The 72089-nt window shown below is 41.8% G+C and overlaps 4 protein-coding genes across 4 annotated transcripts; 3 read left to right on the forward strand and 1 right to left on the reverse strand.

Annotated features, from left to right (window-relative positions):
* Positions 1 to 4122: 4122 nt before the first annotated feature.
* cyp1d1 (cytochrome P450, family 1, subfamily D, polypeptide 1) lies at positions 4123 to 7967 on the forward strand (the record flags this gene model as incomplete). Its single annotated transcript, XM_080498836.1, has 7 exons — positions 4123 to 4413; positions 4525 to 5142; positions 5792 to 5915; positions 6042 to 6131; positions 7290 to 7413; positions 7518 to 7604; positions 7685 to 7967. The coding sequence occupies 7 exons, from the start codon at positions 4123 to 4125 to the stop codon at positions 7965 to 7967; spliced, it is 1617 nt and encodes a 538-aa protein (XP_080354962.1).
* Positions 7968 to 19102: 11135 nt separating this feature from the next.
* LOC308132664 (uncharacterized protein) lies at positions 19103 to 20814 on the reverse strand. Its single transcript, XM_080499833.1, has 4 exons — positions 20696 to 20814; positions 20073 to 20251; positions 19289 to 19477; positions 19103 to 19150 (listed from the first exon to the last, which is right to left on the reverse strand). Exons 2-4 carry the CDS (start codon positions 20173 to 20175, stop codon positions 19122 to 19124), a joined length of 321 nt encoding a protein of 106 aa, XP_080355959.1. The 5' UTR covers positions 20176 to 20251; positions 20696 to 20814; the 3' UTR covers positions 19103 to 19121.
* Positions 20815 to 22683: 1869 nt separating this feature from the next.
* anxa1a (annexin A1a) lies at positions 22684 to 27295 on the forward strand. The gene is made up of 12 exons (XM_080498970.1): positions 22684 to 22812; positions 23455 to 23535; positions 24296 to 24386; positions 24643 to 24737; positions 24830 to 24943; positions 25198 to 25288; positions 25393 to 25472; positions 26004 to 26148; positions 26257 to 26352; positions 26440 to 26498; positions 26582 to 26704; positions 26786 to 27295. Exons 1-12 carry the CDS (start codon positions 22729 to 22731, stop codon positions 26840 to 26842), a joined length of 1116 nt encoding a protein of 371 aa, XP_080355096.1. The 5' UTR covers positions 22684 to 22728; the 3' UTR covers positions 26843 to 27295.
* Positions 27296 to 28666: 1371 nt separating this feature from the next.
* On the forward strand, positions 28667 to 50541 carry mfsd3 (major facilitator superfamily domain containing 3). The gene is made up of 6 exons (XM_080499024.1): positions 28667 to 28734; positions 29224 to 30015; positions 39364 to 39511; positions 43061 to 43161; positions 46512 to 46621; positions 48906 to 50541. Exons 2-6 carry the CDS (start codon positions 29316 to 29318, stop codon positions 49110 to 49112), a joined length of 1266 nt encoding a protein of 421 aa, XP_080355150.1. The 5' UTR covers positions 28667 to 28734; positions 29224 to 29315; the 3' UTR covers positions 49113 to 50541.
* The last annotated feature ends 21548 nt before the right edge of the window (positions 50542 to 72089 follow it).

The following is a 72089-nucleotide window of genomic DNA, read 5'->3' on the forward strand; positions in this document are numbered from 1 at the left end:
TCTTTGCAAATAAAGTAATCATTCATTCAATTGCAGAAGCGGCAGGTGTGGAGATGCGTGTTACCGGTGGGTGGTGCGGGCGCGGCTCCCCCGCTGTGCTGGAGTTCCACTCCGCTCACCGGCATGTTGCTGCTGCTCTCCTCCTCCTCTGGTCGCGCGCTCACCGCGGCCGCTTTATATACCTGCGGCCGTCAGGGTCGAGTCGCGAGTCCCCCTCGTTTAGGGTCTCCTCCTCGCACGCGCTAATTTCCATCCAAAGTGAACGGAACCACCCCACGTGCTCCTGCAGAGAGGAGACCGCAGGGAGAGTGGTATGAGATGCTTTCATTTAATACAATAAGGAGCAAAATAAGCATATTGTTGATTTTTTTTTAAATAGTTGAATATGCACACTTATGTATCATCCATTTTACTTAGAAGTAAAAACATTTTAAGTACCAATAAATGACGTTTTAACTAGTAATTTTTAAACGTAATATAATAGAGTTATAACGTGCGACATTATTGTTATTCCGTTACTATCGGCAGTAACCGGTGCCACTTTTAGGCCAACATTATGAAAACGAGATGTAATTAATAGTTAGAAATCTATCTATCTATCTATCTATCTATCTATCTATCTATCTATCTATCTATCTATCTATCTATCTATCTATCTATCTATCTATCTATCTATCTATCTATCCATCTATCTATCTATCTATCTATCTATCTATCTATCTATTTTAGGACAACATGAAACATTTAATTTCAGGCTAAATATTAAAGTGATACTTTTCAATGAGTTCTGAATTCAGAGTTGAAATCAAGTTGTTGAAGCTGTAGTGATTTTGCATATTTCTTTCCCCTCCATCACCACTTTGCAGCGCAGGAAGACGTGTGTTTACAGAATACTCGGTAGATTTGTGGTAGAGCTGTTGTGATGAGCTGTTGTGATGAGTGTGTGTTGTCCCCACCCCCAGGTTTGCCCAATTAGAAGTTAGAACGACTGAAGGACTACTGAAGCGAACTAGAACGTGTGAAATTCCTCTCAGCTTGTTGCTTCAGTCTTGCATGAAAGCAATTCTGGAGCTTCTGCCTCTGACTGCTCTTTGTGTTTTTGCCGTAAGGCTTACTATTGCACCAAACTCCTGTTCACTTGCAAAAAGCCTGACAACTTAGAACTGACTGTAAGTAACATTAGTTTGGATCCAGAGTACCTGAGATACATTTGTAGCCCCAAATATGCACTAATCTTCTGTGGTGATTTTCTATTTCCGTCTACAAATGTTACACTGACTTACATTTACATCTGTGGGTGATGAAGATTCACCAGTGTGTTTTGGGTTGTGGGAGGAAACTGGACTTGAGCTGAGGATGTATTTGCCGCAATGGCAACAACCACGTTGCCATGCTGCACCTGTCAACCTATAGATGGTGAATATATACAGTATATACATACTGTATATGTTTCTGCTGTATATAATCTAGACATAGTAAACAATCAATAAGAATATTTGTTGTAATTGCATCCTGTACTTGGGTGTTGAGGTTTTTGTTTTTCATTCATGGGAGAAATAGCAAAATTCAAAAACACCAAACCACTGAAACAAGCCTGCTTGTGGATGTATGAAATCCAACCAAACGTTATTTGGTGTTTTTGTATGGTTTCAGTCAGGCACCGGCATCCAGTCAGGTTTTGAACGAGCTGCTTCCATCATCTGCTTAACCCAAATGCCCAATAGGCAATTCTGTGAGGCGGCAAACATAATTGGGAAGATGTTTGCTGTGAGAAGGGGCCTCCTGCTGCTTCACTGTCTCCCTGGAACAATGTGATCACATAACTTTGTCTGCTGTGCCTATTTTAATCTGTCTGGAAATATACACATCCTTTTGAGAGGTATCCCCAGGGACAACACAACCTCTGTAATTAACCCCTGTTAAATCATGAAAAGATCAGAGGCACTGCATTCAGGGAGTGTTGCAAAACATTGCGAAAGCTATCTTCCCATACTAATGCATCCAGCTTTTATCTGTCAGGCAGCTGACTTGAAGCTTTGTCAGTCAAGGGAGGACGTTTGGGCTAAATTAAGGACTAAAGTAATAAGTTCAAACATTGTAAATGACTAGAAAATGGTTGATTAAATGTGTTTTTCTTAAAAAAAACAGAAAGAAAACATACACATTTTCTATTGTAACAAGGCACATGTAGCATGTAGATCACATCCCAGCTCAGAGTTTGTTTGTTTTGTTTTTTATTTTAATTTTATGGGGGACCTTTAACCCTGAACTTGCAAAAAAATAATTCAGTATAAGTAGCACATTCTTGTGGGAGACTCTTCATTATGAGCTCTGGCTCCACACAGGCAGCGTGTCTCAGCCAGAGCCAATGACGAGAGCGGACCGCCTCGGCCCAGAGTGGATGTGGACCAGCGGGTCAAAGGAGGTGTCGCTGGGCCCGACAGCACCGGGTGTCCCGCAGTTTGAGGCTGAGCTGAATCGACAGTTCGGCGGTGAGTGAACAAGACAGAAAGAAGGACGAGGGAAGTGGAAGCTGGAGAGATGGTGAGAGGATCGGGGAGACGACTGTCAGGCTGCCTCGTGAAGAAAAAAACAAAAAAACAGAAAGATGCAGGATGAAGGCCTGAGCGGGAAGGTGGGAAGGAGGAGTGAGAAGAAAGCCTTGATAGAAATGAAAGAAAAGAGGAAACAACGACGTAGTAAACAAAGTCGAGACAAAACAATTAAAAAGGAATGTACTTGAAATGTTTGGTCTTACTGTAAACCAGTAACATTTGGCCTTTCTCTAGTTTTGGGAGAACAATTTACATAATAAACCACTTTCAGTCCTTCCTCAGAAGATGTCTGACTCACAAAACGTCAAACTTCATCATTTCTATAGACGGATGTAATTACAGCAGTGGTTATGGAGATGTGCGTTAATGACAAATCCCACAGGTCTCACAACAAGATCACTGCCAACCCTGGAGCGAAAACACACTCAGCCTCAGCAGAAGGACAGCGCCCCCTGGTGGCCGTTTTAAGTAAACGTCGCTTACAAAGCTGCAGATACAGCTGCAGACAGGCTGAAGCTTTTTGTAACGTCAGACCTTCAATTCAAAGTTGTGCCAATACAATTGTAATTACTTATATTAAATTGTCACAACACCTGTTAGACAGTGAAATAGAATTTAAGCTGTGATGATTTTAGGAGCTGCCTCATTTGCTATTTTTTCTTATTGTGTGTTTTAAATTAAACTTTTTATTCTTATCCTATAAAAAACTGTTGTTTCGGTATGGAACATGTACATAAAGCATTTCACTGCACATGATACTGTGTATCATTGTTGTGTGTGATAAATAAAGGACTTGACTTGACTCCACTACCTGGAGGTGCAGTGTTCAGCACTTTCACTTCTCGAAGACCCAAGTTTGATGCATTTATATGTTAATTGGTAAAATAATTTGGATGTTACTGTAAGTGTGAGTGGTTGTCTGTCTCTGTGTGTTTGCGTTCTGATAGACTGGCGACCTGCATGATGGATAAGACAGCAGTTCTTGCTGAACTTAAAGTTGGATGTCTTATCGTGTTTTTTTTGTTGATTTTTTTACTTCTAAGGGTAAAATTGTCTGCAAAGAGCCATTTAAAATAAAAGTTTGAACAATCATGAAAAAAAAAAAAAAAAGGGCATTTTTCCCCTCACCATAATAAAAACTGGAGAGGAGTGGTTAATGTTGTGTGCTGTTCCGGTCTGCGGTCAAATGGGTCGATGCGGTCACTGGCCAGCCTGGCCGGAGTCATCATGAACCCTGAGCCAAGTTTCTCGCCATGTGCGCCTCTCTATTGTGAGTGGGCAGCAGTTCCCTCTGCAGGGAGCCCAACTGCATCTGAAAAGGACGTCCCGGACTGTAACTTACTCTCATCCACAAGTTCACCAAGACCAGAGCTGAAATTTGTGACTGCCGAGTGCTTTGGTCTTTGCTCTGCTCACCGTTGTCCAGCTCGGCCTCTTGACTTTGAACCCTGGTGAGTTTTTCCCAATGAGAATCAATTATTTAAATATAATATTAAACTCTTGAATTTCATTTGAGGACTGTGTTAATATAAATATTTTTTCTTCTCTTAGTATTTGCGTTTCCGACATGAGGCTGATTTTGTTCGGGACTCTGCACACCAAGGACAACCCTTGGGCGTCTTTGTCCAGTGTCACTGTTGCTCTGTGTGTCGTCACGGTCCTGTTGATGGCCATCAGGGGCCGAAGAAAACACAAATCCTTCTTTCACCTCCAGCAAGATGCCCAGCTGGATTACGCAAAGCGCCTCTCTCCTCCTGGTCCCACACCGTGGCCTCTGGTCGGAAACCTGCTCCAGATGGGGAACCAGATCCATCTTTCTTTGACCCACCTGAGCCTCCAGTATGGTGACGTTTTCAAGGTACTGAAAGTCTTTTTTTTTATTTTTTTAAATTTTACTTTTGTATGTCATGTTGTTTTAGATTGAAATACCATGCATTTATCTACCCATTCATGTATCTCCTCATTGCAGATACATTTGGGCTCTTTGACGGTCGTCGTCCTGAGTGGATGCGCCACCATCAGGCAGGCACTGGTCCGGCAGGGCGACGCTTTCGCCGGTCGACCTGACCTTTTCACCTTTTCCGCCGTGGCCAATGGGACCAGTATGACCTTCAGTGAGAAGTATGGCCCTGGATGGCTGCTCCATAAGAAGCTGTGTAAGAGTGCCCTCAGGTCTTTTTCCCAGGCTGAACCCAGAGGGTCTGGGGCCAGCTGCCTCCTGGAGGAGCACGTTCGTACTGAGGCTGCGGAGATGGTGAAGGTGATCCAGGAGCAAGCTGCCAAAGGGGGAAAGGACTGTGATTTGACAGGGGTCGATCCCCTCACGCCTCTGGTAACCTCAGTAGCAAATGTTGTCTGTGCGCTCTGTTTTGGTAAAAGATACAACTACAACGACAAAGAGTTTCTCACTATTGTGCACATCAACAATGAGGTCCTGAGGATCTTTGCAGCGGGCAACCTGGCAGATTTCTTCCCCGTCTTTCGCTATTTTCCAAGTCCTTCTCTCAGGAAGATGGTCCAGCACATTCGGCGAATGAACGGATTCATGGAGCGCAGCATTGACGAGCACATTCATACTTTTGATAAGGTAAAGGCTCCTGTAGGTACACCTGGAACGCAAAATCTGGTTTTAATGGAAAGAAAATGCTGATAATATAATCAAACCAATCGAGGATTGACTGTTTTTCAGTTCTATTCATTAAGAAATAAAACATATTGATTGCACAGTTATATGTGTGTTCAGCTTCTATTAAGTGAAGTCGAGAAATAATTCACAACTAGAATATTATCAGTGCAGAAAATTGAATAAAATTTGACATTTTCTTCTTAAAAACAAATAACTTCGTGAATGTCATTTGTATGTCTTATTTTCTGCAGTGTTTATTCAGCTATTTCACTTCCCACAATTTCCCAAACATTACAGTGCCACATAAATTGCTGTGAGTGCAACTGTTGCCAAAAAATAACAAACAAGCTCCCGGGGAGGGACTTTTGTTCTTGTGCAGAATGTCTAAACAGTTCGCACGAACTCTAATTAGGAATTAGCATTCCACTGGAAGACACGCGTCGTACCAAAACTGGGTACTGTTTGTTGTTTTCCTTTTCCCCACCGCATAACTATATATACATAGTCTCGAGTTTATTATTACATCTGCGTGTTTGAGGGGTGATAGTGACATTGGTTTTAGAAGGATGTCAACACTGTGTTACATTTCTGATTGCATGTCTGATCGCAGGACCGTATCAGGGACATCACCGATGCTCTGATCGCACTTTGTCAAGACAGAGAAGACAGTGAAGACTCATCTACGCTCACGAATTCGCAGATCATTCATACTGTCCTCGACATCTTTGGAGCAGGTTTGATCATCAGGCAGTTTTACAACAACTGCATTGCCTGTGAAGAGGCCGGTTGATATATATATATATATATATATATATTTTTTTTTTAATTGAGACTGTCTTTCTGTTAATCCTCCTCGGCAGGATTTGACACCATCATTGCTGGTTTACAGTGGAGCCTGTTGTACCTCATCAAGTTTCCTGACATCCAGGACAGAATACACCAGGAGATAGGTAAACAGTTTGTTTTAAGGTGGCAAATTGTGCTTTGTTCAGCCGTCTATCTTTATGTACATGATGTGTGTTGTGAAGGTAAATCTGTGTCAAAACTGAGTTAAAGTGGACTCTACCTGGGAAATGTATTGTTAAAGGAGAATTTTTGTCAAAAAAGGCAGTCCACGATGTGCAAAAAATAGTCTTGCTTATCAAACGTTTGGATAAGGCACTGCTTCATAGACATCCAATAATAATATGTATGAAATAATAGCACAGCTCATTTCGGCTCTTAGAAATTAACATTTGCACCAAAAAACAGGTTCTTCCTGACAAATACATACAAGAAATCCCCCAATAACTATGCATCCGGCATCATGTTACAGTTTAATGCACAACATGATTAAAACCCAAGAGTAGCCAACCAGCGTGCATTTCCTGGACAGAGCGACAGACGCCGACAGCCATCAGAGGAAACTCACAAAAGATCAGTCCAATTTGCTGATGGTGGAGGGACTTTTGAAGGGGGCTGACAGAACTGGTGTCGTCTGTTCATGGAGTGAGACGGGATGAGAGGCAGGGAGGGAGAGAGAGAGAGCGAGAGATACGAGGAGGAGACGGGATGAATCAGAAAGAGGTTAGAGAGTTCCTGAGAGACACAAAGGCAGCGACACGCAAAGCATGGGACACACATAGTTCAAGACCCTTACATGACCGTGTGCAAAGGGTCACGACTTTACTGGCGACCGCAGTGATGCAACATTTGTGTTCAAACTAAATGATGATGATGACGATGTCATTGTGACCTGAGAACAAAAGCATAAGAGCAATGCATCTCTGCACTACAGTTTTCGTCTGCTCGTCTTGTAATGGTAACTGTAACAATATCATCAGCATGGTTTCTGTTTGTATTCCTCCTCCCCACCAACTCTTTTCTTCTTCCTGTCTGAGTGTCAGCCTCCAAAATTCAGTATTTTTGCTTACTTTACATGTTATTCACAAACATTTACTGTTACAAGCCATACTTACCACAGCTTGAGCCCATTCGAGGAACATTTGGGAGAAAAATAGCACTTTTCATTTTTGTGGATCTGGTGTAGAAACCTGAAATTATTGATCTATTTTTTTTGTTTGTTTGTTTGCACTTAAACCACCTTTGTATTGCTTTCTTTTTAAAAGATGACCACATTGGCTCGACCAGGCGGCCCGGATTTTCCGATAAACCCAAGATGCCTTTTACCGAGGCATTTTTATATGAGGTGTTTCGTCACGCTTCGTATGTCCCTTTCACCATACCTCACTGGTGAGCTCACAAAGTTTCGCTTTCATTCACTCACTCATTCAGTTCAATTGTGTTTATAGTGTGCATAAGTAGATACAACTTTCCTGTGGTGTTCTCCTCCTCAGCACCACAAGGGACATCAACCTGAATGGATATTTCATTCCTAAAGACACATGCATCTTTATTAATCAATATCAAGTCAATCATGACAGGTGAGCGTCCACGACGTATCACAACATTTCTCTGTTTTCTTGGAGTCTTGGTTTGATCTTCATGTCTTTCAACTCCTCAGTGATATTTGGGGTGACCCAGACGCATTTCGTCCCGACCGTTTCCTGGGTCGGTCCGGACTCCTCAACAAGGAACTGATTGATAAGGTTCTCATCTTCGGCATGGGGAAGAGACGCTGCCTTGGCGATGAATTTGCTCGTTTGGAGATGTTTGTCTTCCTCACAACGCTGCTTCACGGGCTGCGAATTGGAAACATTCCAGGACAGGAGTTGGATCTCAGTGCTGACTTTGGTCTGACTATGAAACCGCGTCCGTACAGGATTACTGTCTCCTCAAGGTTTTAGCAGCCCTGCGAACCTAAATGTTGCTTGATGTTGTAAGATTCCTATTTCACCACCTTTGTCTCACCATTCTAACCTCACGGACATGAAACCCTTAAGTTCATAGTGTCGGCAAAGCCAGGGTCATACACAGTGCATGAACTCAAAAAGGAAAGAACCCCCTGCCTATCAGACCCACCACAATAAAAGTGACCAAATATTTAAAACAGTCCCTCATTAAAAGCCTTTATCTGAAGCACAGTTAAAGACTGATGGAGGGAGGAGCAGGGTGTTTCAGATTGGTGATCAATGCTTCAGGCTTCATTCTGGGTTCATGCAGGGTTCATTCCCATTCTCGTCGGCTCTCGTTTCCCACTTTGTTTTCCATTTCTCGCATCAGATTTTGCTCCTGATTTTGATCAGTTACATTACTTTTGTCTTCCAAGCCCCATCATCTCTTCACGCTGGCCTTATCCCTCTATGCTAGCTCCTCCTGCTCTTCACGTTGCTCAGAGGCTTTCAAGCTAACTGAAGTTTCATAGACCGAAACAGTGCAGCATTGAGGTTACCTCCACTTAAAACAATTATTCTCAAGACTGATACCGTCGTTGGCCCTTCACTGTGTAGTGAGATTCCTCTGCATGTTTAAAGCTGCTCCCTGTTTATTTGCAGAAAGAAAATTATTCACAATAGCAGTTTATTTCACATGCATAATAAGAGGTTTATAAGTGTGGAAACTTGAAGCCATGCAGCGTAATAAATACACTGAGACAAAACTATACAGTAAAGGTTGAGACACTGACCTCTGTAAAGTCTTCAAATCAACATAATTCATTAATATTTTGCTTCATGTGAGTGAAAATTGTTCAAATTGTTGCACAATGAATCGCCTTGTCTCTAAATGTTGCTCTATGCATTCATTTGCGGTGCCTTGATAAACGATTTCTATCTGGTAATCAAACTATTTGTACACATACTCAGAAATCCATGAATAACCAATTAGAATGTACTTGCCACTATTCTGCTGTGTGAAGGATCGCGTGTGTGTGCGTGTCTATTATATAGCATTATATATATATATATATATATATGTTCAAATGCTTTGAAGTGATCGTTGATGTTTGTGGAATTTGTTTAATACTGTGTTAACGGTATCATGTGTTCAGTCTTATGTATGAGGACCAACATGTTCATGGCCTCTTTGAGGGATTAACTCCTTATCAAGCTAGAATTCATGTTCACAATTTGTAATAAAGTGCCTGTGACTGTTTATGTAAAAATTCTGGTGCAATAAATTGAAAGTTAATACTTTATTATGCACGTGTTATATCTAACAAGAAGTAGTTTGAGTTTATGTGTTTTCTTATGTAGAATTGTTCCGAACCAATGTGTTTGTTGAAACTTTGTAATGTGAATATATGATATTAATTAAACAGTGCAAACTTCTTATATGTTTGTGGTGGATCTTTAACCAAAGTGCACCCTGTTGCTGAGCTCTAACGACATGATACGTGTGTGTTGTCAAGTTGCTTTAGTTTGCAAGGCGTGAGTGGTATCAAAATCAGTATGTCTTTGATTGGCATGATCGATATTGATATCTTAGCATTATTAACTGGGAGACAAATCTCTTACGTTGTACTGAAATTTATTATTTGCTCGACAACTTTAGTTATCGTGTATTTATGTTTGGTATGCTCAGTTTGCATTTCATTTCTCATTTCTATTATAGGAATTAAAAAAAGAAAGAAACAAAATAATGAGACTTCTTGAATGTTTGATGAAAGAAGTCTGGTCCAAATGAATAAGACCTGGTAGAATATTCTCAATTGATAATACACAATTTATAGTCTATATTTTGCACACATATTGAGGGGTAATCACCATCCTGTCTTTCTTTTGGTACCACAGAAATCATGGCATTCCTCCACAAAATCTGAATTTCTTTTTCCCCCAGAGCTCAGTTAAAGACTTAAAAAAAATGTCAGCTGTATCTTCAGTTTTGCATCAATCCAAAGTGAACCCGTCTGTGCCCGGGTACTTGCCTGTCTTTAGTTTATTGACTTTCACGTAGTAACAGTTTGTATCGCCAATATTATTTTATTTTGTTATGATGGGTAGATTTAATGATGCCAAAAATAATAAAGTCTGAAGGTCAATATTCAAGTCTGGCCAATTTTTTAATACCGAGCTAACTTTTTCATTTGGCTTTCCCATTGTGGAAACACCAAACTCCCAAGCTGACGTCATTATGCTGACACAAGTAATATACTGACGTTGTGGCCGTCTACTGCAGTGAAGGCATCACTTGCCGGTGGGAAGTCATGTATGCAACCCGTTTGCAGCAGCAAATTGGTTTGCAGTGGTTAATTAACAAAATACACCCGGAGGATGGGACCTCAGGCGCCTCATCAACACTGCTCCCTCTCCATGTCCTCTCTGGAGCTCACTGTGTTCTTGTCTCAGGCTTTGTTCTCGTCCGCCGATCTCACAGTATGACTTTAAACCATGGCCGTCATTAAGAATAACAAATCACAGTCAACATGTGCTGAGGGGCCTCTGATGTGGAGCAGCCAATAAAAGGTAGCACGCAACGCGGAGGGTAGCATGTGAAAGGACCGCTTGTGGGGCTCACACATGCGGGACAATTTAGACTGGGCCAATCGCTGACATAAGGCGGTCTACTTTTAGAAACTGTTATACCCCGTCAGCGGCAACAATGCCTACCGTAATCATAATCAGTCTGTATGCTGCCCTTTGTCACATACATGACATGAAAATATGAAACATGGACAATTAACAGTAAAAAAACCCCAAAGACTTAATTAGGTGGATTTATGTCTTCAAATTCATTAGTTTCACTTGGCAAACTTTAGCAGGGTCAAAACTCAAAGTATTTTCCCTTTTAGTCAGAACTATATGATTTTATGAAACACATTTCTGGGCAAAAACGTGAACAAGAAGACATAATGTATAACGTTGCGTGCCAGTGGGTGTCCAGAGTGCAGCAGCAGATCATGGGCCATGAACACTTAATTTCTCATGTGCTAATGGGCCACAGATCTGGTGCCTTTTACTGCAGACAATAGAAGTGCAAACCGAATGACCGACTGACTTGCTGTTTTCCTCTTCAATTACATGTGGGGCCTCATCTCGTGGGGCCCTCATTCTATAGATCCAAGCAGGCAGTGCCCATTAAGACACTGCACGCAATCCCCTGAAGGCAGCTGTCAGTGTTCCCATTGTGATGTCACCCGTCCTCTCATGTGTCACAACATTTCAATGACCTCATACATGCACGTACAGCTTCGACAATGAGATCAGAACTGGTCCAAATATAATGTGGTTCAAACATCTTCCTCCTCCACTGTCTGTCCAGATCTTAGCTTTATTATCACCTTTAAGAAAGAAAAAGAAAAAGAAAACAGATAGAAGTTATTGTAACTGTTTCCTGTGGACAAATGGCTGCGTATTAACGATTTGGCATGGCCGACTGCGCCGATCGCACCTCTCTGAGCTGGGCAATCTCTTTGCTTTCCACATTTCTCTGAGCGCTGTTGGTTATGGACTTCACTCGCGTTGCATAACTGGAAGGTTTAAGAAGTTCAGGGATTTTTCAGGAAAGTGTAATAAGAAGCCTCAAGTTTTTAGTTTCTGTGATTCTTACATGAGAGATGTGAGGGTCTCATCAAGATTGCACTCTGACGGTGAGATGTTCACAATCATGAGGGTTTTGGCGTTTCCTCCCAAAGAGTCCTGCATCACCTGGGACAAATAAGAGGCACAGTTTACCTGACATACATGTGTGAGACAGAAAATCAACAGGATTCTAATTTTTTGAGCAACTTTTTGAGCAACTTGAAAAGCAATTTCTCTGAATTAAAAAGTCCACCCATAAAACAATTACCTGTGTCAGTTTGCTGTTCCTATAAGGCACGTGGGGGAGTTCAGCAGACAAAGCTGAGATCACATCTCCCAAAGCGGAGAGAGATTTGTTGATAGAGTTTGCCTCCTGTTGAGGGGAAGGTGAAAGAATTAAAGAGATGGGAGAAATTTAAATCAATCTGACAATTCCATTGCAACATATGCGGGTAGAAATAACGTCCATCCATATTAAGGAAGTATGCTGGTTTCTGAGATTGTATCTTTTTTAGCTTTTCTGCTGAAAAGTATGACTTTTTTATAATAATAATAATAATAACCTTTATTCTAATAAGCGTAAATTGTCAAACATACATTAATGTGCCCACGATGAACGAAATGAAGCCACCTCTTAAAGGATCATGCCTCGAACTTTAACTTTGTCACATAGAAGCTCATTATAGCAAACCAAAGCCTCTTTTTCAAGACCCCATATCTCCAATACTTCAATCCATACAAGCTGAACATGTGCGTAGCATTGTAGGGATAGAAGAAGAGAGAGAACATGAATCAAATCCAAGCCGCTGAGTCAGGAGGTGTGTGCTGCGTTCCCACAGAGTGACCCATGAGTAAACCTTGAGCTGGTGGTCCTTGGCCCCAGTCTTGGCTGCTCTCTCACTGCCTGCCAGATCCACAAGGCTCAGCTTCCCGGTGCTCACACTCCCATTAGTCAGGTTCCTGCTCTCCACCATGATGCCAACAATGAGATGGGAACGGGAACTCTCCACATTCATCTCTGCACACAAAAAAAATAGAAACATGGCAACAGCAACTGTGGTTGATCAAAAACAACAAAAACACAAAAATGAAATGTTTCTTTTTTTATGCCTCAACAATGTGGTCTCAAAGATGGAAACATATAAAGATGTATTTGCCTCTTGCAAGTCAAGTAAAGCCACATTGCTCCTATTCATACTGTACGCTGATTCACAGAATTCACACAATAATGTCACATTACTGTAACTAACACGATTAATCCAAACCATTTAGCAAGGCTCCGTTTGAACTGACTGACATTGCACGGCATAGAAGACTCACTGGTGGCAGAGATGTGTCGGTTGGCGCAGGCCTGCTGGAACAGAGCGAAGAGCTCCTGAGCACTGGAAGCCTCCTTTGTCTCTGCCCCCTGGGCGAACACAACTCCCTTTCTGTTCCTCTTGATCTCCACCCGCCTGGCTGGGCCATGCGTTTGAGTCTGTGCGTGGGCTTCGCTCGCCTGGCTCACAAAGAGGTCCTGCAGCCGGTCGTTGTACAGCTCCAGCATATAGGCAGAAACCTAAAGGGGAAGCGTGATGAAGAACCAGACGACGAAGAGCGGACAGGCACAGATGGCTATCTGAAGGAGAAATGCTTCTTTTCCAACACAAGGTTTACTGCTACCTTGAAGTCAAATCTACAGCTGTTCTCCCTCATCATGTCAAATATAGCGTTGAAAGATCTCGGCATTAGTCCGGGGTTCTTCTGTTCCTTGTCTCCCACCATGGTGAAGGTCTTCCCCGAGCCCGTTTGGCCGTACGCAAAGATACAGACATTATATCCATCGATAGCTGACTGGATCAATCTGCAGTGAAAGAAAAAAAAAAGAAAATGATGAGGTGACAGTGTTAAAACATTCTGAATTTTACTGCTATCGGTGCTATCGATTCAGGCAAAAACAAATCTGGGCCTCAGGAACAACTTCAGATATTAGCTTTTCACTTTTTAGCATTAGAAAACATCTGTGAAAATACTTTACCCTGCTTTTTGTTGATTAGTGTCAGAAACAGTAAAGCAATCCAGTCATCGGTTTGGTAGTTTCTGCTTAACTGCCTCACATATTGGGTCTGGTATGTATGTTATATATTATGTCATATTATTTTTGTGCACTTTATCTTCTTAGTCAGGTCACACAGTGTGTTTTGTTTCCTAATAGAGAACTCCTCCCCTTCTGTTTCCTGTGCTGATTCCCAGCTGCCCTGTCTGTCTGTGCTCACCTGCATCTTGTCTCATTCCTCTCCACTCCCTGTCTTGTTCACATCTTGTACTTGTTGCACCGTTGCCAAGTTGGTTAAAGCAATTTGTCACATCCTTTTAATCAATCTCACGTCCACTTTCAAATCCACGTTGTTCTATTAGACCTTCGCCTGGTCTGACTGAACCCCAACGGTCCTGTGAGTCCCTTCCATCACTTATTGATGATTTCACGTTTCAGTTTTGTGCGCTGACCTGTTTGTGTCATGAAACAAGTCTTCCTGGGAGGCATCGGCTCCAAACACCTTGTCGAACAGAAACTCTCTTGGCCCTCGGGGGGTTTCCACTGTAATGGAGCAGTCGTCCACTTTGTCCACAACAGATGTGCCTCCCTGTGCAGCTTCGGTTCGGTTCACAGGCCGAATCCGACAAAATACCCTGATCTTACCTTTATCATAAGAAAAACACAAGACACTATCAATGTTTTTTTTTTTTTATAGTTCGTAAAATGAACCAATACAATTGCTACTGATGTATTTTCATACCTTTCATGTCTTCAACCATATTGTAATATTTCTTCCGCAGTGTCCTTTCAGAAGTGTAGTTCTCAATGATTTTCTTTCTATCTTCTTTTTCTTGTTTAAGCTTGAGAAAAATAAACCCCATCAAAACACATCTGTGATAGCGTAGTGCTGCAGATGTAAGCATGCAGTCAAGGTGAGCCTTGTTTGGGGCTCTCATGGATTCATTTATTCATTCATTGCAACCAGAAAAGCCTCATAACTCAACAAGCGACATCTTACAGCACGTGTGCAATGATAATGTAAACATCTGGGCTTCTTCCATCTCGTTCTTGTTTCGTTATTCGTGTCACTGCACAAAAGTCAACATTAGGAGAAAAATGTCACCTGGTCCTGCAGTAAGAGCAGCTGCTGACCGACAGTCTTCACACTGTCTGTGGCTTGGATGGTCTCTTGTCCCAGGACGTCCTCAAAATCTGAGTTTGCACAGTCTGAGCAGAGAAGGGATTGACATTCTTATATGAATTATGCAGTGGGCCGACACAGAAGCAGCTGCTGCAACGCATTTATATGGAGGCCTTCTCTAACGATACACCAGGAGCATCAAACATTGTTGCTTTTGTTTTCTCGTGGAAATACGCTTGCATGAAAACTGAAGAAATCACCTGCTCTGAGAAGGAAAATATACTTGTTGAAGAGAGTAACTGTGTCCAAAATTATTTCAAAGTGTTTTAATTAAATTATGGGGTGGCATGGCTCCATATCCATATCGCGCTCCATTCTTTAGTAATGTCAGCTGACATCATAATATTTGATCGTTTTTGTCAATAGTTATTTGCAAAATATAGTGCATTTTGATAACAATATATTATGCAACCCGAGCATAGGATGATAGCGTTAGACACACAGTGATTTTACCATTCCTTAATGGATTTTGTCCAGTTTTGATGTAGTCCAAAGCGACTTGACAGACTTCATGCTCCCTCACAGTCTCTGCGAGTAACGAGAGCCTCGACTCAAGTTCATCAGGCCTGTACAGTGAAATACACACAACAACCCATTTTGCAAACAGATGGAAATAAAGCACTGCTTAGTACAACCTAGTTTACTGGAATGTTTTTTTGGGGGATTTTTTTTTAATGCTGTCCCTAACCCCTCCTGATCAGCATCTTTCTCTCTGCTTTCTTCTTTTGACATTTGCAGATGGTCCAGCTTGTTTCTGGCTTCAACCAGAGAAACTTGATTATCCTCAATCATCTGCTCCAAAAGAGCTCTTGTCTCTGCCACTGCACAGCAAATTGCATGAGCCTGAAAAAAAAAATATAAATGTGTAGTATGCAACAGGGAAAAGGTATATTTAGTTTCATTCACACGTAAAAAGTAAGTAACTGGCTTGTTCTTTCAGCAGCACCTTGTGTATGACGGCAGGGAGCAGGGCGCTGCACGGTGGCTGAGCGACGGGAGGGATGGGACTCTTCTCTGCCTCCAGCAGCTCACTGATCTCCCTCTCCCTCTGGTAGAGGCTCTCCTTCAGCTCCTCGAGACGGGCTTTGGCCCCCTCTAGTGGTTGATTTGATTCACTGCAGGGCTATGGAAAAAACCCCCAGAGTAGAGTTAAAGATGTAAATAAAATAATTTTTAATTAAAATAGTACAAAATAAAATGTTTACAAACAAATAAACCATGACATTTTTATTTGATGTTGACGTCCTGATTTACTGTTTATGAGTTACGTCAATGAAACTGTTTGCTGTAATGCTATTGCATTGTTTTGTGCTGCTGTGGCAAATCTATCAATAAATAATACTCATTTTATAGGTATATGGGTATATAGTGTATATCGTCACACTCTGAGTCTGAGCCGGGCCTTTCTGCGTGGAGGTTGCTTGTTTTCCAGAGTTGTCCACAGCTCAACATGTTGAACATGCCATTTGAAGATGTCATATCATTTTGTCAGGTGGTGCTCACTATAAAAAACACTTTGACAATCATTAATGGGAAATTAATGGGACATATAATTCCAGCCTACCACAGCTTGCTGAGGCGGTGCGGGTCCACGGCTTTCACCTTCCTCTGTGGATTCTTGCTGGTCCTGGGCTGATACCATCAACATCTCTTGGACTTTTCCTATTTCTTGCCTTGCCATCTGAAGTTCTTGCAAAGCTGTTCAAGTGTAACAAAGCATTGACAAAGTGTCGTGTGCAAGTGTTTCCTCATCCTTCACAATGAAAGAGAATAAACTCACTGGAGCTCTGGTGGTTGTGCACAGCATCCAGTCTGCTGGAAAACAGTTCAAGCATTTTGCTCTAACAAAGAAACAAGTACACAATTAATGTCCTGATTATGCTCAATGATCAGAAATCTTGCCTGCGGCCGATTTCAATATAACCTTTTCTCTGTGCCACTGCATGGCCTCCTCTTTACTTCTCCACTTCTCGGCTCTCTGCTCTTCCAGCAGTTGCTCATTTCGTGACGTGAGCTCCTTCAGTAAAGCCAGGCGAGGAGGGAAAACAAATGAACTTCCTGTCATGTGGGCATATAATGCCAGGTATGATTCAGCTGTATGCCCATCAGCGAATGACTCTGACCATAGCTTTCTTCTCCCAGTCAGACTTCTTCTTCTCCACCGTGTCCTGGTAGATGTCCAGGATTTTCCGCAGAGTGTTTAATTTGTTTCGGTAATGGCATCTGATTTTCTGCACAGTGAATTCCTGACAACAAAGTATGCATTAGATTTAACGGTTTCGTGCGTTGGCTGACGCGTGTCGACACGCTGGTAGACGTCCTCACCTGGTTCATCTGTACCGTGACCTTAAAGTTCTCCTCCATCTGCTGCACTATACTCAGGTGTCTTGTCCTCATTGCTTCCATGTCTTCAGTTATCTGTCGTTAAGTGAACAGCACATATGTACAAGTTCACATAAACAGAATTGATTTGATCACTGAAGCGATCAAATGACTTTGAGGAGCACAGTAAAAGCACCAGAGCGGCCATGTGATCTTGAGGTTGAGCACAGTTCAGTGTGCGACAGGGTCTTCATTGTGTGTCTTCAAGCTCTGACTTATAATAACTGAGTCACACGTCTGATAAAATGAACTGCCTATAGAGATTTCAAAAACATCATTTTATCAGCTCTGACCTTATTAGTTTATATAAACTGTGGGTAATCTAGAGCTTAAGGATTGTTCATTGATTAGTCGTGTCTTCGTACAGAAAGAAATTCCTAGTTTGAACGAGGTTTATGCGTCAAGTCTTCCTCTTTATGTGGCTTTTTCTTTCTGTGGTTCATTTTCACTGTTAATATGATTTGCAGGAGATTTAGTTTTTGTTCTGCGCTGCATCACCTGTGCTCCTTCTTTTACCTGAGCGATGCAGAGTTCAGCAGACGCATAGGGAATGTAGACCTTGACATCCGACGACTGCTCAGCTTCTGTTGCTTCACTTCGTTGTTTGCTATCTGGCACCTGAGAACCTGACGAGCCTGCAGAATAAGCCACAAATTACCACTTACCCCAAAGGAAGCATCCAGTGGAACCCATAGTTAGAGGTTAAAAACCGCTCCTTTCAATAATTGTCACCACCAGTTTTTATATACTTGCAGTGTTTTAGTCACATCACATAAGAATCCCATCGTCAGTTATCTCACCATCACCGCAAAGGTGAAAAGTACCATCTTTTTCAGATATAAGTCCCCAGTAGCAAAATTCAGCATCCCACTTTCTTTCCCTGTTTCATTTATATGAACCCTACCTCAATAATTCCCACACACTGCCATTCCTCCTCTCGCTCATTCCTTCGTGTTTTTACCACACCTTGGTTGACCTCTTGTCCCTTGTCTTTTCCTCTATCGACACCGATCCAGCGTCTGAACGCCGCCCATCTCTTTGTCCACAGAGGTTTGTGATGAACGGCAGCTTGAACAGCGGAGAAATGGTGAACAGTTGTAACCAGTTTCAAAAGAAAAAAAAACTAAAATAAACAAAACAAAACAGGGCAACAGGTGAGGGAAAGAAGGAGCCACACATTGTACTGGAACTGCATATTACTGAGGGATGAATATGATAGATGACACTGCATTATAAGAAATGTCACAACCCTCATGAATTGAACAGAACCTATAACTTAAATCATTATTACTAAAATATATATCTCTATTAGTATGGCCCAGACACTCATTTAAGATTAATTATATGATTTTTTTTTTTTTTTAACAGAAAGCTCAATTTGATTTAAAGCAGTCTGCCAGTCATTAAAAAAGGCAATCAAATTATAATTACAACACTTTACAGATAGAATCCTGGCTAAGTCAATAGCTTCCTGAGTGCACATGTGGATTAATCGTTTGGATTTAAACTGATCTAAGAAATCATTCAACAAACAAACAAAGAAAAGTCACAATGAAGTCCTCCAACCAATGAAGACTTCAACTGTTGTTTGTTCTTTTTCATGGATGCAGCTTCAGAAATACACAAAACACATTGATGTTGTTTAAACCATTTAAAAGTTTATTTATAGGATTTAAAACATATTTTACATTATTATGGTGAGCGACTAGAATTCAGTTTAATGTTTATTTACATGCTCACTATTACACTCAAACTGTTGCATAAACTTTTCTAAGTTTGTGCTTATATTTTAAGGTAGTGCAGCTTGTATCCACTCTCATCTGAGAAATTAAAAAGCCCCATCTAAATATTTCAGCAGTCTATGTCTGTTGTATTCTTACCCCCCCCCCCCCCCCCCCCCCCCTCTCTCTTTGTCTGGCTGTACAGGAATGTGGGCGTGTCGTCATGCTGTGACTTTCCTCCTAGAAACACCTTTCAGCAGAGAAACAGAAATAATGTCAGGAATGGCAGAGAAAGCAGGTGAGATAAACCAACAAGCGGGCCTCCCACTGCCTGAACCTGAAAACAGGCGGAAGGGAAGTGACAAAGCTCGACGCCGGGTTGTCTGACCTGCTGCGTTGTCCTCGTACCGATCAAACTGTGAGTTGTGAATTATTGGCTGAGGCGTCTCGTCGTGGAGCTCTGGTATGCTGCCGGGTAAATCCTCCAGCATCTGGGATGCCACTGGGGCCTGAGTGGCACGTGGCGACACTGAAGAGTCATGAGGGCAACTGGAAGTGATAGTTGTCTCCCAGGCAACTGGAAATAAAAAGACATTAAAAAACAATGGAATAAGAGATTCTGTTTAGAAAAACATTAAACAATTAATAAGAAGGCTGGTTTTGACCCACTACGAAGAAATATCTATAAAGAGATGACTATTTAAGATTTCTAGAATAGAGACATTGTGTTTAATGTTGCTTCATTCTTATCTTTAACAAACCCACAGACATTTGCGCCTTCATATCAGCACGCAGGAAAGGCGATGTGAATTATCTCATGATATCAACTAATTCTGCTGTGATTTAAGAATAACATCAACTGGTTCGGATGGACTTCACTGGCATTCAAATCCAAATCTCCAACCAAGCCTAGCCGAGAACAGTGTGTTGTGTTTGTTCTGATGCATTGCTTCACACTGGAGGCAGCCAAGCAGCTGAATTATTTAAACTCCGTCTCACTTCATCTGCCTGCTTGTACAGAAATCAGCCTCCTCTGTAACAGATAATGTGATATCACAAGAGAAAAGAACACACACACACACACACACACACAACAAACAAAGATGTCTCTCTCGCCAGGTAGACAAATATCAATCAGTGTTATCTATGTGTGCTTGTTGATTTATACTCACGTTGCTTGCCTGCAGGAGCCACCGTGTGATGCCTCCCTACTTTCTTCCCCAGGAAGGTCAGTGAACAAGACCCACTGTCCGCTCCAGAAGGATTCACATACATTGTGTCTGTTGGCTTTCACCACTGTTTCTGTGCTCCGTCTCAGAATCTCCAAATCGACATATGCTGTCGATCTTCCCTGAATATGCAGAGAAAATGGGATTAACAAGAATGGAATTGAAAGTTTTTGACACGTATATTTCCAAATGTTTTAATCTAACCTATGAACCCTTCTTCAGCCCCGTCAAACTATTTGCAGATGTCAAAGAGCTTACACAGCAGATTCACCCAGGGAGCGTAATCCCTCTGTCAGCCCGTCCAAACTACTATAAGCTGCAAGCTTCTCAAGAGGAAAATCTGAAAATCCCAACTTTAAACCCTTTTTCTCCTCATTGCTTGGTGCTGGAAGCAGAACAAATCCCTCCTCTCACTCGCAGAACGTCACTCATTTTACAGAAATGTCACTTGCGCAATGACACACTGCGCCACTGGAATTAATGACATCTATTGATAAATCAGAAAACACATGTGTTTTGAAGAGTATACATAAACTGACAGGCATTGAAATGAAATAAAGGTGTACCTGATTCCCAGTTGTGATCAGGGCGCTCCGGGGCAGTGCGTGCTGCTGTGCAGACCAGGAGAACAGGGATGAGTCGATCCTGATCTCTCAGGGGAACCAAACTCTCAACAGTCTTTAAATATTAAACCAGCAGCGATGGAGTTTCACCAGGTCCTGGCTCAAACTCCTCATGGCCTGTTTGTATAGAAATGCCCCCCAACAGTCCTCAGGTTCCCTTTGTGTGAAGTACAGATTGTAACGGGCCGCTGGTTCACATTCACACGCGCTTCAGTAGCTCAGTCTTGTTTGCTTTGTTTATCCTGGAGATCCTTCAGTTTACTGAATTGTTGGGGTCGGGGGAATATTATGGTTATGGTCTCCAGGAAAGATTGGAGCATCAGGATATTTTATTGATATGCAGGTTTCTGGTTAAATGAATGATGCAGTATTTGTCATAAAGCTATGTTCATGAAATAAAATCAATATAATTTTCAATTGTGCTTTTTATTGCTACTGGTTAAAGGTGATGAACTGTTGTCTCTTTGTTGTTGGGGGGGAATATCAATATCTATTTTGTGACATTTGGATGACATTATGAGCATCTGTTTAACACTCCTCACTGAAAAATAAATCCATGATGCTGCTTTGATGAAACTGCAGCTTAACGGCTTCCTCCTCTTTTCCAAAGTCCTCGAATCTTATATGACCGTTTGAACTGTGGCTGACCTGCAGGTGTATTGATTTGTCAAACATAGTTGCTCTGTGAAAAAATAAAGAGGCATTTGCATTAGTCGTTGTGGGGAAAGAAGGAATCACAAGACCAAAGACACTGAGAAAAGTCAAGCATTTGTCTGATGTTATTTTATGACAGTCATGAAGGGAGATGATGAAGTCTGACTGTATTAGAGGAATGTCGTCATCAGTGAATTGTGTCATTCTTTTGCCTGTAAATCTCAGCTGTTTGAAGACATTTACACAATGTTGACTTGAGGCATGTAGCCTGCAGGTAGAGTCAAGCCCTCCTTGTGCCGTCATGACAAAATGCCACACCTTAGAGTAACATCATGAGCTCATTGCACACGAAAGTGGACGGTCTACCATGGACCGTTTTCAGTAATTCCAAGGCGGTCTTTGCTCATTTTACAGTGGACTCCTTCGTTTGATCTGTGGGGGCACGTGGAAACTCTGAGACAGTCATTCTGGAAAACCCACTGCTGCAACACGCCTGACTGAAATGAATGGTTGATCATCAACCTCTGAACAAGCCAGATAATTACACATTTATTTGAAAAAGGCATGTTGGAGCTCAGATACCTTTGGAGGTTCCTCAGAATTGAGAAATTGCCATATCTAATTATCCATTTATTTGAATAAAGCAAGATGGAGCTCATATTTAGTTATTCCTTAGAATTGAGAAATATTTCCAAATAAAACAACAAAAGTGAGAAAATACCATCTGGGCTGCCCAACAACCAGTTTCCCATAATGGGGAGAATTGTGGCAACACGTGTATGTTTACACGAGGAGTCTTATATGCATACAAAATAAAAAGTAATATAAATAAATGACATCAATAGATGAATGATGGAATGGCATTTTCTTACTAAATGAAAGGGCAGTTCATCATTTCAAAGAAAACCTGAAACATGCACACGCAGCAAATGAAGTTGTGCAAAAGTTAAAAGTCAAACATATACAGTAGTTTAATAAAAGCTTTTGAAAACAGCCTACGAGTCCATAAAATGGATATTAAATGCCACACGCACCCTTCAAGATGTCTTCTAAGTCATTTTCTATAAGACTTCTCGTTCTTTTGAACTTAAAAACCCCCTGCTGGCACGTTATCAACATATGTTTTCAGTAAGGAGCGTGGCTGTTCTCGAGCTGCTCGCTGGACAATGTGTTCCTGTCTGGTCTTTACGCACTGAATCGACGCTACGCAACGTTTACGCACGGTGCGTCTGTGCGCTCCGCTGCGGACGACAGCGGCTCAGCCCAATGACAGCAGAGGGAGGAGGAGGAGTATGGGCTGGACCCGTTACTAGGTGGGGTTTATGTTTGAGTATAAATATACGTTCTCTGCCACTATAACGTCCCTGAAACTTGCATCTGTTCATCTGTTTCCTAAAGCCCGCTCGGTAAGTACTTCTTTTTTTTGTTTTGTTTTGTTTTTTTAAATCCTAAAACTCAGATCTGCTCTTCAGCTGTGAGTGTGAAGTTTCAGGTGCACGAGCCAAGTCTTCCTCAATGTGTTGCAGCAGCCTTATGAAGGTGTGGCTGGGGAGGAAAAAAAAAAGAGTGAATGCAAGTTTTGTCTGTGCGCATTGGGCAGGAGAAGGTCATTAACTCTGGTTTATTTAAGCAGCCAAGTTGTCACTTATTGTTAAACACGTGAATGGAGACTGAACTGAACGTCTGACTTAAAATAAACTGTACATCCGTGTGAGTCGAGCGTGGGTGTGGTCAGACAGTCTTACACATGCTTGCTATTACAGAGAACCACATCCTTCGATGTTGCATATCTGCCTGTTTGTTCTTGCTCTGCTGTAGTGGAAACACGAAAAAACAAGTCAATGAAACTTTACTCAAGCGACTCACTGAAGTCAAACTTTCCAACAACAATGGATCCATTTAATTATATATATATATATATATATATATATATATATATATATATATATATATATATATAGGGAAACGTTCTCTGTCACAGCGGACCACTTTAAGAAATTCTAGAATTGTGTAAGTTGTTCAAATTTGGATCTCTTCTTCTCCTACAGACAAACTCCTGCAGTCCCATCATGTCTTTCATCAACGCCTTCCTCCAGCAGACCGTCTATCTGGGCATGCCCGATGAGTCGGTATGTTACTGTGGTTCTGTTCCAGTTGCTAAGGCCAACAGCCTTGTTCTTTTTCCTTTTTTTCCCTCTCTCTCTTCCTGTGGTATGCTCGGGTGGAAAAACTGATCTGGCCATGTTTGGATGGCGTAAAAGAAAAGTAGAGTCCTTCTGATGGAAAAGGATAAATGAGTCTGGAAGGAAAGGGAACGAGAACAGAGCACCAAGATAAGACACTCTACTTCAAGTGAAAGGAAGGCTTTTTTAATAGAGATTATTTGCAAAGAGATAGATGATCACACTTCGTCTTGTGAGTGTATGACTCACAGGAGCAGGAATTTGTGCCCCTCCCTTCTCAAACTGTGCTATCGGAATGAAATAGTACTTCTCCTTTCCGTGGTTTCTTAAAGTTAACTCAGGGAACCCTGCATTAATGTACAAACTTGATTTTAGTTTTTCTCTCCTGCTTTCCTGTTATTGCTGAGTTCACGCCAGCAGGGGCGGTTCCTGGCAGTTTAAAGAGCACTGAGTTGTTTTTTTTTATGTGCATGGAGCCACATGACAGACTTCCAGGGCAGCACCCAAAGTGAATGTAAAAACCTTGGCTATTGTCTATTGTGATAAGGATGTTGGATTCAGGCAAACTGGTAAGAGAAGTGGGAAAGTTATGGAACGCTTGCAAGTAGAGAATTTGCGACAGGCCCATCTGTAACTCCTCTAAAACAACTCTCTGAGCTTACGTCAGGTATTTACCAAACATGCAGTAATCTGTGATGTCTTTCAGGTCTTGAAGAATGAGGGAACCGTGACCCCAGCCCCCAATTTCAGTGCCAGTGGAGATGCAGCAGTCTTGGATAAGGCCATCAAGACAAAAGGTGAACAGAACACCCAGACGCACAGAAGCATGTGGAAACTTGTTTCACTTTTGCAATATGTCCACGATTTAAAGTGTCAAAGGCTTTTCCCCCCCTGATGTTCTGCCTTACCACCCTCTGCTGGCTGCTGTGTACTATTACTGTGTGCATACTTTTACTTCGCTTGACTTCTCTCTATGGGCCCCCACACTGAAGCATACTGTCTTTATGTACTGCATTGCCGATAATCACCTTTTCCCCTTCATTTATTCTGCAGGCGTGGACGAGAACACCATTATTGAAATCCTGGTCAAAAGGAGCAATGAGCAAAGACAAAAAATCAAAGAAGCTTACCAGCAGGCCAGTGGCAAGGTAGTGAGCAGTACTTAAAGTTTAGAGCCAACGTGTCCAAACAGATCTATCACATGTAATTACATTAAAATCCTCTATTTTCTGCTTTGTAGCCTCTGGAATCGGCCCTGAAATCAGCTCTGAAGGGAGATCTGGAGGATGTGGTGTTGGCTCTGCTGAAGACACCAGCTCAGTATGATGCCCAGCTGTTGAAATTGGCCATGAAGGTACACACGCGCTTTACTTGATTTGAACACTGATATAATGCTTAAATTCCTCAGTTGACAAGAATACTAAAAAACACAATTGTGGTGAGTGTTTCTGCACACACCATCATCGGTTTTCTTTGGCGTACAATGACACACGCCCACTTCCTCACATTCATCACCCATTGTGTTTTGTTTTTTTTTGGAAGGCTAAAGAGTGTTTTCTTTGAACTGCATTTGTGAAGGGGGTGAAATTGATATTTTCTGTGTCTCAGGGTATAGGGACTGACGAGGACACCCTGGTGGAGGTTTTAGCTTCCAGAAACAACCGACAGATCGTGGACTTAAAGAAGGCCTACAAGGAAGGTGCGTGCCAACAATGGTGAACGTGTTTAGTTTCCGGAAGGAGATAATTCTACGGAGGGTGGGAAATGACCATCAGGTGTGCCATTCTCCTTCTCTCTGCCAAGAATACAAGAAGGATGTGGAGGAAGACATCCGGGGCGACACCAGCGGAGAGTTCAGGACTGCTCTCCTGGAGCTCTGCAAGGTACACGTGTGCCCGCGCACTTACTGTTTGTCTTGCATTTTGTGTGTCACTTGGTACTTTGTCGTTGGATTTTGAAAGCACATTTACCAGAATAAATGATGCTGTCACGCCTTTAACTTCTGACACATTACTCTCCCCACTGTGACTTTGCTAGTGTGAAGGCAACAGAGGTTTTTAGAAAATAAACGGGCTCACTCCCTCTGCACACACACACACATGCTTTACAGTAGCCAGATGTGGTTCAACCAACTTTGAAAAACTGCTTCTTATGATTGATTTAATTAGGTTGAATAACATGCTATTGTGGAGTATCATTTGGGTTCATTAAAACTCTTCTGTTCTCATTTCGTTCTTCAAAGCTTAATGCCTTTAATCTGTGGAATCGTTTCTCCATCATAAACACCTGCAATAAATGTTTTCCCACCACTTTTTTTTTTTTTTTCATGGATAAAACCTGTGAGGTGCATCTTGGTTGCTCAGTTGTGTTTGGGTTCAGTGCAGTGAACCTGCTGTTTGTTCTGTCTGTCACAGGCCAACAGGACTGAAGGAGTCTCCGAGCAGCTGGTCGACAGCGATGCCAGGGCCCTGTATGAGGCTGGAGAGGGCCGCAGGGGCAAAGACTGCACTGCCTTCATTGAGATCCTCACTTCCAGGAGTGCCCCTCATCTCCGTAAAGGTCGGATAACTCACTGTCCCCGCCCGAGAGTTACAAATAATTTGAAGCAGGTTGTTCCTCACAGATCTGACATTTTGTCCTCTTATTTCTCATGTTTGCTCCTTTTAGTGTTTGAAAGGTATTCAAAGTACAGCAAGGTGGACGTGGCCAAAGCCATCGACCTGGAGATGAAGGGGGATATTGAACGTTGTCTCACAGCAATCGGTAAATGCAGACACTCCCACTTTATCTTTACAACCTGAGGATTAAATCAGTAAGCTATACTGTTTTTTTTTTAAATGATATTTTCAGTGAAGTGTTCTGGAAGCAGGTCTGCCTACTTCGCCGAGAGGTTGAACTTGTCAATGAAGGTACACAAGCCTTTAAAAAAGTGAAACTATGCTGTGCATGCAATCTAAAACTTTCACCAACTGTACCTTCTTTCTACCTGCAGGGTAAAGGTACCCAGAAACCTATCCTGACTCGCATCATGGTGAGCCGCTCTGAAATCGACATGAAGCGCATCAAAGAAGAGTACAAGAAAAACTATGGCAAGACACTCCAGCAGGAAATTCTGGTGGGAAAACGTTTACTTTAAGTTTCTCTGGGTGTGCAAGTGACACAGACTAAAGGAAAGCATTTCTATTTTCCCCTTTAGGATGACACCAAAGGAGATTACGAGAAGATTCTGCTCGCCCTGTGTGGGGATAATTAAGTGAAGACAAGAGGCCGATCACTGAGATCGAAGCTGAAACCGCTGCGATGTCCAGCTGTGGAAAGTCCCCTGTTATCTCACAACACATTCTGTGCCTTGTCTGCTTGCCGAGACCTGACGAGTCTTTTTGTGACCGTCGTGGCATTTAGAAGAGAACAGCAACAAGTAAAGATTAGCATGGAGTCGAGCGCTGCTTCAGCAGATATTTTCTTCTAAAGTAATTCCTTATTTCTTCTAACATTCCTGCACAAATCTGACGGCAATACGCCCGTCGACTTTTGCTCTGCACAGATTTTTGCTTTGCACTGACTCGTTAGGTTCCTTTTTCTGATGCCAAAGAATCATCCATCACAGCGCAGCTGCCAGACGTATACAGATCACCATGTAATAGTACCATTACCATTGAAGGAGCTTTGATATTTTGCAAATAAAAGCCTTATTAATGAAGACCAACCTGGGTGGTGTTGCTTCTTTTCTATTTCGCATCTTACCAGAAACTGTTTCAGTCTCAAAAGCAGTACCTCAAGGAGATGGAACATATCTGAAGCGGGATTTATTTTAATATAAATATGTGTACGCTCCAGTTATAGATTGTGTTTCTAAATCTAGACTCGGACTTGGCAAAGACCAGGTTATAAAAACAGTGAAGAAAGGACTTGAGAAACATGAGAAATTTGACACACTGTCAGTTATATACAAGGGACTCCTGACAAATGGAGGTGATGAGGCGTGGAAAGTCTTGGGAGGAGGAATGAAAGTTGGCAAAAATATGAAAAACTTTTCTGATCGTTGTGACACAAACAAATTATGTCTATTTATGCATTCACAGTTAAAGGATCAAGAGATAATAATTTAACAAAACTACAACAAAATGTGTTGAAATGCTCAGTTAAGGTAGCATAAAAGGCATGTGAAAATTATTAAATGGACAAAAGAAACAAAAAATCAGAGGAAATCCAATAGGGTCATCCCACACTTTCATTGCTCGGACCCTAATAAATAATGAAATGAGAAGATCTGATAAGTAAATAATTTTTTGACAAATCCGATATATATCTTAAACTACTGCAAATTATAGTTGAACTTTTATGAGAATTTATAGAACATAATAGAAATACTTCATTAATCCTGGGGGGGGGTGGGGGGGGATATTTTATCTTATATTGTATTATCTTATCTTTTAATTTAGTGTTTTCGACATGGCTAAATGTTGCAGTTTGGGGTTGAGTATTTGTCTTTACTTGTTATGACTAAAAAAGTATTTCTTGAGTCCATCCTGGATTACAAAAACAAGCATAGAGTACAGACATAAATACATACATTTATAAGAATTCATGGGGTGATTAAACACTATATTGTTGCTATGAACTTAAAAACGAAACTCAGTCAAGTAACATGACAGTCATTAAAATCATTTGTACATTCTTATGAAATAAAGTAACTTCTTTAAGTGTTTTTCAGACAGTTTCCAAACAAAGATGTTCGACAACATTATATCTTAAAACACAGTCAACTATAAATTCATAGCAAAACGTTTTCCAGTTTAAATATTTGTTTATTTGTATTTATTTCAGTTTTTTTCAAAAATTGTCATTAATGTCCTCACAAAATGAAATTGTATTTAAAATGAAATATTGAACACAAAGCTACCCGTGCATTTCTTCTCCGCGTTATGTCGTAACTGCGTTGTTAATCTGGAAAACGGACTATGTTCATGTTATTTCTGAGTCTATCGCTCCATCTGAAGAGAAAACCGCTCACGTGTCGCCATCGGCAAAAGGGGGTTTCTGTCACAGAACCTGGCAACCACGTAGCTCGTCCAGCCCACCACTGTAAACAAGAGGAGCACCGTGCCTGGCTCGCTAACGCCGGGCTAATCAACTTTCCACTCAGTATGTGCACAGATTTCTCTCGCAGCAGATACAGAACTGTTGCTTTTTACAGTGTCTCTCCAGCAATGGCCCCAGATTACGCTGACATGATGTGCAAATATGTTTTAACTGTCAGCGTAAACTGCGTTTAGCATGATAGCATGCTAGTCTGCTAACGCTAGCTTCGAAACTCAGTTGGCAACAAACTTGAGTTTGGTACCAAAATAATGACGGAACTAAGTCGTGTTTGTCCTTGACGAGACGTAAACGGTCAAAACACAGGTGGGACTTTTGAGAATTGGACATGCTAATGTTAAGAAGTGGTTTGACTTTGAGGGGGCCTTCGTTAGCCGGTGAACGATCCTGGTAACTGAGCTGGGCTCGGGGGCAATAAAATATAGTGCTCAACCTTTTAAGGCCACTTGCATGAACTGTGAACGTGTTCACCCTCACGACGCCGGAAGTCACACACCAAATAACCCCGAATCGCCTTGTCTGTCCTTTTACCAGTTCAGCTGCAGGAGTCATTCATCTGACCATGACCTGACCGATGGACCACTGCAGTGTCTCTTCATCCAGAGGCTCACACTTGAAGCTGGATCATGAATGACAAACTTGTCTTCTTGGGCCTGCTGTACTTCGTCCAGGGCATCCCCTACGGTCTTCAGTCGTCCCTGCTTCCCGTCTACCTGCGTGGAGCCGGCCACTCTCTCACCCGCATTGGCTTCACGAAGATCCTCTACTTCCCCTGGGTTCTCAAGGTCCTCTGGGCCCCCTGGGTGGACCGAGTTGGTACCAAGCGTCGCTGGCTGGTGGGCACGGTGACCGGCCTGGCTCTGACATGCCTCTCCAGCGCTGCCCTGGCTCCAGATGCCCACATCTGGGGTGTCGCCAGCACCCTGTTGGCCATGAACACTCTGGCCTCCGTTCAGGATATCGCTGTGGACGGGGCAGCGGTGGGACTGCTGAAAGGACGCGGGGAGTTGGGCCTGGGCAACACAGCCCAGGTCGTGGGCTACAAAGCTGGTTCGGTGTTTGCCGGAGGCGGGCTGCTGGCCGTGATCGACGTGGCCGGATGGAGCTGGATGTTCATGTTGCTGACCTTTGTGTATGCGGGCGTGGCGCTGTTTGTGTGGGGGGCCCCTGTGCTGGATGACGAGACTGTGAGGGGCCAGCAGGCAGACGGCGGCAGGAAGGGAGGACCGGGAGCCGATGCTATGAGGCCCTGGAGGGTCTGGAGAAAGCTCCTCTCAGTGCCTGGCACCCCTTGGACAATGCTGTATGTGCTCACATACAAACTAGGTAAGTCTGGTTCATGTGCAAGGATGTGAACACATGAACTGATCAAATGCTGAAACTCACATGATGTATGTTTTGTACGACCTTTGCCACTTTTGATCTGAAATCCAAGCTCGTGTTTTCTGATAGGGTTTGATAATGAGGATTTCTTGGTGGTTTGAATAATTTATATCACACTGTAATCAGCAGTGAATTTCTTTGTTGAATGTTTGAGCCTCGACCAACTTAACGCTTTTTATTCTCAAACAGATAATCTAAAAAGTGTCACTGTTGGAATGGTAGTAATGATGTTTGCTTTCTGAGAGCATCAGCCATTGTTTATATCCAACTTGCCGGAATTGTCTGACTCCTCTGCTTTGGAACTGTTGATGGCGTGATCTGCTGCAACTCTTCTTTTTTTTTGTTTAAAGAAATCTAGTCTCCTGATATGAGATTAATGGTTTTAACATTCTGCAGTCCACAAGTTCCCACCACATGGCATCACTGATTATGTTCTGCCGTTTTATAATACTTAAAACTATTTGGGAGCTTCATTAATGGACCAAAAGTGGTCTAAAGTGTGAAAAAGTTTATTTCGACTGACAAACATAAAGATGTGATTGAGATGTACAGAAACTCCTAAATTAAGACCGGGAACCGTTATTTCATTCTCTGTTTTCTTTTTTTATGCAAACTTACAGAAAAGGAGAACTTCTCACCACCAGTGAAAAGTTATTTCTCCAGTATAAATGACGTTTGTCCCACTTTAAACTTTTTCAGCTTTCTCTTTTTAGCACAAGTTCCACAGATCACCACTAGATGTCTCTGTTGGTGTTTCCAGAAGCTCCAAACAGGAGCGAGTGTGTTGCAAAAGTTTGGGAAGTAATTTTTGCAAAGCAATTCATGTCTTAGCAGATGCCCACTTCAGGAAAATATGGACTTCTGAGCAAAAAAAAAAAAATAGAAGTTGCTTTTTTAAATGTCACAATTTCACAAGTACAAAGTTACAGCACTTGAACCAGAATACGTTAGTTTGAATGCACAGTGAGTATATGCATGGGCCTTTTTGTCTGTGAATGAGTTTGTTCCAATAAGAAGTGAACATTTGAAAGTAGTTTTGGAAGAATTGAGTGTGCGTGCGCGTGTATGTGTGTATGTGTATGTGTGTGTGTGGGAGAGAGAGTTGATATGACCAGAGTTTGGTGTTTGGTAGCAGAAGGGGATTATGTAAGGATTAGAGTGTCTTTGTGTCTGTAGCGTTCAGAAACTGAAATGGAAGACGGTGCATCCTGCTGATGTGCGTTTCGTGTGTACGTGTGCATGTGGGTGGTGGGAATATAATTGTCTTCTCAGATTTGCATAGCCTTTACTTGTGTATGTGTATGAATGTATATGCCTTTGTTTTTGAATTGTGTGTATGCATGTGTGTGTGTGTATGTGTGTTTTTGGAGAGTGTTAAGGGTGGCTTAGTAATCGGATAAGCCCCAGCAGACAACACTACGAGACAAACTATGAAGGCTGGCTGGACCCCCCCTAATCTGTCTAGGGGGCACCCCCCCCCCCCAAGCCCAACACTCTCTCTGTCACACACGCACACTATTGGCTGATGTTCATGATTGCAACAGTAATCACGCTTAGTGTGTTTAGTGCCATATTAGTGCTCTGCAGCGACATTAACAGTTTTATCTATTGCTAAAATCTCCTTGTAGCAGCAATTTCAGTGTTTCCCACTTTGGTAAGAGGAGGAAGAAGAAAAAAAAGCAGGTTGTGTAATATTTTAGATTAGGCCTGGATGTGAAAGCATAATTGTCAATGTGAGACAGTATTGTTTTTGTTCAAGGGGTATGTGGGTATGTTTGTGTGAGACCGGTAATCTGGCCGTCTGAACCCCCCACTTCTCACACTCACACTCCCTCTCCCTCGACCATCCCTAATGAACTCGGAGTTTGCGCTGCGTCCAACGCTGTGGCCAATCACCGAGTGCCTCGTGTCTGAACTGTGACCCCCCCCCATGCCATCTGAGGCCACAGGCATGATGGGAGAACTGTCTGGGTGGACTCGGAGGGACGGACGGAGGGCGTGAGGGGGAGGGAGGCCGGTAGGGGGGAAAAAAAAAATGAGAAAGGCCGGAGAAGAAGAAAACAATAGAGTTGAAAATAAGCATACATTTTGAATACAGACATTTTAATTCCTCTTTTTGTACAGTATTCTGAGTTCAACTCATGCTGGCTCATTTTGGTACTTCATAATAATTTAACCGGCATGTTATCTATACGTGATGAGTATATTAGCACTCTAAAGTAAATTCTTTTGAAATAAACAAATCAGGTTATTACTCTATTCAAGCAGTGGAAAAACTAAAAACTGGACAAACTCTGACAAACTTAGTGGAACATGTCCATCACTGTGACGAACTGCATGGTTACTCTGCTCGGGGCACCTTTGGTAAATTAAGGCTAATTGACTTAATACATCCATGAATTCCCTTGGAACTGGATACTTTAATGTAAAAATAGCAAAGACAAGTGAAGTAAGGTCATAGACAACATTAAAGTGTGAAAAAAAGTAAAATCTTTCATCTTCCACATTTGACAAAAACTTGTGACTCGAGTGTAGGAACTCAGAAAGACGAGCAGCAGGCTGGATGACTTAACTGCGAGTGAATTAAAGAATAATGAGAATGTAAGTTGGGATTGGGGAGTATAGATACAGAGGGCGAGGGATGTGCCAGAAACTATTAAAAAAAAAAAAAAATATATAATTTTATTTTTTAGGAGAAACAACACATTAAGACAGCAGCTTTTTTTAGGAACACTTGTTAGTTCATCAACAGATCTGTTGGTAGAAACTTAGGGGAAAAGCAGAAGAACTCCAGCAACACCACTCATAAGACATTAGTGGGTATTTTTTCTTGCAGAGAGGTGCAGGGTGAAGTTGCATTTATTTAATTGAGCAGTAACGTCGTACAAATACATGCAACTCTTTCGATTCAAGCTTTAAACATATAACAGAAGGATTCAGTTGTCAGGATAGCGATTGGACTCGCATGGGACGCCTGCAAAAAGAATATGTTGTTTGGTATAACTCTTCCACAATGGCTTCCACAATGGCTTCCACAAAGCTCTGACCTACATCCCATAGATAACCTATGGGATTCCACTTAGAGGAAAAAATACCAGCTTCACTGCCGGGTGGATGAATTTAAGCTCTGCTGGCTGAATCATGAGGAAGTCCTCACCAGCTCTGCGACAGGAAGCGGGTAAATTCATTGTTTTCTTTTGCCAAATACACAACATCAACGTAACCCCTGAGAACTGTTTTATTATCATGACGAGTAAAGCTGGATTTATTTTTATTTTATAGCTGTACAGTTGCACTCATTGTACAAATGATGTGCTTTGAGCGAGTGCTCCTGACTCTGGTTTCTAACACATCTTTAACTTTTAATATCTGGTAGTTCTCTAATGTGGCTGAGAAGATTGGGAGTGTGAGTGTGTTATTTATTCCAGAAGTCCTGGGGGTCACCACAGTGGACAGAAAGCTCTACTGCTCTGCTTTTTATAATATGCTAGATATATGAATTGGTCTTTGAGTTATTGTTATACCAATAGGTTTTTTTTTACAATAATACCTGATGCCTGCTTTTAATATAAATTCACTTTGGGTTGATCCTTGATTCTTGATTGGGTTGAGCCTGAAGGATGCCTAAATACTTTCTGAAACCACATGGCATTTAGGTTTAAAAAAAAAAAGATTGTCATGTGCGGTTATTATGACAGTAAATAATGAATCAATTTTTCACCAGTCATCACAGGGCAAACGCCAACAAAGGGACAGTCACACACACTCACATTCACACCTACAAGCAATTTTACAGTCACTAGTTAGTCTCAATACACAGTTTTAGACTGTGGAAGGAAATCAGGACAACAAACAAGACCTGGACTTGAACCAGCAACCTCTTTAGAAGGTGACAGTGCTAAGTAATTGCATAATAGGAGCGCCCTGATTGGATCAGCAGGATTGGATTGGGCTGATTATAGCTTTTTTTTTTTTTTTTTTAATCGATTGGCGACCAATAGAATAACTTTTTTTTTTTTTTTAAATGCCAGCTCAAACACTGAGCAGGCGCAAGTGATCAATAATATGCAATTTTATACTTTTTGTTACTTCTTATTCATGTTTTCCTTTCCTGTACTGTAGAATCATGTGGAGAAACCGATGGAGCACAGCCAATTTCACCGTGTCTCTACAATGACAGTGAACGCTACCTTAAATATTACCCGCAAGTACCTACACTTCAGGAAATTCTTTAAAGCATCGTTCTTCGATAATCCGGCTCAGTATTGAGCCGGGGAGTTCTGTACATTTGACGAGAAGTGTGAGTGATGGTGAGAAGTGGTCAACCCCGATGGTGACGGTCTCTGGGGAACGAACCAGGTGTACGAGAGGACGGATGGATGAACAGGAAAAGTAAAGCTTTGTTCCAACACCCCCCCCCCCCCCCCCCCCCCGTTAACCTTTCCCTCCGATGAGGCAAGTAAAAAGGCTTATTTGTTTATCGACGAATGTGATGAAACTAAATGTTTCGAAACACCCAACGCTGCGAGGGGAAAGAGACGGAACTCACCGACGACTCCGCGACAGTTTCAACAAAGCAGGAACACTGCAATGATTTACCGAGGGAGAGTTTATTACAGGACGGTTGGATGAGGCTGCTTTAATTTCAGTTAGCAGTATTGGAGATGAACGAGGGGTGAGAATGGGGGGCATTTTCCTGAGGGAAAAAGCGGGGCTGCAGGGAGGGAGGCTGAAGAAGGGGATGAATTAATGAACAAACACCACATGGTGCCCTGAGAGAGACAGAGAGCAAAATAAAACTGGGAATAAACACATTTATCCACACACACGCATACGTGGAAGTGCAGGGTCTTTTAAGATCACTTTTAAAGGTGTAATTATGTGTTTTTACCTCGTAAATCTCATTAATGGGCGAAATCTAACTAAACTTTCTTCATCTGCTCTATTGACAAAATAATTCGGTCATTTGCTCTCATTGGAGGAAGAGAGCAGATAAAACTGGCCCGATTTGTTTGTAGAACTTGTGTAATAAAAATAAAGGGAACTGTGGATTTGTCAAACCATAAATAGATAATAGAAGGGAGCAGGTTTTGTCTGGGTGGACAGGTGCACTCATCATGCTCATGACCAAGGAGGGCAACGTAGAACTCATTGACGTCTGCATAAATCAGCAGGAGCTCCTTCTGTGTTTACGAGTGTGTGCAGGCAGACTAATACGCCTGGTGAAATTATGTAAACTCTGGGTTCTGTTTACCCCGCCGGTCCGCAAGGAACCAACGGAGCTAAGAGTTGTATGCGTTTTCACATACGTGTGTGTGTGTGCGCGCATGCTGTGCACTAAACATGCCATATGCATGAGGCAGTCTCTGTTTACCGCACTCTCGGTAGGTAGCAGTGATGCCGTTGGAGGGGCTGACTGTGTGTCCTCAGTGATCTCTCCTGCTCTGCCAACTCTTTTGTCTAAGCTGCTGCACGGACATCAGGATTTCAACCCACTGTCCTCGTCGACCTCTCACCCTCGTCTCAACCTCATCCCACTGTGATCCCACTCACTGCCGGCACCCAACCCCCCTCCGACTGCACACCAGCACCGATCGCCGTGGACAGAGGACGATAGACGTGCGCACAGCCGCCAGACTAAAAGTGGTATCCTGTCGTAACCCTGCTAAAATGTTGGAAAAACTGAGCGGGCTGACGGGGAACTCGACAGATAAATCGAGATTAAGACCAGCTTTCTCAAGATTTTGCAGATTTAACCGAGTAGTGTTTTAATTATATATTTTTTTTGGCTTTGCCGGCAATGAGATTTTGAAACTGATCAAATGTGTGTTTCTGCAGTGTTAGCTGTGTGCACCATTAAAATATTGACTCTTTTCCAATTTGGTTAGTGGACTTCTACCAATTCACCTTTTATTAATGAATTTTCTGTCATTGAAAGCCCCTGAAAAGAAAGAAATCATTCATATTCAATGTAAAATCAATCAAAAAGTAACCATACTATTTGGCTATTGCAGCGTATTGTTCACAGAATTCTTGTGTTTTCCACACTGATTATTGCAGAAAAAAATACTATGAGTGTCCACTTTATTTATGATAGATGTACAATCCAATTATGTTGTAAACTACTGGATTAAACCAATGTTAGATTGCTTAGTTTTGAGTAGGAATTGTTCATTTTTGACATCTCGGTTTCACACATTATGGTTCTAGACTGCTATTACATTGCATCAGCTCAGCAGGAAGACTTTCACTCGTCTTATTTCTCCACCTGACAACATGTCTCGGGTGTCTGTGACTTGCTGTTTGTTGTTATGAGTGTCGCAATTGATCGAGTTTGCCATCAAACATGTTTTTCAATAAGGGCGGATGAAAACAAGTCCGTCTGTCTTTTTTTCCGTCACTGTTCGTCTTTAATGTTGAGCCGTTTTGTCTTCCTTCGCTCTCTGTAAACAGTCTTCTTTGAGCCTGCCAGTCCTTCTCTGTTTCCTCTTCACTGACCTCCTAACGAAGGGTCTCTGTTCATCTGCTCCTCCTCCTCCTCCTCCTCCTCTTCCCCCTACGACTTCTTCTCTGTCTCTTGCTATTTCCATCTGTGGCTGCCGTCCTCTCTCTGCTTTCACGTTTAACTCGCGTGCTCTTATTTATGACTTTATGATTGTTCATTTGTCTATCCACATAACCTTTTTATTTTCATCCCTTTTCACTTACTGCTCCCTCTCTTTTTGCTCAACACTCCTGCTTAGTCCTTTTACTTCTCCTTCTATCTGCCTACCGCATGTCTTTTCTCTTACGCTCCCCCTCCTTCACTTTTTTTTCTCCACCCTTTTTCTCTTTCCCTCCACTCCGTTTAATCTTTGCGGATGTCTAATGAAATCCCTGCTGAAATGGACAATTGTTGCTTTGAGAATATTTATAGAAGGGAATAATCAGGCCTGGTTGTGTGTGTCTGCACGCCCCCCCCCCCCCCCCCCCCCACACACACACACACACACAGTCTTTAAAGAAATAATTAGTTGAAGGACTGAAAGCTCTGAGCTTTGAGCTAAACAACAGACAGACAGGCACGGGAGTGCAGAACCATGGGTAAACAACCCTGGCATCATGGGTACGGCTGCTGCCAATGTTTACTTTATAATGACTAATATGGTTACTACACAGTTGATGCAACTCAAAACAGTTCAGCACAGAGGATGACAGATTAAAATGTGAATAATGCAGAGATCAGTGGAGCACCCACTGAGCTCGTGGAGGGGATGCGATTGTAATGTCAGACATTATAACAATATATTATAAATTGAGTGTGGTGGGCCTGACCACTGGGGAAAGAAAAGAAAATTGAGTTCTTTTGTAAGAATTAAGCTACATCGCATCTAAATCCTGTTTTACTGTTTATTCATGTAACGTCTACCCAGACACAGAATCAATATAAACCGCTGCTTATTTCCTCTCATGGCTCAGTTTCAAGGATATGCTGCCGCTCAGTTTTCACATATGCATAAAATAGAAAATAAAATAGAAAATAAAACCAAAGCATTATCATAATTTTTATTCCTTCATGGTATGAATTATTTCAAGGATCAACAATGGGGTTCTAAATCTATGTGTTAAAACACTGTAACTAGCAGTTATTTTCAGCTTTGACTGGAAAATATGAGACAATATTGAAAAATGTCCTTTATGATTTCCCTGAGGCAAATTCGATGTAGTCATGTCGCTCGTTTAACAAGGAGTCTGAAGGATTCACATTTCACTCTTGAGAAAGGAAAGCGTCAAATCCTTACATTTGTGAAGTTGAAATGATTTCTTTAAAAATATTTTCTGTCAAAGATCTAACTTAATAAATCAGTTAAAATATCTAAATATCGCTTCAAATAATTTACAGCGATGGCATTCATCGCATTACGTTTTACACATTTTACCTTCTGAGGGGAAACGTGTTGCATGTGCTGTCCTTTACAATTCAGTGTCTTCAAATTGGTAAATACATTTGGCCTCCTCCATCTTAGTGAGATTGAACTCTGTGTACAATGCATCGCAGCCTCCTGCAGGACGGTACAGAGAAAGAAGGCCGCATGCGCCTATAGTCGCCATTAACCACAGTGTGGTCCTCAAACACTGGCAATGCGAACAACGACGCCACTGAGCAACTTGATCATTTCAGCGAACTAATGATTTGACTGCAGTTTCATCTGTGTGGCAAGAAACAAGACGATTGGCTAAATTAAATTTCCGGAACAGACTTCGACGTATTTGTTCCCGTCTATATAAAAGATGTGCAAACTGCCAACGTTGAGACACGACTGACAGATGAGAGACGGTGTGTTTCCTGCACGGAAAAAAAACCCCACTGTTCCTACCCCGTGTTCCCGCCAGCTCGTCACACCACCCATACCGCCGTGACACTCTAATTCTGCTGCTTGCTTTGCCTATCACTGGGAGCTTCTCGGCTTTCTCTTATGTTTTTTTTTTTTCTTCTTCTTTTTTCAGTCCGTTTCATCTGTCTTTTTTTCCTTCCTTCTCTATTTTTGTTTGTCTCCTGGCTGACTGAGTGAGTGAGTCGTCGGTTGTGTTGCGTCGTCTTTGACAGCAGTCTGGGAGCCAAGCTGTCACTCACGCAGCTCCTTGGTCCCACTGTCTTTCTGAAGTCAGTCTCCATTAATATAATAATAGCGTATAGTCGGCACCACTGAATATTTTACTGTAATGTTCAGCAGAACATTACCCCCACACTCAACGCCACACAGAGAAAGTCTTACTGTCTGACAGAAACTTTTCATTTTGACTGAAAGGTCTTTGTGAGGTCTGTTTCATCTGCAGAAGTTTTTGTGTTTTTGTTGTGTTTTCCTTTTTGTGCTTTAGGAAAAGTGCGAGGCCCCCGTTTGATAAAGTGACTGAGGGTATTCTTTTTCTTGTCAGGCATCTATTATTGACACTTTCCAGGAATAGGCCTAGGTGTGCCGCACGTCGGTGCGCCGCATTTGATTCTGCAGTCGTCATCTCAGGAAAACGGCGTTCTTCTCTCTTGCAGGCTAAACAGTTTGATACCCGGATCACGTTTGGCTGTGATTGCATTAGGCATGTGTATTCAGTTGCACATGTTTACTGAAGGTGAAATGTCGTAATGCTTAGTCAGAAACCACCTGCGCATTGTTTTTACTCCGAAGGCGCCAATTTTGCCATTTATAGATGTCTGTCATCGCCGTCTCAGCCAGGTCTTCTTCTCTGCCTCCGCTCCCCCCCACAGATTCCTCCCTATTTGGTCATGCCTGTGTCCTGTCACTGTGTCTACAGGTGAGCAGGGTGCAGTGACCATGTTTCCTCTTTTCCTGTTGGATCATCACATGACCGCCAGAGAGCTCGGCTTCTGGAACGGCGTCATCGCCATGGGCTTCTCTATCTGCGGGTCGTCCCTCGGGGGCCTGCTGCTCGCTCAGTTCAGGTACCGATCCTTCTGAAAGTCGTTTGTTCGCCACGATTCTTCTGCATGGCACCGCTCTAAAGGCTATTCAAGGCTGTCATTGTACAGGCCTTTAAATTGTGAGTTAAAACGGGGAGAAAAGATTTCTTTGAAATACACGAAAATGCTTTTGAAATATTGTGTGGGTGTGGTTGTCCTCTACAGGTTTTAGTTATTTTAGTTATCATTGAAGGCTGGTTGTAACGTATTACTGCTTTACTGATGAATCCTCCGATTATTCTTTAATAGTCACAATTGGAAAACAATAACAAAAAATGCAAATATTAGTATTTCAACATCTAAAATCATACAACACTAATTTCATTGATCATCAATTGCTTTTGTCAATCAGTTTGTTTTTCACCTAATCATATAAACATAAATATCACAATTGATGAGACCCAAACACCCACTAAGCATAGTAGAATATAAGTAATATGGCTATATTGGAATTCCTTAGTAGAAAAAACGTTACTGTAAGAAAAAAAAAAATTTGTATTGTTCATTTGAGTATCAGTCAAGCTGAAACACATTTCATAGGTATTTAGCGCTGGAGAATAAATATGAGATAAGGCCGATGATGTGCAGTCCACTGCACCACTGGACCTCATGGATCCTACCGCCGACACACTGTGCTCTCATCCCATCAACTGCAACCATCATCATCATCCTCCTCCTCATCCTCACAATGCTTGTGTGTTTTGCCCTCTAAGCCTTTTTTACAGACTCATGTTTTCATGCAGATTTCTCCTTTATCTCCTTCTTGACATTTTGTGACATTGTTCAAGTTATGTCGTTATTACTCTTCTTAACCCTGTGTGTGTGTGTGTGTGTGTGTGTGTGTGTGTGTGTGTGTGTGTGTGTGTGTGTGTGTGTGTGTGTGTGTGTGTGTGTGTGTGTGTGTGTGTGTGTGTGTGTGTGTGTGTGTGTGTCAGATTTGCTGCACATGCTGTTCTCACACCACACACACACTCACACACACTACAAATACAATCACACAGATATGGGGATGACACACTGTTTGATCACTCTTGACCAGTGGTGGTTATTCCGGTTTTTAGATGTAATGAAACTTTGAAATTGAATTATTCAATTTACCTCATTCTATAAACTCACATCCACATGCAATTCATATAATTAAAAAAAAAAAGATTTTCAATAACTGAATATGTCTGAAGTTCATTTCATTATGAGAAATAAACCAAATTATGGGCCGGTCGGAACTTAAAACTCCACAATAGCAGCAGCATATTAAAAGATTATAACTGCTATATTTAGTTGGCTGTACTTTTTGGTGTCAGATTAACGCTTCTCATTCTATACTGCTTTGTAGTACACACACACACACACACACACACACACACACGCACGTGCGCGCGCACCGCAGAATGGATCATCCATTCGGCTGTTGTCCTCCCTCTAAGAGCTCAGTTGGAAGGTTTACCCTCCATCCCATCAGAAGCGGTTTGAGTGGTCAGTGAGTGACCCTCTATACAGCCACTGCTGGAAACCTAAGAACAGAGCTATTCTTATCTGGGCCTGGCCCGTGTGAGGTGGCAGCCAGGCAGGTTCCTTTTCTCAAGTGCGCTCACACACACACACACACACACACACACACACACACACACACACACACACGCACACGCACACGCACACTTACCTCTTGAGAGTGCGTGATATGAAAGGCCTTCATTGAGTCGGGGAGGTAAAGGAGGAGCAGAGAGCAGAATGTCTTTAGCATGTGAATGATGCAGGATTGGTTTTCCAGAGAGAGGTAAGGAAAGCCTCAGTGGAGAGAGGAGACAGGGTGAAGTAAAGATGTAGAAAAGAATAGACGAAGGAAAAGAGTAGGATAGCTATACAGCAATAAAATTGTACAACCATCCTGTAATCAAACTGCTGATCATCATCTTGACCTCTATGACAGCAACTGCTTCTTTATTGACCAGATGTATCTGTCCGTCCATCTTCTTACTAGATTACTCCATGTGAGGTAGTATGTGACAATACGGGGAACGTCGCTGTTCTGGTAAAGCCTGAATGTTGGGGCGAGCATCTTAGTATCATACTCAACCCATCTCAACTGGCTGATCTCAATGTGGAGGAGTAGCAGCTTGAATTTGAGATGTCTGAACCCCTCACTCTGCCACGAAGAGTGAGGCCCACCATCCTACTGAGAAAAGTCATTACAGTCGATTGTGTTCACAGCCGCCCGTCAGGATCTGCAGCCCCATCCCATGATCCCACGATCCCACCTCCTGTAACTCCTGAAGAAAAGCCCCAAATATTTGAACACACTTGACAGAACCACGACATTCAGGGTCTCTCACACCTCATCCATTCCTGGACCCCTCTGATACCCCCCCCCCACACACACACACACACACACCCAGCCTTTTTGAGGGTGATTGAAAGTTCAACTTCATGGCCCCTTTGAACAGATTTCGCTTCTGCGATTGCTTCACCTGGAATTTGCATGTCTGCTTAGCCAGTAGTCCCTTTTGCCCACCAGCATCTAAAGTTCTCCCGTTTCACCTTGAGGCCCACTTAGACTGCTGGTAGTCAGGTGAGAAAAGCTCATGGAAGTAGGAGTTAAAACCCTTTCAGACCTTTCCCAGCACACCGTCACTATGTGCTATGGTCTGGCGGATCTGGCCTGCAGTCTTCACTCCCATCTGATCCAACTCAACACCCGGTGATGTGCAGATCACAGTCTTGCTCCTCTCTTCACTCAACTGTCCAGAATATGCAATATCAGTTTGACCTGATGGCTCCAGATCAAAGATGACTTCAGCTTTTTCTCTCCAGCCACAGAAAAGTAATCAAAAAAAACCTTTATACGAGAGTGAACTTGTGAACTGGCTGACAGACATCCTGAAAACACCTCCGACCTCAGGCACTTCCTCTCAAAGGCACATTAGAATAATTTAGAATAAGTTGGTTTTACTCACTGCGCTTACCCAAGTAAACCACCTATCCTGCTTTGTGTGACAGGCCTCTTCTACCTCACCACCTTTTTTACACATTAATAATTACATGCAAGCAAAAAAAAAAAAAAAAAAAAAACATAAACAAACACACAGAGTCCTTTGAGTGGCAGGCGTCCTCTGAGTGATTGGCATTGTTAATCCCTGATGTCCACACAACAGTGTGAGTGCATGTGTGTATATGTGCGTGTGTGTTTGTATGTATGGTAACAGTGATTAATTATCCTCTTCATGCTGGGGATCTCCTTAGGTTATTGATTACGTCATGAACCAAACCCACAGGGGGATGATTTTCATGCACTAACAGGGAATCAATTAGTGTCTGGAGACTTGTTTACTTATTGCCCGTGCACGCATGTAACTGTCTGAGTGCAATGCTTGTGTGTGTATGCACAATTGTTTGTTACATGAAAAGAAACACAGAACGTCTCTCATATTTAATGACAATAGCCTGGAGTCACTGTCATCAACAATAACACTGATCTCGAACACAAAAGTTTTTTGCAAACATCTCTCTAATCTGTGTTCGCCGGCCTTTCCGCAGCATCGGGGCCTTGATGAGACGCGTGTTTGTACTGCGAACCGTCAGCATGGTTTTCCAGAGTTCCCTCCTCACCGTACTGGAGCCATCGCCACTCATGAAAGGTGAGAATCACCCTTAAACAGAGTCACGCGGCGAGGCGGCAGCCGCCGATTTACCTGGAAAACATGTCCAACATGTGTTACCTGTAGCCTGGATCAACATCTAGTTTTATACAGTTTATGCATGGGGAAACAGGAAGCAGGCCAAAATATAACTTTCACAACAAAAACACTGAAAGACTGAGTGACCCTGCTCATCTTTCATTATTCTCTGTATCGGATGAATGAGGGTGTCACATGTTGTATAATAAAGAGTCTGTAGCTTTACATAGTTAAACGATCCTGATCCCCCTACACGTATAGTCCTCGCATGACCTTCCAGTTTCTTGAATAAACACACAAAACACATGCATTAACATCGAGGTACATAGAAATATACAGCTTGAGGTCACGGATTAGAGCGTGTGTAGATAAAGATATTGTTTTGGAAGAAGACCAGCGCAATCACACTGACTGAACCTTTTGGTGCTTTACTGTTTTTGCATTTTCAATTAACATTATTCGAATATAATGTGACTTGGTGAATAGAGTCTGCAGTAATCACAAATCCTCCGTGATTGTCAGCAGCACTTTTGCCCGGAGGCATTTCAGTGTTTATTCTCATGGTGAATGTTATGCAATGTGTAGGTCATTCATTGAGGATAAAACAATATATATATATTCTTTTATCCTTTTATATATATATATATATCTGTATATATTCTGTCTGTGAACATGACATACAACTATTGAGTAATATTCAGTGATCCATGATATTGTTGGCCATGTCACAATGGCTAAAATTGATTGAAATATTAGATATAAATGTGCTATAATGTGAAACTGTGTTGATATCCCAGATCAAACAAACACAACTTCAAATGCTCAATGCTTCTCTAAAAAAGTAGGTCAGCTAACTTAATATGACAAGTTTTACATAAAGTTGAAGTTATTTTCTTATTATTCCCAGTGAATGCTTTAAGAGGAGTTTTATGTGTGCGTCTGCTCGTGGGACATAATGACAAGCAGACATAAAAATATGTTTATTTAGAAGTCAGAGGGACTGAATGTTCTCTGTCATTAGGTGTAAAACAAACATACAAACTTACAAACTTTGGTGTTGGCGTCAGCAATGAGAAAAGATCGGCTCATGTGCAAAAATGCCCATATTATGCATCCATAGGAATATTTGTTCAGCATAAATTCAGAAAAGGTCATTGCATCCCACTACGGATACACCAATTTTATTCAATTCAATTCAGCTTTATTTATATAGCACCGAATACAACACAGTCATATCTAGGTGCTTTGAAAAGAGGAAAAAAAAAAAATAATAATCCACATGAGCAAGCAACCAACATGATAGCAGTTTTATCGGAACAATACTTAGATTCTTCTAATCATTATCACAAAAGTGCAGCAATTCCATTATATAGCAGCTTGACATCAACCAGCAGAGTAGGTTTTCAATAAAGTAAAAGTAACCAGTGTGTAGTTTGTTTTTTTGTTTTTACTGATAAACTGACAATAGTGAAGTAAATTACAAATAATGCACTACACTTGTACAGATCATTTGAAGATATACTGAATACCATTTTTTCCTCCTGATGCTACCTGAAATTGCTGCAGAGGTTCTCTCAGTGTGAGCCGCAGTCTTTATACACAGTGTTCGTGATTCCACCAGAACCACTTTGGTGTGTTTTAGATATGTTCCCCATGCAACCTGCTGCTTTCAGGGCCGCTCCACAGACTGTGTTTGCTAAAGCCGCGGTTCCACCGCGCAGTACCTGCCAGGGCGGGAGGGTGCGGTACGTCAAAGCACACCCAGGACTGTCGCCCAGTCCCACCACAGAAAATACGGTTAAAATGCAGGCAGGGTTGTGATCGACACGGGGACGCATCGGACGGAGAATGCGGAAGTGGCGGCGGTGGCTGGTTTTACCCGGCCGCAACTCCACAGCCGTCCAAGTCGTTTTCTGTGATGCGGCAAAAACTTTCTCATTGTGGACGGCAGCGTCCAGCTCCTGCTGAAGCTCCTCCTCCTGTTACTGAGAGGAGCGTCTGCACCTCGTTGAAAGACGGCATGTTTTGTCGCATGCCGACGTTTCAATACACCCAGTTAACAAAGCACAAAGCGGCCTATGTAAACAACAACAGGAGAGATCACGGCCCATAAAATATTGTAATATTTCAGGAACGCCAAGAGTGACGATCGTCACTACCAATCAACAGAAGGTTCTGTACAATCCACAATATTTTTGGTAAGACCATGTGAAAACCTGTTATGCCCCCGCCCCAAAAAAATATTCAAAAGGAAGTCGTAGTTTTTGTGTTTTCTTAGTCTTATAAATTTTTTTCAAATTAATATCTACAAGTTTTGATGAGACAAATTAAGTACTTCTATTTTTTTTTGTCAACGTAGGCATACAGCCAAATATCAGTACTTCTACTTGTATTCAGTCTATAAAAAGCAGTATTGGTGCACTTCACAATCTACCAGCTATAAAAGTTCTGAACCAGTGGCCTTGGTTTAAATGTTTGAGCCAGATGTGCAGTATTTTACAGCGTCACATCAGTGCGTGATGCCGAGGACGTTGACAGACGGGAGAGATTTCTCTCCGGAGAGCCATTCAGTAGTTAATGTCTGAATGACACATCTGATTGTGTTGCACAGCCTGCCTCAAAGCTTTGGGGATTCACATCCACGCCATTCATCTCCGCCGGAGTCCTCTGTTGCTCTATCAAACATCCCCGGCTGGAAGCTGAGGCCTCTCCCTCCTCCATTTTAAACCCAGTACAAAGATTTCAGGAAAACTCTCTCTCTCTCAAAAAAAAAACCCAAACAGAAAAACAGTCAAGTTTCTCATTTTTCAATATTACATGATAACCCTCCGCTTCCCACTCTTCCAGTCTGATCAGTCGCCGTATCTGCACGACTCCGCCAGCCTCGTGTCGCTGACTGAACAGTCTTATTCGGCAAAAACTCTGGCGGCTTGAGTGAATAATTCAGTGTTAGCGGTAGCAGAGACAGATAGGCTCTGTGGTTCCTCTGTGTTCCCCCACTAACTCTGCTTCTGCCACTTCCCCTCAGAGGATACACTACATGTGTTTTGGGGACGAGGACGGGGGTTGGGTTGGGGGGGGGGGGGTGCAACACTTCATCAACTTACCGTTTCTCGCTGCTTTGTCTCTCTGCTTTGACGCCAACATAGAATAGTATAGCAAGAAGTGCAGCAGAGCAGACGACAGTGTAGAAAGGGATAGTTTTCTGTCTCTTTTAGAAAACTAACTGCTGTTTTTTTTTATTCGTTTTTTTCTTATTGTGCTTGAATTCATATGTGTTGTGACGGGTTCCATTAATTTCTCCTGTTCAGGAATGGCTGTCCTGAGCATGAGTGTCCAACACTTTCTGGGTGGCCTCATCACCACGCTCACCTTCACCACCATGATGCATTGCACTCAACGGGCCGAGGAAAGCATTCAGGTAAAGAAAAAAAAAAAGGAAAAACTCTTTCCTGTTTACCAGCTCAATGTGTTATGTAATTTTTTTGTTTTTCTTTCCTACGGCAACATTATTTTTGTAATACTTGTCTTGTTGTTTAATGCAAGCTCATCTCTCGTGGTTTAATACACAGACGGCACAGTATTCCTTTTTCTCCACTCATGCTTCCTCTCCTCTGTCTTGGGTTGATTGCATTCTTTTCTAGCATTAGGTCATTTCCTTTGGCAGTCAAAAGAAGGCTCGAGAGAGAGAGACAACCACCACATACAGTAGCACACCTAGCTCCACCCACACTCCTCATCAGCTGTTTCCACCTGGAACATCTCAACAGGCGATCGACGGACCCAGTTTCTCTCCATTGTCTGCTCCTCCCCACTGTTCTCCCCTCCCGATGGCATTGTCCCTCCTACTGCCCCACTCTATTTCTTTGTCATACTGTATACCTTTAAACGCTTTATTTTCCACAGCTGACTTTTTTCCCTCTCCTCTCTGGTTTTCTCTTCTTTGACATAACTCTTTTTGTCCCCCGTCGTAACTGGGCCACCGTTGCCTGGAGGTGATCGCTGTTCGCACAGCCATTCAGACGTCACTCAGTCAGCCTCTGAAGGTGACAAATTATCATTTAAATTGCTGTCAGTCTAAAAGTGCAGCAGGGAGAAGAAAAAAAAAAAAAAAAAAATCCCAGGCACAGATATCAGGATCCACTTATGGATTCAAATAAATAACGGGGGGAGAACAATCACCACAACGTGTGATGATGAGAACAACGGTTAAATCCAGAGGTTCTCATGACACATATACTACCTGCTTTTTAGTGTGTTGCGGTGTGTGAGCATGTGCACGAGAGAGAGAGAGAGAGAGAGAGAGAGAGAGAGAGAGAGAGAGAGAGAGAGAGAGAGAGAGAGCTTGACGGCGCTTGTTGTGTGCATATATGTGTGTGTTATTGAAGGCAGTGCTATCCAATAACAGAAAGCCAATAGTGTGAGTGCTTGTTAACGATCCCCAGGAGAAAGAAACCGAATCCGTTAAACAAGTTGCTCAGAATAAAGGCACCCCACTTAGCCGTGGTCACACAGGCTCTCAGAGCTCTCTACCCCGGCCTGCAGACCACAGCCACAGCTCGTCCCTTCAATCCCTCGCCTCTCGTCAAGCTCAGATCATTTACTTTAAGTCTTTATTCCTGCAGTTTGGATTGTTCTCTGTTCAAATTGCAGGAGAGACTTAACACACTGAAGGAATGAATCACATTCAGGTGCCCAACAGTTTAATCCAACAGGCATAAAAGTGCAGGACAAGAAATGGGATTAAGCAGAAAAAAAGCTGTGCTCATGAAAGGCTTATGGCATTTATTAGGGCCGTTTCCATTTTGCTATCTATGTCCTGGTGTGTATCTTTTGTATGTGACTCTCCAATAATAATTGAATTTGTACACGAACCGAAAACGTACGTCTTGTATCAAATGAGTTTGCAGTATTAAAGGAATTTCACGTTGTGAATCTCGTTGCATTGAAGCAGCAGAATCTGCTGAAAAGTTAACTTTTCAAAATTAATATTTGATACTTGACAGTCATTTAGTAAGAAGTTAGTGTTTTATAGATTTTTATATAGATTAAACTGTGGATGAAAGTGTTTGAGCATCACTTTAGATGTCTCACATTAAATGAGTTGATTGCGAGACCTGGTGCTTTTTCCGATGAGCCCATAAAGTCAAGAGTCTGTTGACTTGTTCTTTGGGTGGTCTAGGTGTCACTAGAGTCCCGCGTTTCTCTGGTACCTGCTGAATGTGGTGTGGGCAGGGAGGGAGGAGACCTGGAAAGATTAGGTAATCTCAGTCCTCCTCTTTCTCCGTCTCACTCACTCCGTCTTGAAAGCCTTGAGGCTGAGATCAGATACTCTCCGTCGTTTGGCGTCTGTCCATCTTCTCAGGCCATGATCTCACGCTTTTTCTTTCAACGATCCAGGCTTTGTATGTTTCTTCCCACTTCACCCTTTTGCTTTTTGCACTTTGGGGCTTTTCCCTCAACGAGTCGCACGTTTTTCTTTCATTCTGTATTAGATAACTGGTGTGTCATAATGCTGGAGAGCAGGCAGTGCTTCAGCTGTGGACAGACTGAAGCGTCGCCATTTTGTCTCCGATGATCCCATCGAGTTTCCGATCGACGACACTCTGGTTTTGCTTTGCCTCCTTTCCTCTCATATGTTTTCTCCTCTCGCCTCCTCTTTTGTTTTATTTGATTTTTAAAATTTCTCCTCTTCCTCCTTTCAGGCGACCCACTACAGTTTCCTCGCGACTCTGGAGGTGCTGGGTAAGCTGACGTTCAGCGCTCTGGCCGGAGGCGTGGTGGATTGGTTTGGTTTTCAAGTCGCCTTCCTCTTCTTCCTCACGCTGTCGGCCGGGACGGCCCTGCATGTGTGGACGGCGACCTTCACCGGTGCTCTCAGAGAACACCAGCTCAAAGAGCAGCCCAAATAAGGCCAGGGTGTCGCATCCCGAGCCAAAGCAGGTGCTGAATTGATGCACACGGAAAGTTCTTGAATTTCCAACTTGAGCAAATCATTTCACGATGTTTGATCCTGAATAAGTTGACTTTCAGCCATTTTCAAGGAGACTCAGCCATGCTTTTAAGTACTTTGGCGCGGCGTGTTTTTAGTTTTAAACCAGGATGCATGATCATTTCACTGGCACAACTGGCCTTACTTTTTTTTATTTGTCTTTGCTTTTGAAATGACAGGAAAAGTCTTAAACTGTACCGCAGCCTGAAGAAACTTGTAGTGTTCGTAGGGAAGGATTAGCATGTTCTGTGAGGAGGTTTAGTGTGTACGGAAGACATGCAGCCAGAGTTGGAATTAAATGCAAACTATAAGCATCTGGGCCATTTTATTGTCATTATAAGCCAGCAATAAGAGCTCTCGCCAAAAGCAATATCACTCCTTTGTAACGCTTGTTCTCTCACACTGTACCGGATATGAATTTTCTCATCGTTCTCCTGAGTTGTATGGTTTACAGTTGTGAATGACAGATTCTCTACTACCTCGTATCAGCACCGTGTGGTACGACGCGCAGATGGCAAACGTACCGTCGCAGCAGCATGTAGAGTACGCACTCATTCATGACCAGCGGCGGCGACAAGTCCGCTACGTTACCTGGAAGTAAGTCTGCACTTACTTGTGCTCTTTACAAAGAGAACACAAATGTAGTTCATTTCGTGAATGCAAAACTTTTATTCTGTCTAGATAACCACTTATTTGAGTGGGTAAATCTGCTTCCCTTGGTAATTGAATAGGTCAGCTTTGACCTGAAGCTGACTTCATGTAGGAAACCTCAGCCTTACTCACTGCATGGTGCCATCACGTCTCACGTTTGAGTGACACTCGTCAATAATTAACTGAAAAAACTTGAACGGCCAATGTCACTGGGATATTGCGGCTCATGACAACATTGTATTACTTTTGTGTTTCATACTGAAGAATATGTATAATGCACAATTACATGTACTATAATTTACACTGCAACTCTCCACTGTACTCTATCCTATAGAAGATCATTTTCTCCAGGCGTGAAGTCTTAATGAAACAGCAATGTAGAATGTTTTTTTCCTCAAGGCTCTGTAAGAATTAGAAGTATATCCATGTAGGTGAATGTATTTATAGAAATTAAAATCTTAAAATTGATCATGGTACTAATGGGAGACAGGCAGAAAAGGCAGGCGGTCACCTCAGCAAAGCCAGCAGAATAAAATAGCTGGTCACCTGCTTTCAGTGGAGTCTTTAAAGGAGGTGAAGGTTTCCCAATGTAACCGCGTCCTCCATCATGTCCTGACTTGCAAAGCACATCTCTCGTCTCTCATCTACAGTCTTGCCTGAAATGTGCACAAAAATAAAAGCTGCTGAGTGAGTTTTGACCTCTGTTATCTTGTCTTTTGTGCCTTTTGTCATCAATTTGTTCTTGATTTACACCTACTAGTTACACGCTCCAGATTGTTGAACAAACAAGTGTCAATGTTATGGAAGCATCCATTTTCTCAGATAAGGGAAAATATTATCACGGGATATAGGATTCAATCCATATGAAGCTCTGTACTACTTACTGAATAGAAAAAACCCCAACTAATTATTAGCAAAAAAAACCTGCATGGCTTTTGATTGCCTCCTTTATATACGTCTATCTGGGACACTTCTGTGAAAGGTGCTATATAAATAAAGTTCTATTCTATTCTATTCTATTCTGTGAACAGCTCTGTGTGGGTCAGACTAATGACTGATTCACATACTTGCCATGAAGTTGTCATGGCAGCGTTTGCGTTGGAAAAATACCAGATTTTCATCACAACTGTTAGAATTTATATTGATGAATACAAAGAAACCGAAAAGTGTTTTAACACAGATCCCAAGGTTTCTGCTGTGTCATGAAATTAGGAGATTTCTGGTGGCCTGATAGACTTTCGGTGTTGAGTTTCCATGTTCATAGACTTTCACCGAGTACTATGGTTTCCTCTCAAAGTAAAAAAAAAAAACATGCATTGGTAATTCTAAAATGTCCCATAGGTGTGAATGTGAGTGTGTGTGGTTATCTGTGTTTGGACTGTTCACCTGTCCACGATGTATCCCGCCTCTGACAGTCAGCTCTGGTCGGCTCCCCGTGACCCTGACTTCAATAAACCCCTATAGAAGATGGATGGCTGCACTGAATCTCCAAGACATTTGCACCTGTTTAGCTTTGATGAGGGACTTGTCCAGCTACGTGAGTGAGCGGGGAATAAAGAGGCAGGAGTTATATAACAGTTTTCACGTGCAAGAGGAGAATCACAGAATCTGTGATTGCACCTTGTGTTATTAATTTCATAAATGACATCCGAGTATTTTACAGTCAAAAATGATGACATCATAGTATCATGGTTCTTTGATGACGCATTATTCCCCAAGTCCTGTTATCAGGTTTCACTGTTTTGAATCTCCTGGTCCTGTGTGGTCCTCATGGATGCCTCCATCTTGGAAAATCCACATGGGTTTACAGCAGCGCTGAACTCAACACCAGCTCTCTGCAGCGATCTGGCTGAGGGCGAAAGGAGTGAATAGGGCCCCGTGTCACAGGATCCACTACCCATACAGCTCTAATGACACAACAAATGCTGTGAAGGAGGATTAGGCCAGCTTACACGGCCCTTCAATACACCTCCACTTTGCATTTTCTCACCCAGCCTCATTATCTGGGCATTTTTGTTTGTGTAGCAGGATGGAGACGCTGAGTTTGAAAAGAGGCTTAGGTTTTATCCAATCCTCACCCTCAGAAAAGAGCAGACGTCAAGAGCAATGGGCTTATTTAGTTTGCTCCCTTTTGAAAAGTTATATGAAACTCCCAGCCTTTTCAAACATCAGACTGACATGAGACAATGCAGGCTCAAGGTTCACTAGCTGCCTTCCCTTTAAGGGCCAGTTTGAAGTATTTGAAGTAGTGTTGTGTGAGATATTTAAATAACAGTGTCGTGCTCGGTTTGTCTGGAAAAAGGCAACTGTTCTAGTAAAAGTAACAAAAGGCATTATCCGTCTAAATACATAAAAAAATAAGATGTTTATTGAGTTTAAGACTGAGAAGGCTGAACCAAATGTCTGAGTGGACCTCAAATCATCAAATAGTACTAAACAACATTAAGTGAAATGAAATTGCAAATTTAGCATGATTACTTAAACTTCAACACATTTCAGTGCTAAAACTTTATCCTTTTTTTTTTAAAAATAAGCATCCATTTATTTTGGCTTTCACTTCTATAGCACATTTCTATTGCCTAAAAACGAAAAAAAATATATATATATATTATAATACATTTTATACATAGACGCCTTGTCAGAGCTTGATATGCAACAATGACTCAAAATGTAACAACGACCCAAAATATTATTTAATAAAACCCAAAATGTAACAACTGGTCAATAATGTAAGAACACACTGAGACCAAAACTTTAAATATTACATTATGGGACAGGCTAAATATGTTTCCCCTTAATATTGTAATAATTGTATTACATTATAAAGTGAGTCACTGATTTATGGTTTGTACTTAAATTGGAACTGCCTCAATTTGAATAACACTGAAATAATGAGTTCTAAAAGTTTGGATTATTTGTTTCTACGTCTATGTATATACAGTTTATGGTATTTATGTATGGTTGCTGCTACACAAGTCATTTATTGTCATCTGTTCTCTATAACCTGTAATCTGTTTCTCCAATAATCAGTGCAAAATATGAATACAACATTAAACGTATCAAGATCACATTTAAATTATTGTGATATCTTTTTTTTACATTATCGGCCATTTATTACATTTCAGGTTTTCTTAAAAAAAACATTTTTTTATGACAATTCGGGTCGCTGTTACATTTCGGCTCATTGTTACATATCGTGCTCGAACACGCCTTTCACAACACCCAAGATGACATCACAAAGGTTTAAACCACTTCTATCTACCCTTCCAGTTCAGAGTGAACTCTTTGACATTTTCAAAGTTGAAAGTAGTTCCACTTAAATTTGCGATTTGAAAAGAAAAGTGTGCTAACTGTCACATTTTGCAGGCTGTGGAGAGCAAAGAGAGGTAAGGCAGGCAAGCGGTCCAGATTCAAGAGTGCTGATGAGAGTGAGACCTCCCACTGAGGTTGCCAGATTGGTAGAAACCCCCTGTGGAGAGAGTGCGTGTCTCGGGTCCTCCCTCACTGCCACAGGTACCACTGTACTGGTAGATTGGTGGGTTTGATGTATCCTCCCATGCATGAGGAGCCCTAACATGGTGGAGTAACACTTACTGGAATTATGTAAGACTTATGTTGCCATGTATTAAAAAGATGGCTAAATTTTTGGGGCATGTGCAGTAAACACAGTGTACCTGAAGACTAAAATCAGTGTGTGATTATAAAGTGCATATCTACAACGTCCCTTTGAAATGCTCTCATGGTATTATGTTTGTCTGTGTATGAATTGAATTCTTGGGCTGTTGTCAGCAGAGTCGGATTGCCAGAATGGAGAAGTAAGGCTGTGTATTTTTTTTTTTTTTTTTGTAAGGGGCTATACTGTTTCATTCATTAACAATCAGGCGGGGGCACAAGTCTGGTCCATTCTTTATACCCGTATCACACAAGAGGCGAGGCAAAAGGAGATAGGCCTCATTCAGCCTGTGCCAGGGCTCGTCCTCTCATCACACTGTCACAAGACTCACACACCGGAGACTGAAAAACCCTGGAAAATAAGGCAGATTTTATGAGCCACCAAGAACGAGAGACAGAGAGAGAGAGAGAGAGAGAGAGAGAGAGAGAGAGAGAGAGAGAGAGAGAGAGAGAGAGAGAATGTACTGACAGTTACCTCTGGGGAGAGATGATGGGAGGAGGAGAGAGGATGGGAGGGAGGCAGAGAATGCAACATGTTTTAATCACAGCAAACAAAGGTGTTGTATCGCTTCGTTCCCCCCTTTTGTCTCCGAGCGCCCGCGGTAGGGGGGGGAGGTGTTAGCTTTTTGTGCTGCTTTTGTCCCGTCGCTGGCAGAATGGCCTTCTGGGAAACCCGAGTGGGCAGGTAGAGCAGCGATCGGCAGCATCGAGTGTCAGAGCGTTTCCTCCACCGGTGTTTACTTTTTGTTTGTTTGCAAAATGAGAGACATGGACACCTCTCTCTCTCTCTCTCTCTTCCACTGTCATCTCTTGTTCTTCCCACTGCTTTTGTCCTTTGTTTTCCTCCTCTGCTTTCTTCATCGTCCACTCACATGAAGTTCTGTTTTGGTTTGTTATTCGAGGACGCTTTTTTTCCTGGAAAACTGAAATCCTTTACTTTATCAAGTGTTTTCTGTGGAACATAATTCAAGAAGGCGGTGGGGGGGGGGGGGTAATCCCCATATTCACCTGCACCAGAAGTGGCAAGCAGTGCTCTGTGTGTCTCCACAGTAGGTGTTCAGGTACAGTACAACATCCTCAGAGCTCAGTGTACAAATGTAGATACATACAGAAACCAGATAAGACTTGATGCCCAAAATGTATTCATCTTAATAAACCAGAATCCCTAAGGAAGCTCACCTGAAAAGTTACAATTACAGCATGGAAGGATCCATAAACACCTCTTTATGGCTCAAACAGAAATACTATTTGTTGAAAGTCAATAAATTACTGGTGTATGTTGAGCAGTTCAAATTTAACTCAACCACTACTTGATTCAGGACATTTCTGAAGAGGATATATGGAACTTTGAAAAGAAATACAGAAAGACATCTTCAAACAGATTTCATAGCATTTCTAAATTCCTATATAATTAAGAATTTAAATGTAGCATGTAAACTATGATTGTGGATCATTAAGTAACACTATTCACTCCTAAACCTCCCCATGCAAACGACAGATTTTTGAACAGATTACCATTGAGGCTGTCATTCAAACAGAATAACAACGTGGGATACACCCTTTGTTGATGACTCAGTCATAACACTCAACACTGTATCACACTGGTGAAAGGTAAAAAGCAACAAGAAAGAAGTAGGGCAGACAGAGATTAACTGAAATGAGATATTCTCTGACTGAGATTACAAGAATGAGGAACAAATTACTTCTGATATCCCTGGAAGGATCTCTGTCGTCGTCTTACCTGCAAACAGACACACACACACACACACACACACACACACACACACACACACACACACACACACACACACACACACACACACACACACACACACACACACACACACACACACACACACACACACACACACACACACACACACACACACACACACACACACTGCAGGCTTTCACTGCAAAGTGGCATCTTTCAAGCAGTCCAATAAACAGAGCTGTCATTTTGTTTGATTCTCATGAACACACACATCTCCGTGTTAGTACTTCAAGTCAGAAAATGTAATATCGCCGCCGTTATTTAGACAGTGTTCTTACAATATGCAAATATGTGATGTCGATATGTGCAACAGAGACTGTGCTTTTAAACAGATCCAGAGGAAAGTGTAACAAGTGATAAAAGTGAAGGCTGCCATTAAAGTTTCTCTTTAGAAATTACAGAGCTACATTTGAAAAAAAGAACTCAAAACCCCCCCCCACACTTGTTAATTGTTAATTTAGTACATGTGTTTCTCCATCTTGGATTTGATGGCCAATTTCATTTTTCTTCTTTTTTGACAAGGATACATCTCATTTCTTTATTTTGACTTGTAGCATTAATAGCAGGCCAGACATGTTCCCACAGTCACATTTCAGTTGAGTTAATTAATTGTTCATATTCAATCATCACATATTATCCCATTTATTTATAAATGAAACAGTGATCCATCCATCCTCTATCCTGTTTATACAGTTCAGGGTCATGGGGAGCTGGAGCCCATCCACCCTGGATAAACAACCACACACATTCACACCTTGAGGCGATTTAATGTCACCAATTGACCTCACATGCATGTTTATGGACTGTGGGAGGAAACACACACACACACACACACACACACACACACACACACACACACACACACACACACACACACACACACACACACACACACACACACACACACACACACACACACACACACACACACACAGGGAGAACATGCAAATTCCACACAGAAAGGCCCCAGGCCATACGTGAACCTACGACCTTTTTGCTGTGAGGCGAGAGCGCTAACTGCACCGTGCAGCCCCTTTAAATGATGGTAACATACAAAAGTATCCACCCGAGTGGAATTAAGGACATGATACATTTACTCAAATGCTTCCTGTGTAAGTTATATTCAGGTTTAGTTTTTGTTTTCTTTCCCTGATACGACTTTGAGCGAAAACCTTACGCATTTACTGACAATGGAAGGGAGGCCAGTCAACCTGGAAGCTCAGTGTAAACACTCATATATCTGTGCATCAAAATCTGAGCAACGTGTTTCATGTCACAGCTCCAACAAATTGAAGCTTCTCTTGCTTTGTGATGCTGATCCTTTGAAGGCCATGTGAGGACAGAGCTCAACAAATGGACTTTTAGTCACCTAATTGATGTTTAAACAGCAACAAATAACCAGAGAGGAAGAAGAAAAGAAATCAAAGACAGGACTGATCAGGATTTAATGGAGAAACTATTAGTGAGAGGCAGCTTGAGTGCATGAGGGACAGACCTGTTTGGAAAAACTCAACGATTACGCTGTAACTGTAGCCCGCAGAGAGCTGGTGTGTTTTTTGTTTGTTTTTTTCCATTGCAGACGGGCTAATAGCTTTACCCGTGGCAACACACGCTCACATGCATGTGAAGTCGGTCTGCCTTTATTAAGGTTTAAGAATCTGGATTTTTTTTTTTAAATTAAAAAACCAACAGAAGATCTCAGAGCAAACATGTCATACGTACAAATGAGTCAATTCATTTCAGTTAGTTTTTTTTTTGTTGGGGTGGTGGTGGGGGTTTCTTTGCTGTTTGATTTGCTTTAACCTAAATTGTATGTATTTCACATGCAGTGCTCCTTATGAGACTGGGTTTCTCATAATTGTGCTTTCAGAAATTTTCTTTTTGGGGAATTACCAGTGTTTGAATACCGTTCACACACACATAATCCCCTTCTCTTAATTTAGAAACAGTCATCTTCCCATTTTGATGAGCGCCTGAGTGGGATTTTCAATTAGTTTCCTCTGAAATGCTTTGAGTTCACCTTATAAACAGCCTCCAAGCAATAACTACAAGCCCAACCCCACCGAATAACTTAATGTAAGAATAAATTGTATGATCTGCACTCATTTCATTAATAATACACAACTAATTTTCATACAGGATCTGCGCTCCCTGCCAACATAATCAGTTGTCTATTTTTAGGCACAGGGTTTTAATTGGCATGAATATTCCAATGAGAGACAATGAAGTGCGCGTCGAAGACGGCAGCGCAAACAAGAGTGCGGTTCTCTTGGAAAACGGGTAAAAGTAGCATCGAGAGAATCGCACACATGCCGTCGCATCCAGCACAGTGAACAAACATCTGGATGCTAAGACATCAAGTCCTCGAGTTCATACCTGCTGAACCGAGTTGAACGTTATACTGTGACCTGCGGTTTGGCCTCTTCATGTGTGTGAGAAATGATGGCCTCTTCTCAGACAGTCTCAGGTCCTGAGGCGAGTCGCTTCAGTTGATTTCAAAGGTAAATACATCCTGCCCCTGTGATCAGGACCCCTCATCAGGCTGCAGAATCACTTTTTAAAACTTGTTTTTATTGAGTGACAGTCCATCACAGGGCTAAACATAGAGAGGCTCACCAATTAACCACACAATTAACTAATCCTGTTTTTATTATTTACTATTAATACCATTAGAGAAACAAATAATTCATTACTAATGTATCAGGAAAGGCACGGGGCTGTAGTCTCATGGTGAGAATGTCTCGAGGAGGACTATTTTGGTTGGGGTTTGCATGTTCTTCTCTGTGCGTGAATTGATTTTCACTGGGTATTAAGGTTTCCTTCCAAAGTAAAAAACAAAAAAACAAAATCTGATTAACTGGCAATTCTAAAGAACAGAAAGCTTACACAGAAAGCTCATAATCAAAAATACCTAATGTCACAATACTTGAATTGTATTCAATTACAAGTAAAAGAAGCTACTGTTGTTAAAGTGATACTCCAGTGGAATTAGAAGTACACACAAGAACACCAGAAATCCTCTGAGAAGACTTGTGGCTATAGTCAGTACATGAAGATAGTTGATGTAACAGTCAAGGAAGCAGGGGCCAGCATGCAGTGGAGGCAGGTGACCTGCTGTGGCGAATCGTGAAAGGCGCATCCAAAAACCCGGCAACAGCAGTCTCACATCTACCGAAAAATACTGCAGCAAAACATTTCTTAATTTTGAAGCGTCAGCTTGAAAAAAGTGTCAGCTTAAAAAAAAAAAAAAAAGTAAATGGCCTTATATAGCTTTGATAGTTTTAGTCTTTCCTCATTCTTACTTTGCCTAAATTGGGTCTATTGATCACAGTGATTTCCCTTGAAATATCCGAATCACTGACTGCCAACGTGTGACTTCACGGAATTGATTGAAATAAATGAATGACTGTTAATCGGAGTGTGTGTGTGTGCGTGTGTGTGTGCGTGTGTGTTTGAAGTGATGGGAGCTGCTCTGTGGCGAAACATGCTCTGTTCTCCACTTGCTTGGTGACGGACTGGGATGTGACAAGCTGCCAGCTCATATGGTGTTGAGCCTGAGTCACTTAGCTCCGGTCCGCCTCCGTCTCCAGGCTCAGACCCTCCGACTGAACCCGCCCACTGCCCCACTCCCTCTCCCTCACTCCCAGCCCCACCACACCCATCCCCGTCCTCTCCCCCAGCCTCATTTGCACCATTAGGGCCAAGACAGGAGAAGCCTCATTCTTGTGCACACACCCCACTTCTTCTCTTCTATTTCCTGTCATCGGTTCTCTGATGCATTGCCTGCATCCCTCCATCTCGCTGCCCTCAAACAAGGACAACCTGTCGGGACTAGTTGTTGACGGAGGAGTTAACGGCGTATCTATCTATCTATCTATCTATCTATCTATCTATCTATCTATCTATCTATCTATCTATCTATCTATCTATCTATCTATCTATCTATCTATCTATCTATCTATCTATCTATCTATCTATCTATCTATCTATCTAACTATCTATCTATCTATCTATCTATCTATCTATCTATCTATCTATCTATCTATCTATCTATCTATCCATCCATGGGTTAAATGCAGAGAAGCAATTACTGCAATAAAGTGCTTTGTTGAATATATTTTAAATGACACGAGTTTAAGTTGTTGTTTACCAATAAATGAAATAAAGCAGAGATCTGCTGAATCTTCAGCTCCCCTCTGTCTTTAGTGGTCATGTTGAAAGCTGCAAGTTACAATAAATCGTAAAGTAAAACAATGAAATTCAACAGTTCAACTATAATTTCTTGTACTATAATGTAGCGTTTCAAAATGTCAGTTAGTACAGTACGTGTGTGCATATTATTGAAATGCAGTGAACATATATCTCTCCAACAGTCTGGAGCAAAACTGGACATGATCCTTGTAAAAGCTGAATTGATGGCGGAAGTGTTATATTGGATCACAAAGGCTCGTTCAAGTATCCTAATGAAGCAGTGGGTTTGGCAAGTGTACATATTTATCTTTCGTTTACTGCGTCTCTGTCTTGTTGCTCGTTGGTAACAGCTGGGAAGAGGAAGGTCTTTAAACAGCCCGTTGAGGAGTCGCTGTTGTTGGCAGACTCCAGCGTATCAGATTCCAGGCCTATATCATTTACAGTATCTCTCAGGGAAATCGCTGCCTGGCAGAGTTTGGCCGTGAACAAACGCTGTTGTTTCTTCGAGTGCAGTCACATAACTCTGATCCGTCCTGCAACACAACACCGGTGGTGTTAAAAACTATTATGTAAAACATCATTACTCTTCTGAAATGTACAACTGCAACATTGTTGTATAAGTCCAAGCATGTTTGAAGTATTGTTTGTATGACAGTGTTGACTGCAAATTATAGATATTTTGATTAAAGTATGGCAATGATGGATTAAATAGTAGAGGAAGAGTAGAGATCTGTGGAGGAAGGGAAGAAAAAAAATGAAGCAGTGAAGGACAGAGGGCGACATACAGGACCATTAATACACTGTTTGACATCATCAGGGATTCGGCCTCAGGCCAGAGCTCCTAATGGGGGTCTCTCTGTCTTGCTTTCCCTTTCCCCTATCTCACACACACACAACAATCATATTCAAAATGCACATTACATGTACAGTTATGGATTCATGCACGCTTCAGTGCTCTGAGCTATACAAGCAGACACATGTGAATACACATGTGCACAACTGTGCACACTCACAACTGAGCCGCCATGTCCAATCCAATAAGGCTTTTCCATGCAGAGTTTACAGTAAAAATGACAAAAAGCTAAATCTTTATGCTTTATTTTGCTTTCCCAAACTGTCTCCATCTTGATCGTGGTGCGAAAGCGTCACTGTACACAATATTTGAGATCACTTCAGTAATACAGCGTGGTGCTATACATCCTATTTTCCTGTTGCGTCACAGGGAAACTAATCTTGTATTATTCTCGTGTAACTGTTGATGTCTCATCGGTGGCACAAAAGAGAAACATTTCCCCCCCCCCCAATCTCTCTCTGTACCTTGAAAGCCACACCACTTGTGCATTTCTGCATTCTTTGAGGGAAAAAGGCTTACAGTGCCACGCTGCCGAGAAAAGCCAACTCATCCCCACCAGCATTTGTTGTGCTCCGCTTAATCTAATTCAACTGCTAAAACCACTGTGACAGCGGCTCCTTGCTTCAAGCGCTAAATTATAGTCTTAGAGGGAAACGGCAGCTAAAATAAAGATGAGAGAATGAGCAAAGTGGAGGCAGAGCGACAGAGAAGGTAATGCATTCAGATAAAACGAGATGAACGTGGGATAGAGAGAAAGAGAGGCACGGATACAGTCAAGCAGGGGTGTATCTGGTGGGACCATCACAGAGACAGTCCATGGACCCATGTAGACAGCTGGACGTGGATTTTTTAATCTGCCTAAATAGGATCTGCCCAGTGCGGGATTTTCTCCCAAACAGCAGCCCAACGCCGAGGTTGTGACAGCCAGACGACACCACAGAGCCACAACACTCCGAGATGACACCACTGTTCTCTCTCTCTCTCTCTGTGTGTGTGTGTGTGTGTGTGTGTGTGTGTGTGTGTGTGTGTGTGTGTGTGTGTGTGTGTGTGTGTGTGTGTGTGTGTGTGTGTGTGTGTGTGTGTGTGTGTGTGTGTGTGTGTGTTTAAAGAAAGTGAAGCTGCAGTGTCACAGACACGTGTCATAAACTTTACAAAATGTATGTGACACATATATTTATTTATTTATTTTTTCATTTTAACCAGATGCAAAACAATTAAGGTTTCCCAGAGAATTAGCATGAACAAGTACGTCTTTCTGCAGGTATGCAAATATTTATGAAGGAGTTTTCACTCTGACAGCATTAAAGTACTTTGAACAGGAACAAAAATAAAAAAATCACAAAGAAATTGATGATGCGTGCCACATGTTGTAATAGCTGCTCTCTCAGCTCATAGTAATATCTGTGGTTTGGCTGGGAAGGACTGGAGGTGATGCAGGTGTGACTGTTTCTCTATGTTTTACCTGTGGCTGACCGGTGACCTGTCCAGGGTGCACCATACCGTGCTTTTCATTTGAAGTTTTATTATTTCAAATTTAGCTTGTCAGCTACATGGCTCAAATGACTTATTGCTAAAACTCAACGCTTTTACCACAAAATCTTCCCTTACGTGTATAAAACAGTAAAGTACTGTCTTTCAAAGGTTTCATTTCTGAGAGCATGTGATGCTGCTTTCAGTATAACGTTTTTGTTAATGATCATTTAGAATTAAGGTTGCAGTTGTGCAGCAAATTCATACTTTATTCTTTTCATCATGTAATGAAGCACATGGAAGGTTGAAAATAACTTAGTGTTCGCCTCCCCTCTTCTTTTTTTATGTTCCTTATATGAGACTTTTGGAAAGAAAGCAGCTGGTGACAAATTCAATAGGTACCTATTTCAGTAAATCCTGAGTGCTACTTAGTGTGTATGTACGGGTGTGTGCCCCTTACTTGACTGGGTGTGTCATCCTGACCTACTGCCAACTCTTTCAGACAGGCTTGCAGCCTCTCAGGGCCCCGGGACCCGGAGATGGTGATGGGAACGCTGTTTAATTGGGGTAATCGGCGAGCTTTTAGGGACCTGCTTATTAAGAGAAACCCCTCACACACACTCACGCCTCTGCGAAGACAGACAGACAAGCAAAGTGACAGCTCTGCTTCACCATCCGATGCCTTCGCCCACATCCCCGCGTCAAAGACCCCGAATCAGCAGGCGGGGATGCAGTGCATGATCACGGATGCGTGTGCCCATGTGTGTATCCGTATAACGGTGACATCTCGGTAACACTAACAATGTTTAACAGGAAATGTGTCAGTGATACTGAGCTTTCGCCCGGAGATGAAAGGGGGTAAAAGGTGCGGTGGTGAGGGCGACAACTGAGCTCCAGGACATTTTCCACAAAATTTGGGATTTTCAAAAGAAAATGAATTAAAGCATTTCTTTAGATGTTATTTGGTAAACATCCACCAGTGATAGCAAAAGTGCTTCAAAAGCAAATCTACGAGGAAATGTAGAAATACGAATGAAGACATGTTACTTAAATAAAAATGTAAAAAAAAAGGCTCTGAAATCATTTCAACATAGAGGTAAACGCATTTCTTCCCAAGTTGTTTGCAGAACTTCGAAAGAAAAATGAAAAAGAATAAAACCGGATACATTAGGTTACAAATGGGGAATGTCTCATTCTGAATCTGTTTTTCTTGTAGCCACGAGTCCTTTTTAATTATGGACATCACATTCAATCAATACCAACTCTTCATTGTTGTCTGGCCCTCTGGTTATATCAAATACACTGTTTTTATCTCTTTATATTTAACATGCATGAATGAATACACACTGTAATTGTTGGTTTTTTAAAAATTGTTTGCCTCCCATCCACTTACGTTCTATTAATATCTGATGTTGGGAAACCCCCCCCCCCCCCCCCCCAACTACATAGAAGAAAACCTGAACTACTCCAGACTTTAGATGTTGAATTGAAATACATTCTTTCTCACATTGTATTGGTTCTGTGTGATGTCGGCAGGACCTATGCAATATGATGATTGTGATATCATTACATCATGATGTTTGCAGGAAATGTATAACAGCGACTTGAAAGCCTTGATTCCCTTTATTAAAATATGGTCTGCAAAAATGTATTTTTGAGGTTACTTTTAAAAGTAAATATGATACTTTCTTAAAAGTTTGGCACGTTTATTTCCACTATGAAGATGACAATACATATTCATTATTTTTTAAGATTGTCACACTAATATAACACTTTTAAAATAAACCAATAATCAAAGCAGAAAACAATAGAAATAATAATACGTTTGAATAAAATAAATAATAAATTTGACTCAGATTGTTGCAGTGATATATTAACATTAACACAAATAGATATATATTATGTAATTTCTTCACAGAACAAATTCCAGCTCTCATATGTTTGATTCAATGCATTTTTCAGAGAAACAAACATTTTCTCTCCAGGTAATTTGAACTGAATGCTGACTCTTGATAATGCAATACAATTCAGTTCAAAAGTCAGAAATATTTGCTCAGGTTTTCAGTCCTCCACCTCCTTTGAGTGCAGGCCTGTCTCTTGATCCCAGAATGGGGAAATAGTTTTATTTGATCATTTCTCATTTGTTTTTAAAACAAGTTTGTACATTCCAATGTATTTCTCTGTACATTTGTTCATAACATGGAATAAAATCAAGTTTCTATTTCATCAATAATCCACCTTGTCAAAGTTAAATGAAAACCTCGAAGCTGAACATGTGCTGATGTTCTGATGCTAACATATAAATTATTGAGTTCATCCAAGATAACTTAATTCAATACTGAGTAAATTCAATAATTTATTATTTGGGATAACACTCATATCTCTCAATATCATTAAACAGTCAGTATACATATAGTGTGTAAAAAAAAGTAGTTTTATTTCATTGAAAAATAAAAGTCAATGTGTCAATCTGATTTTAAGTTGGCTCTTCGTTGGTACAATTAAACCAATTTATCTTTAATCTTTCAACAGCCATGTTGTTTTTTTAAATAATATTTCACATGTGAATAATGTAAAATGAACATTGAAAGATGAGTAAATTTGCACTAAATAGACACAGTCATGTGTCAACTGTCATTAATGTGGCTTAAGCTGCTGTCTTGTTTGAGTTCTCTTCAACCTACCTGATGCTGACAAATGCTTTTTTTATCATGTCTATTCAGTGTTTAAAGTTGCATAATGTCCAAAACTTTACAACGTGTTTCTCCATACATTAACAAAACACTAATGCAGGAGGTGTAATATCCTAAATAAATCTGTCCAACAAATGAAATGCACTCATCGTTTAGCGTTACATAGAAATGCTTACTGAGCATGCTCAGTGTGACCCAAACTCATTCACGACGAGCAAACAACAGTTTAATTCATTGTCTGAGTCAACAATGACTGAGATTGTTTTATCTTGTCTCATCCTGCATTAACACTGCCGTAAGGGAGAGGGGTGTGAGGATTACACACTGTCTGACTTGGGCGCACACACACACACACACACACACACACACACACACACACACACACACACACACGCACGCACACGCACACGCACACGCACACGCACACGCACACGCACACACACACACACACACACGCAGCATTTCACACAGCCCCCACTCCCCATGTTTTGTCTCTCACATGCTATTTTTTTCTGTCACAGTATTAACTGTGTTCCTTCTGTCTGGTCAGTCATAGAGTATCACGTAAGCTCTATTTTTCTTAAAAAAAAAAAAAAAAAGAAACTCTCTACACTCTGCTTTTGCATCATTTTCAGTAAAACTGCTTAACAGTTGTAAATAAAATTTTATAAAAAAAAAAAAAAAGCTCATGGCATTAGGTGAATTTATCTAAATCCTACACTTAACATTAATTCTCCTACATTTCAATGTTGATGAGTTCCCTGCCTCCTCTTTTCCAATTCACTTCCATTCTTAACTTCCTGAAACTCCAAATTCAACTGATTTCAGCTTCGATATGGGAATCTTGCTTCCTGTCCTTGCTCACTCATCCTTAACTAAAAGGCCTTTTATTTTATGTTGGGTTTTTTTTCCCTGGTGGCCTTAACATGTCGGGGTGTTGCCACGGCCTGACGGAGGGTCAATACATATTGTTTATGAAAAACAAAAGGATGATGACGTGATGTCATGTCTAGACTCCATGCAAATGAATGAGGTCCACGAGAAAAAAAACACCCAACAAAAAAAAAAAAAACTTCTGCAGGCTTGCTTACAGTATTTACAAAGCCATGTGTGACACACACACACATCTCCAATAACCCCCCTCCCCACACACACACACACACACACACACACACACACACACACACACACACACACACACACACACACACACACACACACACACACACACACACACACACACACACACACACACACACACACACACACTGTGGCAGACAAAGTGGGAATGATTATGGTAATGATAATAATCATGGCTGTCATCATCATCTCCTCCACCATGTTAAAAATTAATCTGAGTTAACGGTAATCCACGTCTCTTCATTAGATTACTGGTGTGGGGAGGGGAGACTCAGAGGCCATCTGTACATCATTAACAGAGTCTCGGTGACAGCTCTCTCCTCTACAATCAACTTCCTCCATCCCTCAATCCCTCTGGCCTCTTACCCATCCCTCCATCATTGTCTGTGGCCCTGTTCGTCCCTCCTTTCCTTCACCTCTGCCACTCCAACTCCTCTTCCCCTCAGTTCTTCTCCTTCATTATTCAGCGTGTCGGCCTGGATGTTCGTCACACTCACAGACCAAACCTGGTGACGGCGAGGAATTGAAAATCACACCGATGTGAGACTGTCCGTCCGTCTCCCGGGGGTGTCATTATCAGCTGGCGCCACCATCGGAACATTACGATCACATCTCATTTTCGGATATGCCATCGACATTGTTGCTTTTGAGGCTCTCTCTGATCCTCTTCACTCCCACACACAAACAACCAAAGCTTTAATTTCCAGAGAAGAAATTGATTTATTAACAGCGAGGGTCAAAGGTTAGCAGCACTCCCCAGGCTGACAGGAACCTACAGTTTTGCTCAAGGACAGCGCAAAGATGGCGTTAATCTGTTGTTGTTGTTGTAGCTGTTATACATGACAGACAATCTCCTCCGCTGCAAAGGAGAAACAACAACAAGAGAGAAAACAGACAAAATATCATGGAATAGAGTTGCTCATGTCAGTGGAACAAGCACAGACAGGCAGAACAAGAGGCACGGAGTGAGATGTTGAGAGGCACGCAGACAAAATGACATTGAAAATGACATTTCAAGGCAGCAGGGATATAGGCAGGGTATACGTGCTGCCCTATATGTCATGGAAATATAGAAAGAGTACTGTATGTCTGCTTGTATCTCCAGGCCTTTCAACGTCAGGTTACAGTACTTTATAGATTTATGCCTCTTGTTTATTGACTGTGTCTTAAGCACATATTGTTAAAATACACAATAAATACGGAGATGATTTATTGTCAATGTATAAACCTACAATTACATATTTGTACATCTCACACATTAAACTATTCAATATTAACTTGTGCAAAAACACCTAGAATGAACATTGATTTTAATACAATCAAAAGCATTTGACTCCATAACAAGGCCAAATTAAAGAGAAACATACAACATTCACTTTGGAAATACAATGGGAGGTGAACCGATTTTAAACAATTTTAAAAACTGGCAGGAGTTTAATTTCAAGGGAATATCTGTTTTGTTTGGAAAAGTGAGAATAGAATAGTACTACTAGAATCTACTAGATCTTACACACTTTTTATTGCCTTGTACGTCAGTGTACTTCTTCTGAAATCATGCTCAAAATAAAAGTCACAGATGAAGAGAATGAATTAAATTACAATATTGTGTCTCATAGTGGAATGGTTTGGCTCAGGGTGTCTTTCTGTGTGGAGTTCCATGCTGTTCCTGAGCATTATTCCCTGTCCCCTGATTTCCGAGTCCCAAAACATACATTTAAAGCTAGTTAGTGACTTAATTTTCCATACGTGTGAATGTGAGCATGTGTGATTTTCTTAAACTGTTCTAATACCAAAAGGAAAATCCTCTGTCTTCCATTCTTTTCTACCATTCCAAAAGTTGCTTTGACACAAAGCCAGACTTGTTGAATATCTTCGTATCTTCGTATTCATCACACCAACATGAAACTGCTGAAATCTTTCGATAGCGACAGTGTCGAGGTAATTCTTTAAGAGGAAAGAGTGGCGGCAGACTACACAGACTGGTAATTAGGCTAAAAGGAGGAGGGTGATGAGAAGAGACAGTTCAGTAAATGACTCCAAGGCTGCTGATAATTGATAACATCTGTACCTTTATTTCAAGTCTGCTCTGAGGTCTGCTCTGCTGCGGGCAAACTCCCCCCACAGCCTACTTATTTACAATCAGACAGACTTATACAGGGAGTACGCCAATTGGCTATATTTTCTGCGAAGACTGAGTGGAAATCACTATCCAGTCATTTCTGCCTGGGCCTTTTGAACTGCCAAGACTCCCCGAATCAAATCCCACACAGCACAACATGAAACACCCAGCGAACGAAATCAACAGAGGCCTCCTGAAGTCTCAGGTGTGGCTTTAACCTCAGCCGCTCCTCCGGGGAGCTCATCTCCACACGCGTGTGGGACGAGAGGCTCGTCAACTTTTTCCTGTGACATCTGCCGGAGAGGAAAGTGTGGAAACAAGCGGAAAAGTTCGGCTTTTTGTCTTTTGTCAGAGCGCCATTGATTTTCCTGCTGACTTTATAGACAGCTTTTGATATCGTTTGGAGGCGGAGCTCACGGTCTGCGCGCGCGTGCGTGCGCGTGTGTGTGTGTGTGTGTGTGTGTGTGTATATTGACAGATGGTTGTCATTGTATGAGAGATGGTTTGCACATTCATGTAATGGAGGCAGCAAAACATAGCAAACATATGTAGTGGACAGCAGGGCTCGCTGACTGGAACTAAAGGATGCACGTTCACAACACACGGCAAACACACTTGGACTACATCAATTACATGCGTGATCACTAACACATGAGCTGTACGTCCACGCTGTTTGACCAACGGTGTGTGATTCATATATGTAAGATGTTGTGTAACAGGAAACTAAGCTCATATTTACTGTAAGGACTTTTTCATGAATTTCATGTGCCTATATTCTGGGACGGATACACCTTCAGGAGAAGAACAACAAGAAGAAATTGCAGATGTGAAGAGAAACACAAACATGAGAAGAAACAAAAAGAGAAAACTCACTTTGTGTGTGTGTGTGTGTGTGTGTGTGTGTGTGTGTGTGTGTGTGTGTGTGTGTGTGTGTGTGTGTGTGTGTGTGTGTGTGTGTGTGTGTGTGTGTGTGTGTGTGTGAGAGTGTGTGTGTGTGTGTGTGTGTGTGTGTGTGTGTGTGTGTGTGTGTGTGTGTGTGTGTGTGTGTGTGTGTAGGCCCGGCCACTCTGCTGGCCCTGTGCAGCAGCCTAACCGTTCCTGACAGCCAGTGGCTCATTAGAGCTGCTGTTCTGTGCTCCTACCTCCGCCAGCCCGCTCCCAGTTTCTGGACCCTGCCTCCAAAACAATAGGTGTGTGTGTGTGTGTGTGTGTGTGTGTGTGTGTGTGTGTGTGTGTGTGTGTGTGTGTGTCAGCTGGCTGTGCTCAGGCCTGAGTCGGGACAGGCACAGGGAGCAGTGGGGAGGAGAGCGGGGGGGGGGGGGGGGGGGGGGGGGGGAGTCAAGGCCTATTCACCGGCACAAAGACATAATTAACCAAATTGGCAAATGGTTCGAGAAACCGCCTCTTGAACATTGTGTGCTTGCCTTCAGTTGCCATGGCAACTCTAAATTTGTGTCTACATTTGTGTGTGTCCATATTAAAAGTCACAAATGATTATCGGTCACGTCATCCGAGACCACACACACACACACACACACACACACACACACACACACACACACACACACACACACACACACACACACACTGCTATGAAAATCATGTAACTTCTTGGCAAGTTGTAAAAAATATTAATCTGTGTTTAGAATCTGACAAAGATAACTTTTATATAAGTATGTAAAGTACAACCTTCAAAGTTGAATTAAACCTCACACAGAAAGAACAAAAATAAAAAAAAGCTTTGCTACAAACATTTCTGTGTCTATGACAGTTTTTTGTTTTTTTTACGTAATCAAACAAAAGAGGTTGACGGGAACTGCACTCATGGTCGCACTCATCTTACATATTGCAGGTATGTGTGAGCCGACGTGCGTCATGTGCGTGTCAGCTGACCACCTCCAACTCTCCCATCATCAGTCAATAAGACATCGATCACAGTGACAGTGGGACAGACATCAAGGACAACTGCTCGTAGATCAATTTGTGCATGGCTGCAGTGTTTAACACCCGCTGTCCTGCCACAAAGCAGGAAAGACTTCATAGTTGCGTGACATCACTTTATATATCAAATATAACATTTACTGCAACAGAGGAGTTGAAGTTGCGTTGATATGTACGTCAGAGCAGCACTAAGTTTAGTCCGTAGAAAGTTGCTCTCTTTCAGAGTTACAGTAAGGTTGCGAGGTTTGTTTGTTTGTTTGTTTCTGTAAAGTTGTCTTCCTCCCAACGACTCCAGCCCCGTTTTGAGGTTAGTTTTTGTAAAGTTGTGCCTTTTGGCACCGAGCAGCATTGTGCTTTGGGAGCTTGAAGCTTGGTTAAAGATAAACTTCAGGTCTGACTGAAGAGTTCACTCTTTCTCGCTCTCTTCCCCTCCCACTATCTCTCTCTCTCTCCCTCTCTATCTCTCTGTTTCTTCCCCTCCCATCCCTCGTTCAGCCCCCAGAGTCACAACAAGAAGCAGCAAACAGCTTGTGCATTCCTCGTACCAGGAGAAAATGCCCCATTTTCATCTGTTTGAATCTGACATTTTTGGCACATTAAATATTGGACATTAATAAATTAAACGTAATGAACTTACATGAAAGAAGAAAAAAGTCTGTTGGTACAATGCAACAAAGTATGAAAGGCAAGAGTGCAAAAGAAAGAAGCACAACAACAAAAAAGAAAGCTGAAACTTTTTTTTCTTTAATTCCAATTAAATATTGCCTTCTGTAGCCAATGGAGATTATTTTTCACGTTCATTTATTCAAACAAATATTGAATAATTTATAGTAGCGGGAATAACAACATGAGAAAATCACCAGCACTTGGTGCCAATGTAAGGAAAGAGATCTGTCTATGAGGAGTGTGGCGAAGGAACGCTTCAATAAGTGCAACTTATTGGTCATTTAATCTAATTAGACCTCCGCTGGGTGTTTTGTAACATTGAAATAATCATAGAGGCTTGAAGGGAGCTGAGCAGTGCCTCTGTGACCAGCAACAGCACAGATTTATCATTTAATTAAGATGATGAATAGAGACTGATCACGTTGTTTTTGATCAGTCGCTACAGAAAGGTACCTGCTTTAAATCCGCTGATCTATTGGCTCTAATGTTACATATGGCGATCCGTTACGCGGAACGCAGGCCATGCATTTTTAACACCTGTTTCTACTTAGTGTATATGGTTCTTATGTGTGTCACTGTGTGCATGTGTGTTAGTGGCCAGTACTGTATACAGTATATAGGTCGATGTAAGTGACACCTGGGGTCACGCCCTATTGTTACATTGCATAACGCTGTGACTTCCGCAGATATCATCACATTCCCGTCCCCACCTTGCCCACAAGCCCAGTGACTGTAGCTGCTGGGTTTTAGTTTAAAACATCCATATGGCGTGGTTTCAACATTAATATTGAATCACTCTGGAAAACTCAGGAGTGCCTTCAAAACAAATGCTTGTTTGATTTACTTTTATGCCTCATAGTTTAGAATTATAACCTTATTTAGTATATTTTGTTAATTCGGACAAATGAAAACAGAAAGAATAGTTTTCTGATGAGTCCTTATCGACAGTAAAGAATTGTTTGCTTTCAAAAATCTGTTAAAAAAAAAAATCCTATTTTAAGCCCTGCCGTTAGAATCGTAATTCAGTAAAGTCGAAGAAGAAAAAATGTATTCAGATGAGATTAGTTTCGTGGTTTAAACTGGCCAATCTATTGTGAATAACTGTGGCTGTGCTGTAAAAATGCTTCTGAGTTCAAAAACTATAACACAAATGTTAAAATCATTGTTTTCAGTTCATCTCCCTCATATCGAAAGTGTGTTGTGTTACAGTAACATAAGGTGACTCTTTGCTTTTGTCGGGTTTTGTTATTAAAATGTAATCTATATGTTCAAAGCATTGTTCATCTGTCCACTTGTGAAAAGAAGAAAAAAGTGTCCTGTCATCACTATGACTGATGATGTGAAGTATTTTGAGATGACTGAAGCACAGAAAAACACAGAAGGAATTGATGTCTAAGAAATTATGATTTTATAATGAAAAATCAAGAGGTGCTGTATAAAAATGTCATCTATTAAAAAGAAACACATTTTCAAGAATGAATACAAGTTGTGTGGAGTTCACAGGGTGAAATGAGCGACAGTGCAAACTCATAGGTGTGACCGCATGCTATGTTATATGTTACATCATATGTTACATCATAGCTCACTCTCTCTTTCAGTACAAACCTGTAACCGACTCACCTTCAATAAAGCCTTTTATTTATCACAGACCAAAACAGGCATGAACATCAATAAGTAATTCAAAAGGAGGGATACGCTGAACAAATATTGCAAATGAAGTTCATTTT

Source organism: Blennius ocellaris, assembly GCF_963422515.1.
Source record: "Blennius ocellaris genome assembly, chromosome: 7".
NCBI classification, from domain to species: domain Eukaryota; kingdom Metazoa; phylum Chordata; class Actinopteri; order Blenniiformes; family Blenniidae; genus Blennius; species Blennius ocellaris.

Bases quoted from the DNA above. Each gene is read 5' to 3' on its own strand.
- LOC308132664 (XM_080499833.1), bottom strand. From the start codon at position 20,175: ATGTATGTGAATCCTTCTGGAGCGGACAGTGGGTCTTGTTCACTGACC. The intron at 19,478-20,072 runs GTGAGTATAAAT...TTTTATTTCCAG, and splicing joins GGCTCCTGCAGGCAAGCAAC to TTGCCTGGGAGACAACTATC. The intron at 19,151-19,288 runs GTCAGACAACCC...CTCTGCTGAAAG, and splicing joins GTACGAGGACAACGCAGCAG to GTGTTTCTAGGAGGAAAGTC.
- anxa1a (XM_080498970.1), top strand. From the start codon at position 22,729: ATGTTTGAGTATAAATATACGTTCTCTGCCACTATAACGTCCCTGAAA. The intron at 24,944-25,197 runs GTACACACGCGC...TCTGTGTCTCAG, and splicing joins TGTTGAAATTGGCCATGAAG to GGTATAGGGACTGACGAGGA. The intron at 26,353-26,439 runs GTAAATGCAGAC...TGATATTTTCAG, and splicing joins ACGTTGTCTCACAGCAATCG to TGAAGTGTTCTGGAAGCAGG.
- mfsd3 (XM_080499024.1), top strand. From the start codon at position 29,316: ATGAATGACAAACTTGTCTTCTTGGGCCTGCTGTACTTCGTCCAGGGC. The intron at 30,016-39,363 runs GTAAGTCTGGTT...CTGTGTCTACAG, and splicing joins TGTGCTCACATACAAACTAG to GTGAGCAGGGTGCAGTGACC. The intron at 46,622-48,905 runs GTAAAGAAAAAA...TCCTCCTTTCAG, and splicing joins GGGCCGAGGAAAGCATTCAG to GCGACCCACTACAGTTTCCT.